The 71,194-nt window shown below is 46.9% G+C and overlaps 1 protein-coding gene across 2 annotated transcripts; it reads right to left on the bottom strand.

The window, feature by feature from the left end:
* Window positions 1-2,037: 2,037 nt before the first annotated feature.
* PRPF6 (pre-mRNA processing factor 6) lies at window positions 2,038-55,191 on the bottom strand. Of its 2 annotated transcripts, XM_070956509.1 has the most exons (21): window positions 54,953-55,191; window positions 50,349-50,517; window positions 48,834-48,952; window positions 48,549-48,627; window positions 46,527-46,703; window positions 44,059-44,214; window positions 40,340-40,434; window positions 37,698-37,854; window positions 36,790-36,952; window positions 31,676-31,794; window positions 28,478-28,696; window positions 25,215-25,337; window positions 23,087-23,208; window positions 20,253-20,391; window positions 18,783-18,902; window positions 16,705-16,881; window positions 13,765-13,898; window positions 11,911-12,002; window positions 10,226-10,340; window positions 4,298-4,424; window positions 2,038-2,768 (listed from the first exon to the last, which is right to left on the bottom strand). In XM_070956509.1, the coding sequence occupies exons 1-21, from the start codon at window positions 55,177-55,179 to the stop codon at window positions 2,616-2,618; spliced, it is 2,982 nt and encodes a 993-aa protein (XP_070812610.1). In that variant the 5' UTR covers window positions 55,180-55,191; the 3' UTR covers window positions 2,038-2,615. The 2 variants fall into 2 exon arrangements, with proteins under 2 accessions (XP_070812610.1, XP_070812612.1); XM_070956511.1 differs by lacking the exons at window positions 2,038-2,768; window positions 4,298-4,424 and adding an exon at window positions 9,480-9,873.
* Between the last annotated feature and the right edge of the window lie 16,003 nt (window positions 55,192-71,194).

Here is a 71,194-nt window from a genome sequence, read left to right on the forward strand (position 1 = left end):
TGGGATTTTTAATTGTCTTGGGCTAAATTATTTAATTTGGTTTTAAATTGTTTCTAACTTTTGTATTTCTGTATTTTATCCTGTGCTTGTTCACCGCCCTGAGTCCTTCGGGAGTAGGGCGGTATACAAATTTAATAAAACAAACAAAACAAAACAAACAAACAAACCTTAGTTTTGGGGGAGGAAATAAGAAAAAAGCTGATTGGCAGATGGATCAGCCTCCCAGAATACCCCCAATCAGCTGTTCCCAGAGGTGAATTTTAGCAACAGGTTCCTTGGTTGTGAGCTCTGTGCCTTGCTTTTCTTTTCTGCCTCTGAAACTAACTTTTTTTCCTGCCTCTGAAAGCCTCCAAAACAGCTTCAGAAAAAAAGCCTCTGAAGCTCTGTTTGGGGGCTTCTTTTCTGAAGCTTCGTTTCTGATGCTTTTTTCAGTCTCTGAAACCTCCGTTTGAGAAGCTGGGCAGGGCTACATTCGGAGTATAAGACGCCCCCAGATTTTCACCCTATTTTTTCACCGAAAAATATGGTAGGTTCATTTTATTTACAAAGGGAACGCGTGAGCAGGGTTTTTATACGCACGTGTCAACCCAGAAGCGAACCTGGCCATTTTTACGGCTTCAGGGTTGCCACAAGAGAGGGAAGGGAAAATAGTTAGCTGGGGTTTTGTACTCAAAACAAAATGTTTTTCTGTGGGAACCAAGGACATTCCAACAGGAGGTGGGGAAGAGGAGGAGTAGAGTAACTAAGCAACCGGCCGGCACCTCTATTGGACAACGTGACTGATGACTTGGTGGGAAAGGGAAACTTTCACTTTTTAATTAGGTGAAAACTTTCACTTTCAGAGTCGGTTTTCACCAGTTGGGCCAATATGATGCATCCAATAAATTGTTCTTTGAGGAATCTACCTGCCTCGGAGTTCTGCTTTCAATGAGTGCATTATTTGGACCGCTGACAGCGTGTTCCAATCGTCCAATCCTTTTTCCCCCAAAAAAACAAGGATGCCATGCGAAAACATTCCGATATGTTTTAATACACAGAAACAATTTTCCTGAAGGGGAGGAAGGGAAATTCCCAGGAGGGAAGAGATAAACCAGGAATGCATTTTCTTTAAAAAAAAAAGAAAGAAAGAAAGAAATGTTTCAAACATACTAGATCAAAAACTATTGCTATGAGAAGAACAATTTTAAATAGAGTTTGTTTAGGCGTTGTTTTTATACTACTACAGCAAGGAGCCTGTCACTATACCCTTTTCCTTCCACCACCAAAAAGCTTCTCCTTTCATACAGTACTCGGTCTTTAGGTCTATCTGCTCCTTTTAGGAAATAATCTGTTGCTTAAACACATCCCTCCCCCCCCCCCCCCACACACACACACACTCACTCACTTACTCTTTCCTGCATTTTGGTATAATTCTTCTACAGATTTGAAAGCACAGTTGTTTAAAATTCCAAAGAATATTTTTTGGGGGGAATTTCCCCCCCCCCCAAAAAAAAGACCTCCAAAGAGAGAAAAGGGAAGGGAGGGGAAGGGAAGGTGGGGGAAACCTGTGAGAACGGTATACCTTATTTCAATTTTGTTTTTGTTTTTCCAAAAGCCTTTTGACAAGATGGTCCGTCTTAACCAGTTTTCCCTGTGGCAACTCTGCCTGTTTCTCCCGCCACTTTCTGTGCGTCAGCAGACTTTTAAAACGAAGTGTCGCTTTCTAACCGGTCTGGTGGTTTTCTGACTCCGTTCTTGTCAAAGATAAATTCCGAGTTGAGGATTCCTATAGAAGAATTTTGTGGCACAAAAATGGGGGGATTTAAAACCCCTTGTGGGTTTTGTTTTTTTTCCGGTAGAAAAATAGACGGCACTCTTTAAATAGGGAGGAGGAGGAGGAGGAGGAGGAGGAAGAGGAGGAAGAGGAAGAGGAAGAAAAGGAGGAGGAGGAGGAGGAGGAGGAGGAGGAGGAGGAGGAGGAGGAGGAGGAGGAGGAGGAGGAGGAGGAGGAGAAGGAGGAGGAGGAGGAGGAGAAGGAGGAGGAGGAGGAGGAGGAAGAGGAAGAGGAAGAGGAGGAGGAAGAGGAAGAGAAGGAGCAGGAGGAGGAGAAGGAGGAGGAGGAGGAGGAGGGGAGGAGGAGGAGGAGGAGGAGGAAGAAGAGAAGGAGGAGGAAGAGGAAGGAGCAGGAGAAGGAGGAGAGGAGGAGGAGAAGGCGAAGGAGGAGAAGAAGGAGAAGAAGGAGAATGAGGAGGAGGAGGAGGAGGAGGAGAATTTAGGTAGGCAAGCTGAATATTAGAAAACGATGGGTCTAGAGGAGGGCCAGAAGCTTCTCGAAGGAATTTGGAGAAAACAAAACGAACACCAGGAGACTTCAGACAGCAGAGGAAACATCTGTCTGCCCGTCAGCTAGGACTGTTAAAAGTTCCTGGGGTTTGCCCTTCAGAATGGCTAAGCTGCTATATATACAAAACGTCTCGTATACAGTCCATTGTCCTTGTGACTTGTCAGCTGCCAGGATGACGCGGCCTGGAGCAAACACGCTACCCAGCGCTCTTTCTCTTTCGATGCTCTGAGGATGAGGGGGTCAGCCAAGCAGAGTTCCTTTGGGCCCCAAGGGCTTCCACGGCTCGCCTCTTCTAGAACGTGTTCTTGATCTTGGCCGCCACCAGCAGCAGGATCTCGCCGATCTTACTCTGCCAGTTGCTGATGTCCTTGGAGACTTCACACCACAGCTCGCCGTGCCGCGGCTCGGCGTTCTCACAACGCTTCCTCGCCTCTTCCTGCTGTTCCTACGTCGGGATGGGAAAAGGGAGAGGGGCAAAGCTCGTTTTAGCCGTACAGGCAGGGGTGAAATGCTCCCGGTTCGGACCGGATCGCCTGATCCGGTAGCGATGGAGGCGGGTGGTTCGGAGAACCGGTAGCAAAAACCCCTGCCCACCCACCCCTATTGCCCAGCTGAGCCACACAATCATCAGAGGCTGTTTTTTTTTTACTTTTAAAAGCATTTTTTCTACAACCTCTTCGGCCGAAAAAATGCTTTTAACAGTAAAAAAAAAAAAAGCCTCTGATGATCGCACGGCTCAGCTGGGATCGTCAAAGGCTTTTAAAAGAAAAAAAAAAACTCTTTTTTTCTTTTAAATGCCTCTGACGATCCCAGCTGAGTTGCCTGATCGTCTTAGGCATTTAAAAGAAAAAAAGCCTCTGCCGATCAGGCAACTCAGCTGGGATCGTCAGAGCCTTTTGAAAGCATTTTTTTACAACCTCTTCACCGAAGAGGTTGTAGAAAAAATGCTTTTAAAAGTTAAAAAAAAGGCCACGCCCACCCAGTCACATTAACCCCTCCCACCAAGCCACGCCCACAGAACCGGTAGTAACAAATTTTTAGATTTCACCACTGTGTACAGGGTTTTAAAATTGTTGCAATTCTGTATTTTTATCCTGCCTTTATGACTTTATAGGTAATGTCAGATAAGTGTTGGGTAATATCAAGGGGGTAAATAGATCTAATACTCCTTTTTCCTCCTATTTTCCCCACAGCAACAACCCTGTGAAGAGAATTGGGCTGAGAGAAAGTGACTGGCCCAAATTCACCCAGCTGGCTTTCATGCCTAAGGCGGAACTAGAACTCACAGTCCCGTGGTGATTGGCCCAAAGTCACCTGACTGGCTTTCATGCCTAAGGCAGGACTAGAACTCACTGTCACCTGGTGACTGACCCAAAGTCAGCCAACTAGGTTTCATGCCTAAAGTAGGACTAGAACTCCCAGTGTCCTGGCCAAAGACCCAAAGTACTGAGTAAGTTTCATGCTTAAGGCAGTAGTAGAACTCACCATCTCCTGGTGATTGGCCCAAAGTCACCTAGCCGGTTTCCATGCCTAAGGTGGGACTAGAACTCACCATCACCAGGTAATTGGCCCAAAGTCACCCAACTAGCTCTTACGCCTAAAGTGGGACTAGAACTCCCAGTGTCCTGGCCCAAAGTACCCAGTAACATTCATGCCTAAGGCAGTACTAGAACTCAACATCTCCTGGTGATTGGCCCAAAGTCACCTAGTCAGTTTCCATGCCTAAAGTGGAACTAGAACTCACTGTCACCTGGTGATTGACCCAAAGTCAGCCAACTAGTTTTCATGCCCAGAGTTGGACTAGAACTCCCAGTGTCCTGGCCAATGACCCAAAGTACTCAGTAATGTTTGTGCCTAAGGCGGTACTAGAACTCAACATCTCCTGGTGATTGGCTCAAAGTCACCTAGCCAACTCCCCTCAATTAGCAACGTCTCTCCATAAAGTCCCTTTGAGTTATGCAACCTTTTCCTTACCTCGGTGCCATGCTGAAGCTCAAATTTATAAAAAAACGCCCAAGCATCTCCCAGGTCAGAATCGATCTTCACGGTCCGATGGAACCATTCTCGAGCTTTGGTTATTTTGCGTTCGCTCCAGAACAACCTGCAGAGGAGGAGGAAGGAGAAGACAAGCTAAGGAGACCAGGAACATCTTTCTGGTCAAAACAAGACTCTTGAAGAGGACGACCGTTTGACGGGGATGCTATAAGGCAGGGGTCTCCAAACTTGGCAACTTTAAGACTTGTGGACTTCAACTCCCAGAATTCCTCAGCCAGCTGGGACCGGAAGTTGTCAAATGGGGCGTTTTCGGCCCACAGAAAACCTCTGGGGGGGGGAGGCCGTTTTCGCCCTCCGCAGACTCCTAGAGAGGCCCTTGAGCCAGTTAAGAAAGAAAAATAGTCCTTCCTTCCCCCACCCCCCAGAAGCAGGAAACAGCCTGTTTCCCTACTTCTGGTGGGCCCAGAAGACCCGAAAATAGCACGCGTGCCCACTGATATGGCTACGCATGCCACCTGTGGCATGCGTGCCATAGGTTCCCCATCATGGGCATACAGCCTGGGCAGGTGGGCAGGCCCATCTGCAATTTCCTCCACCGGTTCGCCCAAACCGATCCGAACCGGCTAAATACCGAGTCTGGTTGCCTCTAAATGGGGAAATCTAACCGAAGCACAGCTGAAGACGCTCAGCACCATGGAGAAAGACCACTGGAACGTGGGCTTCCTTCTCTCTCTCTCTCTCTCTCTCTCTCTCTCTCTCTTAAGTTTTTTATTTTTATTTCTTATACACATATTGTTGTGGTCCGCCAGCAGCCTGCGGAGCTGGCAGTGGAGTCAGACAGCGATGAGGCTGAGGAAGAACAGGGGCCAGTCCTGGAGGCTGGGGAAGGCCCGGATGAGGGCTCTGCGTCAGAGGCAGAGATGGGGCCAGAGCCATCGGGGAGTGAGGTGCGGACTCCGGAGCCTCCAGAGACTGACAGTAGAGAGGCAGAGGAACAGGAGGAGCCTATTCCTAATGCACGCATGAGAAGAGCTGCCAGAAGGCAAGAGCAGCTCAAGCAAAGAGGACAACTCGGGAGTAGGGCCAAAAGATGATTGGCCCCTCCCATAAGGCTTAAAACAAACCAATAACAGCATTTGGGCTTGGCCGGAAAACAACGTTGGTAGCTTCGTCTTCTTCTTCGTCTACGTCTTGTATTTATTTTTGTATCCAGGACTTCTGAATGTTTGCCAAGAAAGGCCTTTGGCAGTTTGCCCAATTGGACCAAGGTTTGCGATAGGACTGAGGAATTTGTGTTGGGAGGAATTTGCTTTAATTGAGTTGAACGACGCTGGGAATGAAGTAATTCTCAGCTGTTCAAATAAAGTTTGTTTGCTTTTTCACCGACTGATTTTCCTACTACTTACTTGGGCCTGGGTCACAACACATATTGTAAATGTACATTCTCTTATCCATAATTGATCATATATATATATACATATTTTTCCTAATGAAAGCATAAAATTAAGACATTTTAATTACATTTGGGGTTTTATTTATTTATTTATTTATTCAATTTATATAACGCCCTTCTCCTAGTGGACTCAGGGCAGTTCCCAGCCAAAACTAAAATACATAACAATACAAAATTTAAAATTAATTAAAAGAATTATATACTTTGGCCCGAATTAAAACAGTGCGAATTAAAACCCATTAACAAATTAAAACTAAACAATTAATAACCATTAAAAACTTGCACTTCTACCCTCTCTTTTCTCTCTTTTCACAACAAACCTTCTTCTCCTTCTTTCTTTCCTCCCTCCCTCCCTCATTTCTTCTTTCTTCCTCCTCCTCTCCTCCTCTACTTCCCCTTCCTCTCCCCCACTCTCCCCTCTTTTCCCCCTTTCTCACCTTCTCTCCTGCTCTTGTCCCCTATCCTTTCTTCCTCTCCTTCCCCCTTCTTCCATTCCCCTCTCTCCCTCTCCTCCTCTTTCCTTTCTTTTTCCTTTGTGGTGCAATATTTCCCTTATTTGGTATCCGAGCAACTCCAATTTTCTAATACTATAGAGGGCTTCCTTCCTCCTTAAGGCCCAACTTTCCCTTGCTGGGTTCTCCGTTCTGAAATATTCCTTTTAAAATAAATCCCTCGTGTCAGACCAGCTGCCTCCGTGCTATGTTACAGGGACCGATTCTGCATAGCAGCACAGAAGCTCCATTAACACCCAGGGAGTTCCAGTTCTTGACGTTTATTAAAAAGGCTGCTTGGCAGATCACGCTGTTCCACCAAGCATGTTTATGGTCTAGTAAACACGGTTGGGGGGCAGAGGACTCCTTCCTTCAATTGCCTAAAGGGAGAGGGCGAGGGGGGGGGAAACGCTACTTGCAAAGTATGTCGGTCTTAAAAGCGAGAGGTTGCTGAAAGCTATTTAAAAGGCTTGCGCTTAAAACAGAACCAGGCAAAGGCTCTTTGTCGGTGCAGGAAGAGAATCTTATTTTATTTTACTTTATTTTTTATCTCACCTTTGCTGATTTATATAAGTAACTCAAGGCAGCAAACATACCTAATACTTCGTCGTCGTCCTCTTTTTCTTCACAATAACAATCCTGGGAGGTGGGTTGGGTTGAGAGAAACTGATTCGCACCCAGGCGGCTTTCATGCCTAAGGCGGGACTAGAACTCTCTCTCTCCTGGTGATTGGCCCAAAATCACCCAGAAGGCTTTCATGCCTAAGGCGGGACTAGAACTCACCGTCTCCTGGTGATTGGCCCAAAGTCACCCAGCCGGTTTTCATGCCTAAGGCAGGACTAGAACTCTCTCTCTCCTGGTGATTGGCCCAAAGTCACCCAGAAGCCTTTCATGCCTAAGGCGGGACTAGAACTCGCTCTCTCCTGGTGATTGGCCCAAAGTCACCCAGGAGGCTTTCATGCCTAAGGCAGGACTAGAACTCGCTCTCTCCTGGTGATTGGCCCAAAGTCACCCAGGAGGCTTTCATGCCTAAGGCGGGACTAGAACTCACTCTCTCCTGGTGATTGGCCCAAAGTCACTCAGCCGGCTTTCATGCCTAAGGCGGGACTAGAACTCGCTCTCTCCTGGGGATTGGCCCAAAGTCACCCAGGAGGCTTTCATAGGCATAGGCATAGTCCTGCCTTAGGCGACTAGAACTCACCATGTCCTGGGGATTGGCCCAAAGTCACCCAGCTGGCTTTCATACTTAAGAAGGGACTAGAACTCACCGTCTCCTGGTGATTGGCCCAAAGTCACCCAGCCGGCTTTCACGCTTAAGGCGGAACTAAAACTTACTCTCTCCTGGTGATTGTCAGAAAGTCACCCAGCTGGCTTTCATGTTTAAATCGGGACTAGAACTCACTATCTCCTGGTGATTGGCCCAAAGTCACCCAGTCGGCTTTCATGCCTAAGGCAGGACTAGAACTCACTCTCTCCTGTTGATTGGCCTAAAGTCCCCCACCGTCTCCTGGTGATTGGCCCAAAGTCACCCAGGCAGCTTTCATGCTTAAGGCGGGACTAGAACTCACTCTCTCCTGGTGATTGGTCCAAAGTCATCCACTGGCTTTCATGGTTAAAGCAGGACTAGAACCTATCATCATCATCATCATCATCATCATCATCATCAATCATCATCATCCTTCACTCCACAAACACCTCTCCCTCCTAGCACCGATGATGTTACCTAGCTGGTTAATGAAAGGTCTTGCACGAAAACCTCCAAGCTCAGAGAGCACCAAGGAGCTCACAAAGTAAAGTTTTGGGTGCAAGAACATCACCTAGAAACAGGCCAAAGGGCGGGACAATCGGCTGAGAATTACTTGGCAGCAAAAAGGCCGGTCGACATTTGGAAAGAAAGATACAGGCGCCTGTTTTATTATGTTGGAAAGCGTTGCTACCTCTTGTAAATGGCTTTCAAGGGGAGGGGGGAGGGGGATCGGTGAGCACATTGAGTGCTCATTAAAATAATGGGAAAGGACCCTGAGTGCTGTTCTGATGTCAGGCACGGTAACAAAGAGGGACTCCCTGGCAGTACCCCAAGGAGCCCACTGCATGTTCCCTAATGTTTCACAGCTGAACGAAAAGGACTAAAAGGATCCACTCAGGTTTAATTGCAAAAAAAAAAAAAAAAATCTGCTTTGAGCCAACAGAAATTATAACAAGGGTGTCTCTGAACACAGGATGGTGCCTTTTGTGTGTATTTTCCCCCCCTCGGCAAAGAAGATAGAATAAATAGGATTGAAAGGGCCCTTGGAGGTCTTCTAGTCCAACCTTGGCAACTTTAAGACTTGTGGACTTCAACTCCCAAATCCCTCCCCCCTCCCCCCCTCCCCTAAGGTCAGCTTGCTTACCTTAGCTGCTGGTCGCAATGCCTTGCCGTAATCCCTACAATCCATTGCATCAGCAAGCAACTGAATCTCCCTGCCTGCAATCAAGCAGGCAGGGAGTTGTGGACTTCAACTCCCAGAATTCCACAGCCAGCAAAGCAAAGCTGGCTGAGGAATTCTGGGAGTTGAAGTCCACAAGTCTTAAAGTTGCCAAGGTTGGAGACCCCCGTTGTAGTCCAGGGATCGGCAACCTTAAACGCTCAAAAAGCCACAAAGGTCCTAACCGGAAGCCCCCGTTCAATTCTGGAGCCGACCGGAAGTCCGTTCCCCCCACCATAGAGTCTCCTCCTAGCACGGCGTCCTTTTTCCTCTACCTGTCCTAACCAAAAGCCCTATCAATTGTGGAGCCGACCAGCAACAGGGAAACGCAGCAGAGGGATGAAAGAGCCACATGCAGCTCCAGAGCTGCGGGTTGCTGACCCCTGTTCTAGTCCAATCCCCTTGAAGGGGGGGGGAATCCTTCCCTCCTATTAAAGCTTTCGCAAGCTGCCTTTTAATAGGCAGCCTGAGTGGCATAGGAGGCTAATGCCTCCTACTAAGGCAGCATTTAACATCCAGCTGCCTGCAACTACTGCGAGTTCAATTCTCACCAGGCTCAAGGTCGACTCAGCCTTCCATCCTTTCTAAGGTGGGTAAAATGAGGACCTGGTTTGTGGGGGCAATAAGCTGACTTTGTATAAAATATACAAAAGTATGAAGGCTATTGCTTAACGCATTGTAAGCCACCCTGAGTCTCCGGAGAAGGGCGGCATATAAAAATAAATAAAAAATAAAATAAAATAAAAAATAAAAGGCGTTACACAAAAGAGGCTAGATTCCTTCTCTCAAAATAATCCACCCCACCTTTTCCTTCCTTCCCGGCAGCATTTCCCCTTTGAAGGGCCGCCTCATGTGCATTTTATTTATTTATTCATTCATTCATTCATTCATTTAATTTGTATGCCGCCCCTCTCCGAAGACTCAGGCGAGTTTTATTTTATTTCATTTTCATCCACAGCAAAGAAACAAGCAAGGACGAGTAGAGTGACCAAGGGCCCTGCTTGTTGTTTTCTCTTTTGTCTTCAAAATAGTAAAATTGCCTTTCTTTCTATCTCTCTCCCGCCCCGTGAACTCCGTTCCTTCTGATCCATGTTAGTAGGGAGAAGAGAGAACTGAACACTAAATGGTGCTGAGGAATAGCAAAAACTACAAAAAAAGAGGTGCAAAATTATCCCTTGTTTACTTTCATCTATTACAGTGTCTGTCGACCTTGACAACTGGAAGATGGATGATACCAAGCTGGCAGGCATAGCTAACACTCTAGAACCGTGATGGGGAACCTATGGCATGCGTGCAGGAAAGCTGGGGAATTCTGGCAGTTGAAGTCCACACATCTTTAGACTGCCAAGATTGAGAAACGCTGGCCTAAGCTCTCAGCCTTTAGCAAATATTCCTTCTGAACTTTTTTTAGAGGGATTCTGCACTGTGTATCCAGATTAATATCTGCTTGAGGGGGTAGTATTCAGCCTCCTTAAAATAAACAGGTGTTATGACTTACTTGGCCACTGCCAGGAGGACGTGGGGATCGTGTTCACACTTCTTCAGAGCATCCACACTCTTGGTCTTCCGTTGAGGTCTGGCTTCTAAAAAGATGGCTTCCGACCACAGAATTCCTAAAAGGCAGAAGAGACAGAAGTCAGAACTGATCCAGGAGGGGTCTAGGACCGCTGCCAATTAGCCATGGTCAAGCGAATGATAATTTCTCAGCTACGACATCTTTTACAACCAATACGACTTATGACTGTAATAGACAGGCTCTGTTGTGGTCCTATTTTGAGAACTGCCTGTACTTTTTTTAAAAAAGGAAAATGAACAGAACAGAACAGAATAGAATAGAAAATATGGAATGGAAAATAGAATAGAATAGGATAGGATAGGATAGGATAGGATAGGATAGGATAGGATAGGATAGGATAGGATAGGATAGGATAGGATAGGATAGGATAGAAATATGGAATGGAATGGAATGGAATGGAATGGAATGGAATGGAATGGAATAGAATAGAATAGAATAGAATAGAATAGAATAGAATAGAATAGAATAGAATAGAATAGAATAGAAAATATAGAATGGAATGGAATGGAATGGAATGGAATGGAATGGAATGGAATGGAATGGAATAGAATAGAATAGAATAGAATAGAATAGAATAGAATAGAATAGAATAGAATAGAATAGAATAGAATAGAATAGAATAAACAGATTGTAGAATGGAATGGAATGGAATGGAATGGAATAGAATAGAATAGAATGGAATGGAATAGAATAGAATGGAATAGAATGGAATGGACAGGACTGGAGTGGACTGGACTGGAATGGAATGGAATGGAATGGAATAGAATGGAATGGAATGGAATGGAATAGAATAGAGAATAGAAAATATGGAATGGAATGGAGAATAGAATAAAATAGAATGGAGTGGAGTGGAGTGGAATGGAATGGAAAATAGAATGGAATAGAGAATAGAATAGAATAGAATAGAATAGAATAGAATAGAATAGAATAGAATAGAATAGAATAGAACAGAACAGAACAGAACAGAACAGAACAGAACAGAATAGAATAGAATAAACAGAGTTGGAAGGGACCTTGGAGGTCTTCTAGTCCAACCCCCAACTCAGGCAGAAACCCTACACCATTTCAGACAAATGGCTGTACAATCTCTTCTTAAAAACCTCCAGTGTTGAAGCATTCACAACTTCTGGAGACAAGTTGTTCTGCTGATTAATTGTTCTAATTGTCAGGAAATTTCTCTCAGTTCTAGGTTGCATCTGTCCTTGATTATTTTCCATCCGTTGCTTCTTGTCCTGCCTTTTGATGCCTTAACAGAATAAGTCAATCCTCTTTTTTTTTTTTTTGTGGCAACCTCTGAGATATTGGACCACTGTTATCATGTCACCCTTAGTCCTTCTTTTCATAAGACTAGACATATATCCAGTTCCTGCAACCGTCCTTCATATGTTTTAGCCTCCAGTCCCCTAATCCTCTTCGTTGCTCTTCTCTGCACTCTTTCTAGAGTCTCCGCATCTTTTTTACATCGTGGAGACCAAAACTGGATATAGGATTCCAAGTGTGGCCTTACCAAGGCATTATAAAGTGGTATTCACGCTTTATTGTTAACTGTATTGTATGGTATTGTCAGGTTGAGCAAAGTTGCAAAACCGGAATGACGCCTTGCGTACCTGAATTGGGACACTCCTGCAGCGCTTTGGCCATCAGAGTATTTGCGATGTTCTTCAGCCCAGCTCTGTACTCCAAACGCACCGATTCCAGCCTACCGAAAGACAAAGCACCAGGTTTTAGCTAGGAAAGGTGGAAGAATGGAGTGGAGTGGAGTGGAGTGGAAGGGAGGAGAGGAGAGGAGAGGAGAGGAGAGGAGAGGAGAGGAGAGGAGAGGAGAGGAGAGGAGGGAAGGGAAGGGAAGGGAAGGGAAGGGAAGGGAAGGGAAGGGAAGGGAAGGGAATGGAATGGAATGGAATGGAATGGAATGGAATAGAATAGAATAGAATAGAATAGAATAGAATAGAATAGAATAGAATAGAATAGAATAGAATAGAATAGAATAGAATAGAATAGAATAGAATAGAAAATATGGAATGAAATGAAATGGAACGGAACGGAACGGAACAGAACAGAATATTCTCCAGCAAGGCTTTCAGCCAACCTCCTTAGAGTTTCCTTCTTTTTTTGTTTTAGCATTTTATTTTACAGGTGGTCCTCGACTTACAACAGTTCATTTAGCGCCTGTTAGAAGTTATTGCAATTGAAAAAAATAAGAGCGTTCTGTGACGTCATGCCGGCCACAGGACTGTCTTTGGACAGCGCTGGCTCCATGGCCTTAAAACAGAGATGAGCGCCGTCCCCTACAGCTCCCAGAAGTCCTCCAGGCTTAAAGCTGCCAAGGTTGGAGACCCCTGCCCTAGAGTCAGCAACGACCAGCGGAGTAAAAATCCACAGGGGCTTCTTAACAGGTTAATCAACAGCGAAGTTAAACTTCAAAGCCCTCCGTTCACCATCTATTATTGTATTTGTATTGTATCTGGATGGGGAGGAACAGGCTCAGGCTCAACCCTTCCAAGACTGAGTGGCTGTGGCTCCCGGCATCCCGATATAGTCCGCTGACTCCATCACTGACTATTGGGGGCGAGTCGTTGGCCCCCACAGAGAGGGCTCGCAATCTGGGAGTCCTCCTGGATATGCAGCTGTCCTTGGAGGAACATCTGACGGCTGTAACCAGGGGGAACCTTCTGTCAGGTTCGCCTGATTCGCAAGTTGCGGCCCTTTCTTGATCGGGATTCCCTGTGCACAGTCACTCATGCCCTCGTCACCTCTCGCCTGGACTACTGCAACACTCTCTACATGGGGCTCCCCTTGAAGAGCACCCAGAGGCTCCAGCTGGTCCAGAACGCAGCAGCGCGGGTAGTGACGGGAGCAGCATGGCGCTCCCATGTAACACCGCTCCTGTGTGAGCTGCACTGGCTCCCGGTGGTCTTCCGGGTGCGCTTCAAGGTGTTGGTTATCACCTTTAAAGCGCTCCATGGCATAGGGCCTAGCTATCTTCGAGACCGCCTACTGCCACCGACGACCTCCCATTGACCCGTGCGCTCCCACAGAGAGGGCCTCCTCAGGGTGCCATCAGCCAAACAGTGCAGGTTGGTGACCCCCAGGGGGAGGGCCTTCTCTGTGGGCGCACCTACCCTCTGGAATCAGCTGCCCCCAGAGATAAGGAGAATCCAAGACCTCAGTGCCTTCCGCCGTGCCCTTAAAACCTTCCTTTTCCAGCAAGCCGGGCTGGCCTAATTTTTTAAGTGTTTTTAATTGTTTTGTTTATCGTTTTTAATTAATGGGGCCAAATTTATATATATTTTTAATTATATTTTAATATTTGTACTTGATGTTTTTACTTGGCTGTTCACCGCCCTGAGTCCTCAGGGAGAAGGGCGGTATACAAATTCAAAATAAAAAATAAATAAATAAATAAATTTAACTGGCAGAAAGTCTGCCACGGCTTCCGATCGATAGATTTTCCTCCTTACCACAAATCTTGGTTCTTGGGATTCTTCAGCCGAGATTTCTCCAGGATGGCTCTGGCTCGGGTGAGCTGACCGACCTTCTCCTCCAGCCTGGAGAGCAGCAGCCAGAGGGGGATTGAACCAGGGCATTTTTTCAGCTGTCGGGAAGGAAAGACGGAGAGAAAACGTTGTGCAGGTCATTCTCGACTTAATACAGTTCGGTTAGTGACAGAAGTTACAAGGGATCTGAAAAAAAAGGTGACTTATGACCATTTTCCGTAAGTTGCAGCCGTTGCAGCATCCCCGTGGCCACGTCATCAAAATTCAGACACGGGCTTGAATTTATGACGGTTGCAGTTTCTTGGGATCATGTGATCCCCTTTTGCGACCTCCTGACGAGCCAAGTCATTCGGGAAGCCACATTCACTTAATCATCGTGTTACTAACTTCATAACTGCAGTGATTCCTCAATGTAGGAGACTGTCTATTTAATTTACACTTTCTGGCAAAAAAAACAAAACAAAACCCGCTCATTGTGGGCAGTGGGTTCACTTAATGACCATGGTGTTCTCTCAATGACCACCTTGTTTGCTTTATGACCGCTACATTCGCTTAAGGACTGGGTAGGTCTAGTTTAATGAAAAGGACTAGGGCTGATATATGATAGCAGTGTTTCAGTATCTCAGGGGCTGTGACAGAGAAGAGGGGGCCAGCCTATTCTCCAAAACACCTGAAGGCAGGACATGATCTGTCCCCGTCCACACACACACACAAACACAGCCAGCCGAGGGTTAAGAAAGTACTTGGCACGCACACAGGTTGTTATCTCAAACTTGGCAGCAATATAATCACCGTCTGCCAAGAGCTTTTACTGCAACAGATAACATAAAATTACATACGCATTGCAAATAGTCCAGCAAAACAATATCCCTTTCGGCAGCTTCAGACGTTGTTCAAGTGACTAGCCAAAGTTCGTTTTTGTTCATCACGGAGTTTTACCAGCCACCACCCTCTCTTATATAGTCTCTGGGGTGTGGTCCAGTGACTCAGTTCTAATCCCTAGCACGCCTCCTTAACTGCTGCAACCGTTTATCACGCCTTCGTTGGCGTGGATCCAGGAACGACAGATCACCTCCCTCGCTCTCATCCGAGACACCTGGCTCCTGGCTAATCTCCTCTCTCTCGGCCGGCACCTGAGACAGTGCCAGAGGGGAGGGGCCTGGAGAGGGAGGCCTGGCTGACTCCTCTCCCTCATGTTCAGAGCTTTCTTCCTCCGATGAGATAGGCTCAGAGGGCGGGGCCACAACAGGACAAGAAGCAACAGATGGAAACTAAATAAGGAGAGAAGCAACCTGGAACTAAAGAGGAATTTCCTGACAGCGAGAACAATTAATCAGTGGGAAGACTTGCTTCCAGAAGTTGTGGGTGCTCCATTATTGGAGGCTTTTAAGAAGAGATTGGACAACTATTTGTCTGAACAGGTATAGGGCTTCCTGCCTGAGCAAGGGGTTGAACTAGAAGACCTCCAAGGCAGGGGTGAAATGCTCCCGGTTCAGACCGGATCGCCCGATCCGGTAGCGATGGAGGCGGGTGGTTTGGAGAACCGGTAGCAAAAATCCCTGCACCCACTCCTCCCCCATGCCCAGCTGAGCCGCAGGATCATCAGAGGCTTTTTTTTTTTTACTTTTAAAAGCATTTTTTCTACAACCTCTTCCGATGAAAAAATGCTTTTAAAAGTAAAAAAAAAAAAAGCCTCTGATGATCGCGCGGCTCAGCTGGGATCATCAGAGGCTTTTCGAAGCATTTTTTCCTGCAACCTCTTGGCCGAAGAGGTGGTACAAAAAATGCTTTGAAAAGTCTCTGACGATCCCAGCTGAGTTGCCTGATCAGCAGAGGCTTTTCAAAGCATTAGAAAAAATGCTTTGAAAAGTTTTTTTTTAAAAAAGTTGGCCACGCCCACCCGTCACATTACCCCCCCACCAAGCCACGCCCACAGAACCAGTAGTAACAAATTTTACATTTCACCCCTGCTCCAAGGTCCCTTCCTTGGAGGTCTTCTAGTCCAGCCCCCTGCTCAGGGAGGAAACCCTATACCATTTCACATAAATAGTTGTCCAATCTCTTCTTAAAAACCTCCAGTGATGGAGCACCCACAACTTCTGGTGGCAAGTAGTTCCACTGATTCATTGTTCCAACTGTCAGGAAATTTCTCCTTAGTTCTAAGTTGCTTCTCTCCTTGATTAGTTTCCACCCATTGCTTCTTATCCTGCCTTCAGGTGCTTTGGAGAATAGCTTGACTCCCTCTTCTTTGTGGCAGCCCCTGAGATATTGGAAGACTGCTATCATGTCTCCCCTGGTCCTTCTTTTCATTAAACTAGACATACCCAGTTCCTGCAACCGTTCTTCATATGTTTTAGCCTCCACCCGCCCCGCCCCCCCAATCATCTTTGTTGCTCTTCTCTGCACTCTTTCTAGAGCAGTGGGTCTCAACCTTCCTAATGCCGCGACCCTTTAATACAGTTCCTCATGTTGTGGTGACCCCCAACCATAAAATTATTCCTAAGACCATTGAAAATATGTGTTTTCCGATGGTCTTAGGCGACCCCTGTGAAAGGGTCGTTCCACCCTCAAAGGGGTCCCAACCCACTGTTCTAGAGTCTCCACATCTTTTTTACATCGTGGCAACCAAAACTGGATGCCTATTCTAAGTGTGGCCTTACCAAGACATTATAAAGTGGTATTAACACTTCACGTGATCTTGATTCTATCCTTCTGTTGATGCAGCCCAGAACTGTTGGCTTTTTTGGCAGCTGCTGCAGACGGCTGGCTCATATCTAAATGGTTGTCCACCAGGATTCCATGATCCCTCTCACATAGAAATCTATTATATTCTACTACCCAGACAAAGAGATAAATACATTTTGAGACAGCCTACAGTGTTTTTAGAAAACTAGAGAGGCTTACTCCTTGGTTATAAGCATCCCGGGCCTTTTCGATCAGTTCCTCCTGCTCTTCTATCTGCCCTTTCATCATCCAGAGCTTGGGGAAGTCTTCATAATGCTTCAGGGCTTCCTCACAGAGTTCCTGGGCCGCAGCAATGTTCCCAAGCACCCACTCCAGTTTGACGGACTTCATGAAGACCTGGAAAGAAGAAACAAGGATCCTTGATCTTTGATCCTAATCCAGGGGATCCCCTCCTTCCAAAACTTTTGAGGTCCACCCACACGCTCACCAGGGGTATTGAGGACGACCACGGTGCTGCACAGTGTCTACTCAACTACGCTGACTGTAATGGCATAGCAGCTGGTTTCAAGTTACTCCTAAGCTACCCACCCACCCGGTGTTATGGCTCCGTTACCGGAGACTGTGTCATCATCAGGAGAGGACTCTGAGAGTGAAGGGGAGGAGTTGGCAAGGCCTCCCTCTCCAGGACCCTCCTCTCTGGCAATGCCTTCGGTGTCCGCCGAAGGGCAAGAGATAGGGCCGGGGCCAAGCACATCCACGCAGCCACAGATGGACAGTGATGAGGGTAATGAGTCTTGGCTGGACCCACGCAGGCGTCGCAGAGATAAGCGCGCGCAACAGAAGAAAGGGCGTGCCCGAGATTAGGCTGAGTCACTGGACCACACCCCACAGGATATAAAAGGGAGCGTGGTGGCCAGTCAAACCTTGTGACGAACAAAGCTGAAAGCTTCCACGCCATTCTGCATTGCCGGACTTTTGCTTTACGACTTTGCTGGAGTATCTCTGGACTTGATTAATTCCGTAATTTTTGAGCTGCTTTCCTTTGATGTATCAGAAGTGGGGAGAAGTTATCTCTCCTCTTTGTAAATAATAAACTCTTGGCAGGCAGCCACTAGGTTGTTGCCAAGTTCCGTTATCATAAGGAAAAGGATTTTGCCGGCTGGTTTGGTCTTTAACTCCTGAACGTCTGTTGGTGTGTGTGCATGGGGTTGGGGACAGAACACCCCGCTCTTAGAAAGGAAAAAATGGTAAGATTGTAAACTATAGATATGGATTTTACCTACTTAGGAATGTTATGGGGGGGAAAAATGAGAAAAATTGGAGTTGTTGTTGTTGTTGTTAGTTGCGAAGTCATGTCCGACCTATTGCCACCCCATGGACAACATTCTTCCAGGTCTTCCTGTCCTCTACAAGGGGTGGGCTTCAAAAATTTTAGCAAGGGGTTCTGTGCCTGGTTGCTGGGTGGGTGTGGCCATGGTGGGAGTGGCCTAGTTGGCCTCCTGCACTATGGTGAGGGAGTGTTTTTGCCCTCCCCAGGCTCTGGAGGCTTTCCTCAAGCCTCCGGGAGGGCGAAAACGGCCTCCCCAGGCTCCGGAGGCCCTCTGGAGGCCAGAAACGGCCTGTTTCTAGCCTTCCTCAATTTCCAGTAGGCCTGTTTTTCCCCCTCCCCGAGCCGCCACGGGCGCCCTGCACTTACCTGCATCCAAAACAGGCCGTGTGGGGACTCCTGGGAGGGACGGGTGGGGCCAGCCAGGAGTGGAATTTGGGGGTTCTCTGAACTGCACAGAATCTTAGCTAGAGGTTCTCCCGAACCCCTTTGAACCCCCAGCAGCCCACCCCTGTCCTCTACCATCCTCTGGAGTCCATTTAAGCTCACAAAAATTGGACTACCAACTTGTAAAATAATAAATTAATTTTAATAATTATAGCATGGGAGTTAATTTGCTATAGCGGTTAAGGCACCAGACTACAAACTGTGATTTCTAGTCCTGCCTTAGGCATGAAAGCCTGCTGGGAGACTTTGGGCCAATCACCAGATGATGAGTTCTAGTCCCACCTTAGGCATGAAAGCCAGTTGGATGACTTTGGGCCAATCACCAGGAGGCTGTGAGTTCTACTCCCACCTAAGACATGACACCATGGGCATTGATAAGAATTCTGGGAATTGAAGTCCATACTGCTAGAAAAGGCCAAGGTACATACATTGAACCGAGCCGATATGCTGAAAACACAGCTTTATGCATTAACGATTGAATTTCTTTCAGCAGATTTCCATTCTCCAAGCAGAGTGGACTTACTCTCGCCGTAGGGGCACTGCTACGGGCCTTGGCCAACAAACGCCTTGCTCGTTCGTATTCGTTGTTTTCGGATTCCAACTTCACGGCAGCCAGCCAAATCTCTTCGCTGTTGGGATTGGCCTGAAAATATAAGTCACAGAGGGAGACAGGGAAGGAGATCAGAAAAATCCCATTTCATTAATTTGTATGTATCAGGCTGAATCTTCTACTTCTTCTATTGTGTTAATAGTGGCACTTGGTGGTAGCCGAGTATCACAAGAGTCAGTTTGGGCTGGTGGTTAAGGCACCAGATTAGAAAGCAGCAGGAGGGCTGAACTGTGGGATCCTTGGTGCTTAATATATAGGTAAAGGTAAAGGTTCCCCTCGCACATATGTGCTAGTCGTTCCTGACTCTAGGGGGTGGTGCTCATCTCCGTTTCAAAGCCGAAGAGCCAGCGCTGTCCGAAGACGTCTCCGGGGTCATGTGGCTGGCATGACTAAACGCCAAAGGCGCACGGAACGCTGTGACCTTCCCACCAAAGGTGGTCCCTATTTTTCTACTTGCATTTTTTACATGCTTTCGAACTGCTAGGTTGGCAGAAGCTGGGACAAGTAACGGGAGCTCACCCCGTTCCGCGGCACTAGGGATTCGAACTGCTGAACTGCTGACCTTTCAATCGACAAGCTCAGCGTCTTAGCAACTGAGCCACCACGTCCCTATTGCTTAATATATAAATGTATATAAATAATCACCTTCCTTTATTTATTTATTGTTGTTGTTCTTATTATTATTTAATCTTCAATTTGATTCATAGTCTGGGACTGGTAAAAACTTAACAGTTCAGGTCCTAACCAAGAACCTAAGAGTTGTTAAGGTAATATCTACAGTTCAAGTAAAATGGTTTTTTGCAAAGTCAGAATATTCAGGTCTAATAAGTTCAGGATTTCCATGTATCTAGGCAGCCATTATTATTGTTGTTGTTGTTGTTTTTGTTCTTGTTGTTGTTGTTATCTTATGGGGCCACATTACTGGTTAACCAGAATCGCATGTTGCCCACACAGATCATGGGTTGGACATGCCTGATCTACATCATATTTTTATCTCATTTTTTTTTTAAGAAAAAAAAGCCAACCTGGAAACTTTTTGAGCAGATGGCCTGTAAATGCTTCTAAATAAAATCTAAAATACTGTAAGCCAATGTTTCTCAACCTTGGCAACTTGAAGAGGTGTGGACTTCAACTCCCAGAATTCCCCAGCCAGCAATTGCTGGCTGGGGAATTCTGGGAGTTGAAGTCCACACCTCAAGTTGTCAAGGTTGAGGGACAGGAAAGTGGTCTAACCAGCTGCACTGGGCAGGAAAGCTGGGGAATTCTGGGAGTTGAAGTCCACACCTCTTCAAGTTGCCAAGACTGAGAAATACTGCTAGAAGCATTTAGCCCTCTGTTCCAAAGCGGTCACTACGAAAGGGAAGGAACGTCGTGCGTACTCACCTGGAAAGCCAACGCCAGAATGCTCCTGGCCGCAGGGACGTCTCCAGCCAACCATTTGGATTTGGCCCCCATGAGCCACAAGACTTCAGCCTTGGGACAGTGAGCGACAGCCCTTTGCAAAAGAGCTTCCAAAGATTCCCTGAAAGTAGACAGCAGCCCAAGGAAATTAGAATGCAAATGTCCCGGCTTCTAACCTGTGATTTTAAATTTAAAGAAACAATACAGGTACCGTATTTCCCAGACCATGACACACACCTGATTATAAGACGCACCTAAATTTAGAAGAGGAAAACAACAACAAGTAGGAGGCTAATGCCTCCTACTAAGGCAGCATTTAACATCCAGCTGCCTGCAATTACTGCGAGTTCAATTCTCACCAGGCTCAAGGTCGACTCAGCCTTCTATCCTTTCTAAGGTAGGTAAATTGAGGACCCAGTTTGTGGGGGCAATAAGCTGACTTTGTATAAAAATATACAAAAGTATGAAGGCTATTGCTTAACGCATTGTAAGCCGCTCTGAGTCTTCGGAGAAGGGCGGCATATAAAAATAAATAAATTTAAAAAAAGAAGTTTTTGGCCTCCTTTTTTTCGGGCCTTTTTTCAGCCCATTTTCAAGGCTTTTTTCGGCCTGGTTTTTTTTTGGCTCTTTTTGGCCCGTTTTTGGGGCTTTTTCTGGCCTGTTTTTGAGGCTTTTGCCAAAAAAACAGGAAAGAAAAGCCTCAAAAACGGGCCGAAAAAAGGCCTCAAAAATGGGCCAAAAAAAGGCCTGAAAAAGGCCAGAGTCCCGAAAACGGGGCGTGCGGAGGCCAAGAAACGGCCGTTGGGTGGGCGGGGCTTCGACAATATTTGGTAAGATGCGCAGACATTTTCACTCCCTTTTGGGGGACAAAAAAGTGCGTCTTATAGTCCGAAAAATACGGTAGTCCTCGACTTACAAGTTCGTTTAGTGACCGTTCGAAGACTACAACGGCGCTGAAAAAAGTGACTTATGGCAGTTTTTCACACTTACAACCGTTGCACGGTCACATGATCAAAATTCAGATGCTTGGCAATTGGTTCATATTTATGACGATCGCAGTGTCCCGGAGTCACATGATCCCCTTTTGAGACTTTCTGACAAGCCAAGACAACGGGGGAGCCAGAGTCGCTTAACAACAGTGTTACTAACATAACGTCTGCAGTGATTCACTTAACGTCTGTGGCAAGAAAGGTCATAAAATGGGACAAAAGCTCACTTAACAAATGTCCCACTTAGCAACAGAAATTTGGGGCTCAATTGTAAGTCGTATGTCAAGGCCTATCTAAGCATTTTATTCGGAAAGTTAAAATGCAAATTGGAAAAATAGAAAAAGGAAGATTTTTTTCCCCCAAGAAAAGTAGACAAAACGTTTTTCAAAATGTGCATTAAAAAAGACCAAAGACCAAAACACACACACACACACACACATTTATCCTCCCTGGTTGAATAATGATAAATATATTGCAGCAATAGTAGTTTCTCCCCCTTGCAAAACAGGCTCACAACGTATCAACTTTTCTCGTTGCAAGAGAAATTTGGGGTTCAATTTTGGTTGTATGTCAAAGGCTACCTGTGTGTAATTTTTAAATAATAATAATAACTTTATTGTCATTGTACGTGTATACACAGTATACCCATACAACGAAATTCACTTAACACACAAAAACCAGATCCAACACACATAACAATCCCCAAACACACTCCCACCCACCACAATTCCCCACCCCTAAACCACCTAAACATCCACACAACAGACCAAGTAATGCTGTCCAACAGCTCACTGATGGTGGCCCTTTAGTTCATGGTTGAGTGCAATTATAGCTCTGGGATTAAAAACTATTCAGAAAACGTGTGGTCCGAGTTTTAATTGTTCTGTATCTTCTGCCAGAAGGCAACAGTCCAAAAAGATGGTAAGCAGGATGGGAAGAGTCTCTGAGAATGTTATGCAACTTCCTCAAACAGCAAGATTCGAAGATGTCGTCCAGGGCTGGTAGCTGGAGCCCGATGATATTCTGGGCAGTTTTAATGATTCCCTGTAGAGCTTTTTTGTCCGTTACAGAGCTGCTCCCATACGATACAAGAATACCGTATGTCAGGACACTCTCAATTGTGCTGCGATAGTAGGACAGAAGTAGATGCTGAGATAGATTTATCTTCCTGAGCATTCTCAGGAAGTACAGCCTCTTCTGTGCCTTCTTCGCAAGCATGTTAACATTCATAGTCCATGAGAGGTCCTTCGAGGCATAAATGCCCAGAAATTTAAAACTACCAATGTGCGCCACAGGCATTCGTAGGAGACCTTGTGACGTGTAGAACCTCGTGGGCGACGACCAAAAAAAGGAGATTGTTTTGGCCATCCAGAAGAGCCAAGGAAGTGACAATGGAGAAAGCCTCAAAGGCCCTGGCATGGAGAGGCCGTAATTCGTCAGTTGCATTTTTGTCTTTAAAAACAAAAGCTGTAGGAAAAAAAACCTGGATCTGTTCTCCTCCAGTGGAAACAAGTGAAGTGAAAGCCGTCGCCGGAACCAGAGGTTCGTACCGGTTCGTGCAAACTGATAGCGGAGATCACGGGGGGGGGGGGCGTCCACCCATCCGGCCTCTATGCTGTCCTATTTAGGCACGTTTTCAAGGCCGGGCGCATGTGGGGAAGGCAAGCGAGCGAGCAAAGTGCGTGCGCGGAACGCCGAACGCAAAGCGAGCGTCTGCGGGCGGGGTGAACCAGTGTTAAGAATATTGGAAACCCACCGCTGGCCAGAACCATTGCCACAACTAGCTTCCTGGAGAAATGTTTGTGAAAACGGCACACGGGGACGTACCTCGTTCCGTGATTCTTCTCAAAATAAGCCGCTCGTAACCAGACGCTCTTCTTGCTGGGGAACACTTGTAGGGCATAAGCGTAAATTGCCCTGGCGCACTCCAAGGCATTGTGGGCCACACACTGCGGGGGGAGGGAAAAAAAACCACGGGTCAAAGAAGCTCTTTTAGTAACCTATCTCATAATCTGATCTATACAGGGAGTCCTCGATTTACAACAGTTCATTTAGGGACCGTTCGCAGTTATAACAGCACTGGAAAAAAAGGGATTTATGGTTGTTTTTTCACACTTAGGACTGTTGCGACATCCCTGTGCTCACGTGATTTAGAATAGAATGAATGAGCTTGAAAGGACCTTGGAGGTCTTCTAGTCCAGCCTCCTACTCAAGCAGGAGAACCTATATCATTTCAGGTAAGTGACTGTCTAGACTCTTCTTAAAAACCTGCTAAGCGAGTCATTTGTGAAGTGAGTTTTGTCCCATTTTTACGACCTTTCTTGCCACAGTTGTTAAGTGAATCACTGCAGTTGTTAGGTTAGTAACCCCGTTGTTAAGTGAATCTGCTCGTCAGAAGGTTACAAAACGTGATCACATGATCCCCCCGGCCAGGACACGGCAACCCGTCATAAACACGAACCAGTTGCCAATCGTCTGAATTTTGATCACATAAACACAAGACACTGCAATCGTCATGAATATGGATCAGCTGCCAAATGTCCTAATTTTGATCACGTGACCACGAGGATGCTGCAAGGATCGTTAAGTGTAAAAACCGGTCGTAAGTCATTTTTTTTTCTAGGCCTTTGAAACTTTGAACGGTCATTAAACGAATGGTTGTTAAGTCGAGGATTACCTATATTTCTTTTTAACGTGAATGTATTTATTATTCTACTGTTTAAAATTTATAAGCTACCGTTTTATCGGACTGTTAGAAGTCCGGAGTTGTAGGACAGGAAAATGAGTGGCGAATACCGTATTTTTCGGAGTATAAGATGCACCTACCTTTTTTGGTGAGAAAAAGAAGAAAAAGAAACCTCCCTCTGCCTCCCAGCAATTTTGCCTCCTTGCAGCAAACAGCAAACAGCCTGCTTTACTTTCAGTTTCGTTTTCAGCATAGCTTGATTAGCATAAGGAAAAAAAATCTGCTCCAGTAATTTACCTCTTTGCAGCAAGCAGCAAAGCCCTGCAAAACAGCTGAGAGCAAATCAGCTGAGAGTCAGGAGGCCAATCCAATCAACTTGTCCTAATTAGCCTGTGCTGAAGCTGAAAGGAGTTTTTTTTTCTTACTGTTTGCTTGCAAGGAGGTAACTGCTGCGAGGCAGAGGCCAAAAGGTGGGGGCCAGTGGGTGGGCGGGGCTACATTCGGTGTATAAGACGCACCTGAATTTTCACCCCCTTTTAGGGGGGAAAAAGGTGCCTCTTATACTCCGAAAAATACGGTATTCATTTAATAAATAAGCAAACTATTTAAAATGTGGAACCAAGTCACAGTGGCTGACTCTGAAAACGACACCTATCCTTCTCCTTTTAATTTATTGTTTGAACTGGAACTTAAAACCCCAGAGAAGATGCTAGGGCAATGTTGGCGAACCTTTCTGGCACCGAGTGCTGAAACGGGAGTACGTGTGCTCGTGTGCATGCCGGAAACTGGAAGAGCCACCGCCCGGTGCATATGTGAATGCCGGGAAGATGATCTTCCGATTTCCAGCGCACGCACGCGCACCGGCCAGCTGGTCTTCGTGCGCGCATGTGCGGCAGAAACCAGACAACCAGGTGGCCAGTGCGCATGCGCGCGCCACAAAACCAGATCATCATCTTCCCGCATGCGCACTGGGAGGCTGCTCTTCCGGTTTCCAGTGCTCCCATGTGCGTGAAGACCAGAAAAATAACAGGTGACAGCTCGCATGCCCGAAGAGATGGCTCTGTGTGCCACTTCCAAGCATGCTTGCCATAGGTTCGCCATCACGGTGCTAGGCAGGGAACAGAGTCATCCTGCAATATTGCTTTGGAACGACTGCGCCACCACGGCTCCTGGAAGGAACAGGTAAGGTGGGACCGGCTACGGTGTCCCACCTCTTATTCTACCTCTTGGTCCTGTCCTCAGCTTCACACCTTCAGACCTTGGACTTACACTATCAGCATCTTCCATCCAGGTGTGCTTGCGATCTTCCTCTTCGATCCCAATCCCGATCACTGCTCTCATGATAGCTTGGCATGTGGCCACGCTTCCGGCTTTATCGCATTCTTCGGCATCCTGGAAAAATTCATTTCGACGTGGCCTTAGTTCAGGGCAACCAAGGGGCAATTCCACCCAAACACACCCTTGCTGGAGAGCTTCACCCTGTCCCTAACTGTTCTGTCCCCGTCTCACACACGCACGCCAGCAGTCGACCAAGAGTTAAAATAAACCAACAGACAAGAATTTCCTTTGGTAACAGAATTGGCAGCAACCCAGTGGCTGCTTGCCAATAGTTTTTACTTACAAAGGGAGGTTTATCTCCTCCGACCACAAGTCCACACAAGCCAAAGAATAGTCAAGTCCAGTCCAAAAACTCAGTCCAAGCAGAGCATATAACAGAGTTCCAGAAATACAGAATGACTTGCTAGCTTTCAGTTTTGTCTGTCACAAAGCCTGAATGGCCATCACATCCCCTTTTATCCCCTGTGGGGTGTGGTCCAGTGACTCAGCTTAATCTCTGGCACGCCTCCTTCTCTGCTGCACGCGCTTGTCTTTCCGACGCTGTTGGGGATCCAGCCAAGACTTATCTCCATCGCTGTCTAACTGCGGCTGCTCGGAAATGCCTGGCTCCTGGCCTATCTCTTCTCTTGCGGAAGACACCTAAGGCATTGCCAGAGAGGAGGGTCCTGGAGAGGGAGGCCTTGCCAACTCCTCTCCTTCACTTTCGGAGTCTTCTCCCTCCGATAAGGTAGGCTCGGGGATCGGAGTCACAACACTAACCTGGCAAGGCCCGTAACTGGTTGCTCTGCCTCCTTCCCACTGCATTTTCACCCAAGCAGAGGTGAGAAGCCAAGTATCTTAGAACAGGGGTCTCCACCCGTGACGACTTTAAGACTTGTGGACTTCAACTCCCAGAATCCCTCAGCCATTGCTGGCTGAGGAATTCTGGGAGTTGAAGTCCACAAGTCTTAAAAGTCACCAAGGGTGGAACCCCTGTCCCCTCCTTTAGGGAAGGGGTCACCAATCTTTTGGACCTCAGGGACCATTAAATTCATAATTTTAAATCCTGCGGACCACTAATACGATCTGCCTAATGACAGGCTGGGTAGGCATGGCTAGGTGGTCATGTGACTGGGTGGGCGTGGCCAACTCGATGTCACTCACGTCAAGGGGCGCCTCGCCAGCCTCTACTCGCACCTCCCCTCCCAGACACTCCTCGCCTCCCCACCCGGGCTCCTTAGGGCCCCAACAGGTAGCAGTTGTTGGAGCTAAGCAGCCACCATGAGAAAAGAGTTGGCAAAACAGCTCAGTTCAAATTGGATCTGACCGAGAAGGAGTCTCAGCAGAAGCACCTCACTGAGGACTAGGAGCATAGGCTTTCCAAGCAAAGGGAAGACCTGTAAGAGTGCAAGGCCAGGTACCGGAGCCTGGAGGCTCAGCGGGCTGAGATAGTCAGCCAGTTCCAGGCCATGATGCAGTCCCACTGGAACAAGGCCCTCCAGCTGGCTGAGGAATTCTGGGAGTTGAAGTCCACATGTCTTAAGGTCACCAAGGAAGGAGACCCCTGTCTTATAAGAGTATATGCTTGGTTAACTGTCTAAAGAGGTTAAATTATGGTAACTGGACCAAAGTTTATTAAACTGACACATTTCACTACTCATCCAAGTAACTTATTCGGTCAAAATGAAAATTTTGCTTAGACTTTTGAGTCAGAGTGTGGTTGGAATGTACTAATTCTTGCTAGGCATCTTTCATTTCCAATGGGGGTGAAAAACAGTCGTAATAATTCTTTCCTCTCTAAAAATTTGCATCAGCGCAATGATCAACACTGACAGATAGATGAGCTTCATTAGTTCACAGAGTAGCAGTGATTAAATATTTAACTATAACTGAAAGAAGCAACGGGAAAAAATTCTCTTCTATTGCATGTTTTTCATCCGTCTTTCCTGAACATCCAAGCCATCTCTCCCATCTATTTCTGGTAGATTCCAGAGCACCAGCTGTTTCAACCTATAACATCTAAAATATTCAAATATTTGAAGAGTCCTTGTTGTTCTCTGAGCTTGGCTGTTTTCTTGCTCACGTTTCATCACCCAAAGTAGGTAACATTATACTATACCAAGCTTGGAAGACATCAGGGAACCTCATTTCAACTCAGAGTTACAAATATTCTACTTTATTCGTAATATATTTCACGCGGCCCAAAGTGCCACAGAAATTATGAAATGCACTGAGACCTGTGAGACATTTTGCAATCGATTTTACACATCTGTTTACGCTATTCCAGATCATATAGCAGCACCCACCCTGAACACATATAATATTCCACCTTAGGCATGAAAATTGGCTGGGTGACTTTGGGCCAATCACCAGGAGACGGTGAGTTCTAGTCCCGCCTCAGGCATGAAAGCCAGCTGGGTGACTTTGGGCCAATCACCAAGAGACGGTGAGTTCTAGTCCCGCCTCAGGCGTGAAAGCCGGCTGGGTGACTTTGGGCCAATCACCAGGAGACGGTGAATTCTAGTCCCGCCTCAGGCATGAAAGCCAGCTGGGTGACTTTGGGCCAATCACCAAGAGACGGTGAGTTCTAGTCCCGCCTCAGGCATGAAAGCCGGCTGGGTGACTTTGGGCCAATCACCAGGAGACGGTGAGTTCTAGTCCCGCCTCAGGCATGAAAGCCAGCTGGGTGACTTTGGGCCAATCACCAAGAGACGGTGAGTTCTAGTCCCGCCTCAGGCGTGAAAGCCAGCTGGGTGACTTTGGGCCAATCACCAAGAGACGGTGAGTTCTAGTCCCGCCTCAGGCGTGAAAGCCAGCTGGGTGACTTTGGGCCAGTCCCTCTCTCTCTCAGCCCAACCCACCTCACAGGGTTGTCGGGGGGGAGGAGAAACAGGAGGCGGAAGGAGTATTCGGCATGTTCACTTCCTTGAATTATGTATAAAAATAATAAAGACGAGGTAAAAAAAAGAAATAAATAATTAAAAATAATGATCTACAGCAGCTTTTCCCAGCTTCGTGCCTTGGAATAATTTGGGACCCCTCGTTTCCAAAGGCCTGGAAGACACCAGGTTAGAAAAGTCAGGCTTTCAGAAAGAGAGAGAGAGAGGGGGGGGTGGGGGAGGGGGAGGGGGAGGGGGAGGGAGAGGGAGAGGGAGAGGGAGAGAGAGTGAGAGAGAGAGAGAGAGAGAGAGAGAGAGAGACTCCTCAGCAGGTACCTGGATCCACTGTTCTCGGTTGATTTCCACCCCATTCGCCCTCAACGAGGTGATGGCTCGGTCAATGATCTTCTCCACCATTTGAGTGTTCCCGTTGGCCTCCTCGAGCTTGGCAGCTGTAATCCAGATGTGCCGGTCGGTTGGAATGTTCTCACGGGCTTTGTTTAAGACCTTACGGGCGTTTTCGTAGGTTTCGAGCCTTGCCAGGGCGAGCCACAGCTGGAACAAAGGAAACGAAAAGAGTGGACGTGAAGCAGCAGTGGGTTTCACTTTATGTTACTACCGGTTCGCCCCCCCCCCGCGCGCACGCCCGGTTCACACGTACGCCTGCCCGGCCTTCCATGCATGCACTTTGCTCTCGTGCGCACTTTCTATGCATGCGCCCAGCCTCAAAAACATGCCTAAATAGGACGAAATAGAGCTGGGGATGGGCACCCGTGATTTCCGCTACCTGTTGGGGTGAACCGGTCTGAACCAGCTGAATAAACACCTCTGTCCTGAAAGCTACCCAGCTGACTCATAACAAAGACTTTTGCTGATTGATACTACAGAATGCAGGGAATCCTCGACTTACAACCATTCGTTTAGTAACCTTTCAAAGCTACAAGGACACAGGGGAAAAAAATGACGTAAGTTTTTCACACTTACGATTGTTGCAACAAAGTTGTGGTCAAGTGATCCAAAATGTGCTTTTGGGTGCTGAAGATCTCACGGCAGCACGACGGAAGCCAATTCATGTTTCTGGACAAGATTTGTTTAACTTGTACATATCTTAATCTTATATTTTAAATTTTATGCTGTACGGCATGTCTTATTTCAACTGTGATGCATCTGACAAAAACAAACAGATTGGGATCCAACTGTGGACGCTTGGCAACTGTCTCGTATTTATGACGACCGCAGTGTCCCAGGGCCATGTGATCACTTTTTGTAACCTTCTGACAAGCAATGTCAATGGGGAAGTTGCTTGACAAGTGTCCAGAGTTTGATCATGTGACTATGGGGAATTCTACAACGTTCGTTAAGTGTGAAAAACGGTCATAAGTCACTTTTTTCAGTGCCACTGTTAATTTTTAGCAATCACTAAATGGGATAACAGATTAATAGAGTTTTAAGAGACCTTGGAGGTCTTGTAGTCCAACTCCCTGATCGAGCAGGAAACCCTATACCAGTGATGGCTAACCTTTTTGCCATCGCGTGCCAGGAGAGGGGGGGCGAGGGCGGGTCGCATGCGCACGTGCCCACGCGCATGCGTGCGCAACCCCCTCCCCCCCCCCGCTCCTGGCACATGATGGCTTGGAAGGCCCGTTTTTCTTTCTTACCTGGTTCCAGATCCTCTCTGTGTATCTGGGAAGGGCAAAAACAGCCTTTTCCACTCCCTTGGAGGCCCTACCGAGGCTGAAAGGGCCCATTTCCCAACTCTCGGTGGGACAGGAAGTGACATTTTTTGCTGTCCCCAGCCTCCAAAACCTCTCTGGGAGTCTCTAGGAGCCTTTCTAGGAGTCTGTAGGAGCCTCTCTAGGAGTCTCTGGAGGCTGGGGACAGGAAAAAAACGTCACTTCCTGTCCCACCGGGAGTCGGGAAATGGGCCCTTTCAGCCTCCGTAGGGCCTCCAAGGGAGTGGGAAAGGCTGTTTTCGCCTTTGCCAGATGCATAGAAAGGATCTGGAGCCAGCTAAGAAAGAAAAACGGGCCTTCCCCACCCCCCCTCCAGAGGCAGGAAACAGCCTGTTTCCCTACTTCTGGTGGACCCAGAAGGCCCGAAAATCAGCTGGCCGGAGCTCGCATGTGCCCCAGAACTGAGCTGGCGTGCACACTAATATGGCTCCGTGTGCCACCTGTGGCACGCGTGCCATAGGTTCGCCATCACGGCCCTATATCATCCCAGACAAATGCCTATGGAGATTCTCAGTCATCCAGGTCAGGGTTGTCCCAAAGGTGCTTTTTCAAGAGGCCACTGGACTTTCTGGTTTTTCTTTGAAGACGTTTTTTCGCTTCTCATCCAAGAAGCTCAGAACTGAAGAAGCCTCTCGGATGAGTAGCAAAATGTCTTCAAAGAAAAACCAGAAAGTCCAGTTGCCTCTTGAAAAAACACCTTTGGGATCTCAGACAAATGGAGATCCAGTCTGTTCTTGAAAACCTCCAATGGAGGAGATGCACGCACAATTTCTAGAGCCGTGATGGCGAACCTATGGCACGCGTGCCCGAAGTGGCACACAGAGCCACTGACACGCATGGCGTCAGTTTGACACTCACAGCGTCGTCCGTTCCTTTTCTGGATTTCTGGTGCGCGACTATCAGCTGGCCTTTTTGCATGCTGCAGTGCCGGAAACTAGAAGAGCTGGTCTTCCATTTTCCTGTGTAAGCATGTGCGCCAGCCAGCTGATCATCGTGTGCGCATGTGCGCCAGAAACTTGGAAGAGTAGCTGGCTGAAACCGGAAGCTCAGTAGCTGAGACCGGAAGTTCATTTTCGGGGGAGGGGGGCGCATAAGCCCTGGGAAGCTCCTCTTCCAAGGTTGCGGCCCAGACATGCGTGAAGCGAGCATGCGCTCCCTTTTCGGCACTCGGCGCCAAAAAGGTTCGCCATCACTGTTCTAGAGGCAAGCCGTTCCACTGATTAATTGTTCTGTCAGGAAATTTCTCCCTAGTTCTAGGTTGGATCTCTGTACTGATATCCTACCCGTTATTTCTTGTCCCGCCCTCTGGTCCTTTGGAGAATAGGTTGTCCCCAGTGGTGAAATGTAAAATTTGTTACTACCGGTTCTGTGGGCGTGACTTGGGGGGGGGGGGTAATGTGACTGGATGGGTGTGACCAACTTTTTTTTTAAAAAAAACTTTTCAAAGCATTTTTTCTAATGCTTTCTTCGGCCAAGAGGTTGCAGAAAAAAATGCTTTGAAAAGCCTCTGAGGATCCCAGCTGAGCCGCGCGATCATCAGAGGCTTTTTTTTTTTTTACTTTTAAAAGCATTTTTTCATCAGAAGAGATTGTAGAAAAAATGCTTTTAAAAGTTAAAAAAAAAAAAGCCTCTGATGATCGTGCGGCTCAGATGGCCATGGGGGGGGGGGCAGGGATTTTTGCTATCGGTTCTCCGAACCACCCGCCGCCATCGCTACCGGATCGGTTGATCCAGTCCGAACCAGGAGCATTTCACCCCTGGTTGTCCCCCCTCTGTGTACAAAACCAATCTGCCCACTTACTTCCACACTGGTGGGGCAGCATTCCACCGCCCGGCTCAGCATTATCCTGGCATCCTCCGGTTCTTCTAATTCAACAGCCGCTTTCCATAAGCGGACTGAATTCGGAACATGCTCCAGTGCTAAGAAAGAGAAATGAAAGGGGGAAGGGGGGAGAGAACAGAAATTCTTTACCCAGGACCAAACAATATCCAAGCTGCCAGGTGTAATGCAATTTGCAAATTTAATAGAAAGGGAAACTTGGAAGCATGCACGTAAGGGACTCGGTGTCGAAGGGGGGAGACAGAACCTGGAGGGGAGGAGGGAGTCAAAAGAGGAACCAGTCTAGAATCCCTACGTAATCAGGGAACTGTGTGAATTCACTTAACAAAGGCAAATGCTTTGCTTAACCAAAAAAGGTAATTAAAATCTGGCATTTCTCAATTGCTCGGACTTATTCAGAAGCCTCGATAGAAATATTGAGGCTTAGAAATAATAGCCGCCCTGAGTCTTCGGAGAGGGGCGGCATATAAATTGAATTAATAAAATTAAATTAAATTAAATTAAAATTAATTAAATATACCAACTATCAAGATTTAAGAATAGCTACAGGCTCCAAACTCTAATCCTAGTGGACCATACATCCCGGGTTTATTTGATAGGCAGGCTGTCAAGAGGCAGCTCGAGGGAAGCCAGCATGAAGCTGGAATGAATTCCAGAATGAAGTCTTGCAAACTCCTTAGCCTGCCATATCACCTCAGAATCCCCCAATTTCCCATTGCTGCCATTAGATTATCCTGAGCTGCCATGTGGACTTCAGAAGACATTTCACACTTGTCCTCTTTCAGCGATCATCCCCGTTTTTCTGCTTTGATAGTTCAAAATGGAAAAGGATGGGCAAGCAAAGAGAGGGTCTAAGTTACCTGAGGAACCTTCTCACCCAGTGGTGGAATTCAAATTTTTTTACTACCAGTTCTATGGGTGTGGCTTGGTGAGCCTGGTATGGCTTGGTGGGCATGGCAGGGGAAGGATACTGCAAAAGCCCCATTCCCTCCCCACTCCTGGAGGAAGGATATTGCAAAATCCACATTCCCACCTCACTCCAGAGGAAGGATACTGCAAAATCCCCATTCCCTCTCCACTCCTGGAGGAAGGATATTGCAAAATCCACATTCCCACCTCACTCCTGGAGGAAGGATATTGCAAAATTCCCACCTCACTCCTGGAGGAAGGATATTGCAAAATCCCTATTCCCTCTCCACTCCTGGAGGAAGGATATTGCAAAATCCCCATTCCCACCCCACTCCTGGAGGAAGGATATTGCAAAATCCCCATTCCCACCCCACTCCTAGAGGAAGGATATTGCAAAATCCCCATTCCCTCTCCACTCCTGGAGGAAGGATATTGCAAAATCCCCATTCCCACCCCACTCCAGGGGAAGGATACTGCAAAATCTCCATTCCCACCCCACTCTGGGGCCAGCCAGAGGTGGCATTTACCAGTTCTCCGAACTACTCCAAATTTCCACTACCGGTTCTCCGAACTACTCAAAATTTCCGCTACCGGTTCTCCAGAACCTGTCAGAACCTGCTGGATTTCACCCCTGATCTCACCCCAATGGGACCAGCCTGCCCCACGTGCGCCAGCAGTAGAAGCATGTTACAGACCCCGTTGGCCAAAGAATTTTGCTTGGCAGGGCCTTTTCTGCTGTGGCTCCAGCCCTTTGAAACATCATACCACTTGAGGCGAAGTCTGCCCCCACTATCTTGGTCCTTAAAATCCTTAACAGCAATAGCATTTAAGACTTATATAGTGCTTCACAGTGCTTTTACAGCGCTGCTCCCTAAGCAGTTTACAAAGTCAGCATGTGGCCCCCAACAATCTGGCTCATTTTACCAACCCCGGAAGGATGGAGGGCTGAGTCAACCTTGAGCCGGTCAGGATCGAACTACAGTGGGCAGAGTTATATATACCTCCTATATTGGAGGTGGTCAATGGATTAAATGGAAGATCTCATCTCCATTTGACTGCATTCACGCTGCTATCTTAATCACAGATAGTCCTCGACTTACGACCACAATTGAGTCCCAAATTTCCATTGCTAAGTGAGTCATTTGTAAAGTGGGTTTTGCCACATTTTATGACCCTTCTTGCCACAGTTGTTAAATGAATCACTGCAGTTGTTAACTTAGTAACCCCGTTGTTAAGTGAAACTGGCTTCCAGATTCACTTTGCTTGTCAGAAGGTTACAAAAAGTGATCACCTGACCCATGGGACACTGTGATCGTCATAAATATGAACCAGTTGCCGATCGTCTGAATTTCGATCACATAAACACAAGGACGCTGCAACGATCGTTAACTGTAAAAACCAGTCCTAAGTCACGTTTTAACTAGGCCTTTGTAACTTTGGATGGCCATTAAACAAATGGTTGTTAAGTCGAGGATTACCCACTGTATTTTTCGGAGTATAAGACGCTCTGGACTATAAAACACCTTTTTTGGGGAGGAAAACAAGAAAAAGAAATCTGCCTCTGCCTCCCAGCAATTTTGCCTCCTTGCAGCAAACAGCAAACAGCCTGCTTTAATTTCATTTTCATTTTCAGCGCAGCCTGATTAGCACAAGAAAAAAAATCTGCCTCCCAGCAATTTGCCTCCTTGCAGCAAACAGCAAACAGCCTGCTTTAATTTCAGTTTCATTTTCAGCACAGCCTTAGTACAAGAAAAAAAAATCTGCCTCCCAGCAATTTGCCTCCTTGCAGCAAACAGCGGAGGCCGCACAGCAATAGGCAATGGCAATCCCTGCAGCCTGACACAGCTGAGGGTCGGGAGACCGATCTAACCGACAATCAACTGCTTGTGTTAATCAGGCTGTGCTGAAGCTGAAACAGGCTGTTTGCTGCAAGGAGTCAAGTTGCTGGGAGGCAGAGGCCAAAGGGTGGGAGCCAGCGGGTGGGCGGGGCTACATTCAGGGTATAAGACGCACCCAAATTTTCACTTTCTTTTAGGGGGGAAAAAGTGTGTCATACTCCGAAAAATACGGTACATTTCTTTTTAATGTTAATATATTTATTATTCTACTGTTTACATTTTTATACTACAGGTTTATCAGCTGTTAGCAACCTGGAGTTGTAAGATAGCAAGGGCGGTGAATAAATTTAATAAATAAGCAAACCACTTAGGGCAGGGGTCTCCAATATTGGCCACTTTAAGCCTGGCGGACTTCAACTCCCAGAATTCTGGGAGTTGAAGCCCGCCAAGCTTAAAGTGGCCAATATTGGAGACCCCTGACTTAGGATCACAATGTGGAACCAAGTCACAGTTGCTGACTCTGAAAAAGACATCTATCCTCTCTTTTTAATTTTATTGTTTGAAACAGGAATTTACCCCCCCCCCCGGAGAAGAGGCTAAGCACTGACCTCTCAATGCAAAAAACTGTAATAGCTTTTTACTCCGCTCTTAAAATACCAAGCTGGGGCGGTGACTTCAATTATGCCCGTTAATGGCCGACCAACAATGACGACTGCGTTATCCATGGAAAATTTATGGTGATCACGTTCTGATTTAGTTGGATGGAAAACCACTTTCCATCACGTTTATAGCTTCAGCGGGAGATTCTTCAAGAGACTATAAAGTGCGGAACAGCAGGCTGGGACAGTGTGTTCTGGCAACCAAAGTGTTCCTTTTTTCACACATTAAGAATTGGGCTCATATGCCAGGCATTTCTCCCACCCACCCCACTTTTTTCGGTCTTCCGACCCAACCAATGCCACGCAAAGGAAATGCCAGCTCAATGCATTGTTCAATCTGTTTGTATTCAGATGGCTCTGTGCCTATGATTGGGCTGGAATTTAAGAGAGAGATCATAACAACAATGTGAAGACTATGGGCCATGTGAGGGCCATCAGCTTGCAGAGCTACTCTAGAGTAAGTGGATGTGTAGGGGGGGAACTTTGGTCTTTTTTTTCTTGCATGGGGGGGGAAGGGGGGGGCTGATAGTTTTTATTATTTTATTTGTATCGCATCTTTTATTATTTTGACAAATAACTCAAGGCAGGGGACATTTGTAACGTATCTTCTCCCTCCTATTTTCCCCACAAGGAGAGGGAGCTAGGCAGCAGCGAGGCAGAGGATCAGCTGGAGCCTGTTCCCATACGCAGAGCTGCCAGAAGACAAGAACAACTCAGAAATTGTACTGTAATAGAGACTAAGCTGGTTTTGAACTTAATAACGGCTGCTAGGTTACTGGTGGCACAGTACTGGAAGAAGGAAGATCTGCCTACTATTGAGGAATGGACATTAAAAGTTGTGCATTTGGCGGAAATGGCAAAAATTTCATCATACCTTAAAGACCATTCAAATGAGAGATATATATCGGAATGGAGAAAATGGATTGATTACATACAGAAGAAGTATCCGAATAAGAAGATTCATATAGCTTATGAATGAAATAATATTAAGTAGTTTATGTTTGTTTTTTCTGAGTTATAAGGAGTTAAGGACCTAGGGAGAATATGAAATGTAATAATTTGTTAGCACATTTTAGTTTTTGGTTTGTGAATGCTATACCCTGTGCTCGTTCTGGGAAGTCTAGGGAGGGGGGTGGGGGGAGGGAGGGGAAGGGAGGGTGGGAAGGGGAGGGTGGGGTTGAGGGGGGAAGGGTGGGGGGGGTGAAAATGTTTGTATTTTTCATAAAACTTTTCAATAAAAAAAAAAAGAACAACTCAGAAAGCAGGGGCGACTCAGGAGTAAAGCCACACCTCGGAGGTGATTGGCCCCTCCCTCCCATAGGAAACAAAAGAGGAGCGAACGGGGAGTGGGCTTTTGCAGGAAACAATTCGTTCGTTCCGTGACTCTGAGAGACTCTGTGCCAAGTTTGGCCTTGTACTGCGGTTGGAAACAACTTACGTGGCAGCTTGCCAAACGAGATAAGGTCTGTGTTGAGAAATATTCCTTTGGAAAACTGCTTGGACAAACCTTGCTGACTGTGAATGAACGTTAATTCGCAGCCGTGTAAATAAAAAAGGTTTTGCCGGGACCAATTCCTGCCTCCTGCTTGTTAAGGGAGCCGATGGTCAGAACACAAGGAGGTGCCACTTTTCAAACCAACTGAGGTTCTCCTCTACGGACTCGTCTCACCTTTCCGAAGGACTCTCTTCTTGGCTCGAATATCGGTCTCCAACTCGGCGGCTCTGATATAAATCCGGACCGATTGGGGGAGGTGACGGACGGCCTGAGCCACCACGGCTTTGGCGGTATCTCCGGGCTGCAAACGCGCAGCCTCCAACCATACGTCTTCGCTCTGGAGAAAGGCAGTGAATAAAGGAAGTTTGGTGGCTTATTGGTTATGGAATCCAAATTCTTTAAAGCAGGGGTCTCCAACCTTGGCAACTTTAAGACTTGTGGACTTCAACTCCCAGAGTTCCTCAGCCAGCTTTGCTGGCTGAGGAACTCTGGGAGTTGAAGTCCACAAGTCTTAAAGTTGCCAAGGTTGGAGACCCCTGCTTTAAAGGGAGGTCGTGGGAGGAACACGAGAAATACCAATATCAGGGAGTCCTCAACTTATGACCACAATTAAGTCCAGAATTTCCATTCTTAAGCAAGATAGTTGTTAAGTGATGTCTGGCCCATTTTACAACCTTTCTTGCCACAGTTGTTAAGTGAGTCGCTGCAGAGCAGGGGGTTGGACTAGAAGACCTCCAAGGTCCCTTCCAACTCTGTTATTCTATCATACAGCTATTCAGTTGTTAAGTCAGGAACACAGTTAAGTGAATCTGGCTTCCCCGTTGACTTTGCTCATCAGAAGGTCGCAAAATACAACACGGCAACCGTCATAAATATGAGTCAGTTGCCAAGAGGCTGGATTTTGATGACATGACCATGGGGGACGCTGCAGCGGTCGTTAAGTGTAAAAAACGGTCATCAGTCATTTTTTTTTCCAGTGCCATTGTAACTTGAGAATGGTCACTAAACGAATGGCCCTAAATCGATGACTAGCTGTGTTTTAAGGATCCAGAAAATTAAAACTTGTGCAAAACAGCCCTCACCTTGGGACACATTTCGGTTCCTTTCATGATGAGATTTCGAGCCACCTGCAGCTTCCCCGTCACCTCTTCCAAGCGGGCCGAAGCGATCCAGGCCGGTGGGTGGTGAGGGTTTGTCTCTCGCACGGATTTCAGAAGTAAGCGTGCTTTCTTGATGTCACTAAGGGAGAGAGAAAACGTTAAAGAGGCAAAAAGCTTCATTTTCACACACACACAATATCAAAAGGAGAGGGGTCAGGTTTGAATTGTGGAGTCCTTGGTGCTCTCTGAGCTTGGTCTTTTTTCTTAGACGTTTCATTACCCAACTAGGGAACATCATCAGTGCTAGAAAAGAGTGGGGTTTGTGGAATGAAGAAGGGGAAGGGGAAGAGCCTTGGTGGTGCAGCAGACTAAAGCGCTGTTAAGTAGCACCAGCTGCCTGCAATTACTGCAAAGTCAAATCTCACCAGGCTCAAGGTTGACTCAGCCTTCCATCCTTCCGAGGTAGGTAAAATGAGGACCCGGATTGTGGGGGCAATAAGCTGACTTTGTATAAAAAAAGAACATCGCTTAGGGGGCTCCGAAACCCCTACTAAGCAGGTATATACAAAAGTATGAAGGCTATTGCTTAAAAGCATTGTAAGCCACCCTGAGTCTCCGGAGAAGGGCGGCATATAAACTGAACTAATAAATAAATAAATAAATACTAAACATCATCAGTGCTACGTAGAAGAGAGTGGTGTTTGTGGAATGGAGTGAAGAAGGGGGAAGGGGAGGGGGAGGAAGGGGGGGGAGGGAGGAGGAAGAGGAGGAGAGGAGAACTGTGAGGGCCTTGGTTGGTTTTTTGTAGATGTTTCATTGCACAACTAGATAACATCCTCAGTGCTAGAAGGGAGTGGGGGCTTGTGAGTGGAGTAGGAGTAGAGTAGGGAGGAGGAGGAGGAGGAGTGGGGCAGGGGTGGGTTCTAAATTTTTTTACTACCGGTTCTGTGGGTGTGGCTTATTTTGTGGGTGTGGCTTGGAGGTCATGTGACTAGGTGGGCGTGGCTAGTTGGTCAGTCATTTCTGGAAGGTCCTCGCACTTACGACCCGACTCATTTGTTTTCTTTAAACACTGATCAGCTGTAGGGCGGCCCTTTGAAGCCCCCCCCCAAGAGTTTAAACAATTTTTTTCCCTCTAGCCATCAGCTGGGACTCAGGAGGCAGCAATAGATTGGGGGTGGGGCCAAATAAAAGGTAAGAATAATGTGGGGGGGTGGAGGGCGGGGGGGGAGAACCGGTTCGGTGACGTCATATCGTCACCGCTACCGGCTCGGCCGAACTGGACCAAACCTGGAGGAACCCACCACTGGAGTGGGGTCCTGGATGCTCTCCGTGCTTTTCCTGCAGAGATTTCACTACCCAACTAGGTAACATCATCAGTGCTAATGATAATTACCTAGTTGGGTAATAAAACACCCGCAATAAACTAACCAAGCTCAGACGGCACCAAGGACTCCCCATTCACTCCTCCACAATCACCTTTCTGACTTTGGACCCAAAGCAGTGGTGAAATCTAAAATTTGTTACTACCGGTTCTGTGGGCGTGGCTTGGTGTGTGTGGGGGGTTAATGTGACTGGGTGGGCGTGGCCTTTTTTTTTTTTTTTTTTTTTACTTTTAAAACCATTTTTTCTACAACCTCTTTGGCGAAGAGGTTGTAAAAAAAATGCTTTCAAAAGGCTCTGACGATCCCAGCTGAGTTGCCTGATCGGCCGAGGCTTTTTTTTCTTTTAAATGCCTCTGCCGATCAAGCAACTCAGCTTGGATCGTCAGACGCATTTAAAAGAAAATAAAACCCTTTTTTCTTTTAAATGCCTCTGACGATCCAAGCTGAGTTGCCTGATTGGCAGAGGCATTTAAAAGAAAAAAAAGGGGGTTTTTTTTCTTTTAAAAGCCTTTGACGATCTCAGCTGAGCCGCACGATCATCAGAGGCTTTTTTTTTTTACTTTTAAAAGCATTTTTTCGGCCAAAGAGGTTGTAGAAAAAATGCTTTTAAAAGTAAAACAAAAGCCTCTGATGATTGTGCGGCTCAGGTGGCCATGGGGGGGGGGCAGGGATTTTTGCTACCAGTTCTCCGAACCACCCGCCTCCATCGCTACCGGATCAGGCGATCCAGTCTGAACCGGGAGCATTTCACCCCTGACCCAAAGTATTGTACAGCCTCGTTCTACCCGCAATTTGGGACAATATCATCACACCGATCTTCCACTAAAATTAGACCTACATGCAGGGATAGAGAAGACACTGGCAAAGGTAGCCTTAGGATAGGTTGCAGTTTTTCGGGAAGGAGGAAAGACTTCTATATATTCATGCAGCCTTTTCAACACAGACTTTTCTATTCTTTCTATAGCTGTGGTGGCGAACCTATGGCACGCATGGCCTTGCCTGTTTTGTCTTCCGGGTTTCTGGCACACATGTCCTTTGCGTGCGTGGCACTGCTGAAAACCGGTGTGCGCGTGCACGCTGGCCAGCTTATTGTCGGGCGCGCATGTGCGCTAGAACCCGGAAGTTCAACTTTTCCAGAGTGGAGCCCTGACAAATGCACGCGTGCATGATATTTCTGCACGACCTTTTCAGCATGACTGTTCTATAGTTATTATACAAGTACAACGCCTATGGTCTTACTTGATGTCTCCACCGTGTGTGGGAATCATGGAATTTAAATCCGTGAGGTATCCTTTGGGATCCACCACTGTCTGGCCGCTCACCGAATCGGATACCTGAAGGTTAACCAAAGCCTTGTTAAGATGACAGAACAAGCAAAACCAATGTAAAAAGCTAATGACTACCGTTAGGAAATGATAATTACCTAACTTGTTCGGTTGGAAATATATAAACCAGCATTATAGCTTTAAGATTGTATTGCGGTATTGCATCATACTGTGTCCTGATTGGCTTGCTTGGTAGCCAATGTCTTTAAGAGGGAGCTTGAAACAGGGTTTGTTTCTCTTTGATGCTCTTTGCTAATCATTATTGCTCTTGGCTGATCGTTACTGCTCTTTGCTGTGTTTGCTACCGTTGCAACTGTTTATTGTGTATGACTACAACGACTGGTAAGAAGACTTTGTTGTTGGAATATCCCTGGGCTATTATTTTACTATCTACTGCTTTATCTGTGCATGACCTGGACTGTTTATTGGACTGTGCCTTATTACTATTTCCTGAAAAGTAAACACAACTCAGTGTATCTGTGTGTTGACTGTGTTTATTCGTAACTACTCTCAATCGTTTTCATGTGTACACCCTTGCTATTCAAGGATTACTCTGCGAATTCCTTAACAACTACAGACATTTTCCCATAAAAGCACTGAAAGGGTAAACCATCACCATATTATGCCCATCACTAAGGACAGGTAGTCCTCGACTTACAACGGTTCCTTTAGTGACCGTTCAGAGTTACGATGGCACTGAAAATAGTGACTTAGGACCGTTTTCACACTTACGACCGTTGCAGCATCCCCATGGCTGCGTGATTTACATTTCGGATGTTTCACAACTGACTCATCTTTACGACGGTTGCGGGGTTCAGGAGTCACGCGATCCCCTTTTGCGACCTTCTGACAAGCAAAGTCGACAGGGAAACCAGTTTCGCTTCATAGCCATGTTGCCAATTTAAGAACAGCAGTGATTCCAGGGGTGAAATTAAAAAAAATCCCCCTACCAGTTCTGTGGGCGTGGCCTGTTGGGGGAGGTCATGTGATTGGGTGGGCGTGGCCAACTCGACATCACTCACATCGAGGGGCTGCTCGCCGTCTCCTCCCCTCCCAGCCACTCCTTGTCGCGAATGGCAGGAAAATGGGGAGGGGAATATTCCTGCCTACCATCCTTTCCTCAGTCTGTGCTGAGATTGAGGAATGGATGACAGGCAGGAAAATCCCCTTCCCCATTTTCCTGCCTTTTACAAAAACGGCTCCATTCCAGCTGCTCCCCCCGCATCCCCCTCCCTCCTGGGGACTATCTTAAAGGGACAGGCTGCAGCAGCTCCATTCTGAATGGAGGGAGAAAAGTTAGCATTCTCTCTGCTGCATTTAACATTGAATTCTGTGGAATATCAAGCAGTCAGAAGAGGTGAATGGCGACCGGCCGGGCATGGGTGGGTGGGACCAAGGAGGGGTAATTACTACCGGTTTGGCAAACTGATGCCCATAATCCCAAGCGGTTTGCCCAAACCGGTCCGAACCAGTAGGATTTCACCTCTGAGTGATTCGCTTAACAGCTGCAGCAAGAAAAGTTGTCAAAACGGGGCAAAACTAACAAATTTCTCACTTAACCACATAAATTTTGGGCTCCATTGTGGTCGTAAATTGAGGACTACCTATTACCCTTTCCAAGTATCATTATCTTTAGAAAAGATCATCCCCATATATTAATTTATTTAGCATGCATGCTGCCCAGCTCTGGGAGACTCACAACATTCATATAAGGCAGGTCTGTCCAAGATTGGAAACTTTAAGGCTTGTGGACTTCAATTCCCAGAATTCTGGGAATTGAAGTCCACAAATCTTGAAATTGCTTCATTTGGAAACTCCTGATATAAAGAAAAGAGAAGACTCTTAAAATTACATAAATGTTTAATTGTGTTGTGGCTCCGTTGCCTGAGCCTGGGCTATCGACAGATGCAGACTCTGAGAGTGAGGGAGAGGAGTTGGCAAGGCCTCCCTCTCCAGGACCCTCCTCTCTGGCAATGTCTCTGGACGACACCGAAGGCCAAACGATAGGCTCAGAGCCAAGCACGTCCCCGCAGCCACAGGTGGACAACGATGAAAAAGATAAGTGCTGGCTGGACCCGCGACAGAGGCCCAGGGAGAAGCGTGCGCAGCAGAGGGGAAAGTGTGCCAGAGATTAGCTGAGTCACTGGACCACACCCCACAGGGTATAAATGTGGGTGTGGTGGCCGATTCAGTTTGTGACGAGCAAAAACTGGAAATACTCCATGATCTCTGCGTTACTGGACTTTGCCTGCTTTATCGGACTGCATTTGGACTAATCCTTGTATTATTGACACTCTGCCTGTTTTATTGGAATGCTGCAGTCTAATCTTTGTTTTGTGTGAGTAAAGTCTGAATTGGCAGCTAGCCACTGGGTTGCTGCCAGCTTTACCATCAGAATTTTGTCGTGTGGCTTATTAACTCCGGGCCGTCCGTGGGGGTGCGTGCGTGGGACAGGGACTTAGAGCCAGTTTTCTACCAGGAATGTGCCAATTTGATATGTCCCAATAAAATGTTCTTTGAGGAAATTGCTTGCCTTGGAGTTCTTCTTGAAAGGGATGCATTACTTGGAACCTTGACAATAAATTTATCCCAAATACCCTAGCCAAAAAAAAAAATTTTTTTGGAGATGCCACATTTAGAAGCTGCAATGTAGCACCCTGATGTGTACTCAGTCTGATAAGCAACATCGCTACAGGCAGTCCTTGACTTACGACTGTAATTGAGTCCTCGATGATGGCTGTCAGTCCTGAGAAGGGGGTTACTGGGACCGCACCTGATTTTATGACCGTTTTCACGCTGGTCATAAAGTAAACGCCTCGGTCGTAAAAAGAACCCACTGTTCTCTATGGGCATTTTTTGCGGAAAACCAGACGTTAAAAAAACCAGTTTCCTACAAAAAGGCTAGAAATCGTGGCCATGTGCCCACAGGACGTTGCAAACGTCATAAATGCGAGCTGGTTGACAAGCCCCCCAAATGATGTCACGTGACTGTGAGGGGTGGGAGGCGGGAGATGGCTGAGGGAATTCGAATTCAGGTTGCAACTGGCTTTTTCAGGGTTCACCATAACTTTGAAAGATCACTTAGAGAATGGTTGTAAGTTGAGGACTACTTATATTTCTTGTTGAGGAATTCGCAGAGCAACCCTTGAGTAGCAAGGGTGTGCACGTGAAAAGCAATTTGAGAGTAGTTAGGAAATAACACAGTCAACACACACTGAGTTGTGTTTACTTTTAGGAAATAGTAATAAGGCACAGTCCAATAAACAATCCAGGTCATACACAGATAAAGTAGTAGATAGTAAAACAATAGTCCAGGGATATTCCAATATACAAAGTCTTCTTACCAGTTGTTGTAGTCATACACATAAACAGTTGCAAATAGTAGCAAACAGCAAAATAGCTTCAACGAGCTGTCAAAGAGTCAGAGAATCAGAGAGAAAACAAACCATGTTTCTAGCACCTCTTAAGGACATTGGCTACAGAGCTAACCAATCAGGACACAGTATGATGCAATACAGCAATACAGCAGTCTTAAAGCTATATTCATGGTTTATATATTGCCAATCCAACAAATTAGGTAAAATCATTTCCTAACATTTCTCACACGCCACGCCCCCCCCTTCGTGTCCTTACCTGGCTGAGACGCATGTCCATCAAGGTGTTTCTGGCCTGTCCAATCTTCCTCATGTCCAGCTCCCCTGTGCCAGGAGTCATCAGTCCCGGGGTCATTCCACCTGGATAAGGCGTGTTTAAGCCCCCTGGGTAAGGGGTATTCAGACCACCGAATTGCTGCAAGATAAACCGGGGGGGAGGGGGAGGAGGGAGGAAGAGAGAGCGTTAAGGAACTTCAAATTCTATCAATAAAAAGAAGCAGTTGCTGTGTGGAATCAACCAATCAAAGAGCTGGAAGGGACCTTGGAGGTCTTCTAGTCCAACTCACTACTAAAGCAAGAGGCTTATACCCATGATTGCGAACCTATGACACGCGTGCCAGAGGTGGCACACAGCGCCCTCTCTGTGGGCATGCGAACCGTCGCCCCAGTTCAGCTCCGCCGCACATGTGCATGCACCTCCCGCCGGCCAGCTGGTCTCAGTGGTGCAGCGGACTAAGTGCTGTTAAGTGCTAGCACTTAGCTGCCAGCTACCTGCAATTAGTGCGAGTTCAAATCTCACCAGGCTCAAGGGTTGACTCAGCCTTCCATCCTTTCGAGGTAGGTAAATTGAGGATCCGGATTGTGGGGGCAATAAGCCGGCTTTGTATAGCACAACACCGCTTGGGGGGGCCGAAAGCCCTAATAAGCAGGTATATACATAAAAGTATGCAGGCTATTGCTATAATGCATTGTAAGCCGCCCTGAGTCTACGGAGAAGGGCGGCATATAGATTGGACTAATAAATAAAAATAAATAAATAATGTGCGGGACGGGGGGGGGCGTGGGGTGGGACACTTGTGGGGGCAGCGCGCCAATTCGGGGGTGCATGTGTGGGAGCCGCACAAGCATTGCATTTTGGGGGTTCAGGCGCGCTTTGGTCACTCGGTCTGGAAAAGTTTAGCCATCACTGCCCTATACAATTTCAGACAAGTGGCTGTCCAGTCTCTTCTTAAAAACCTCCAGTGATGGGAGCACCCACAACTTCTGGAGGCAAGGAGTTCCACTGGTTAATTGTTCTGTCAGGAAATTTCTCCTTAGTTGTAGGTTGTTACTCTCCTTGATTAGTTTCCATCCATTGCTTCTTGTCCTGCCCTCAGGTGCTTTGGAGAATAGCTTGACTCCCTCTTCTTTGGGGCAGCCCCTGAGATATTGGAAGACTGCTATCATGTCTCCCCTAGTCCTTCTTTTCATTAAGCTAGACATAACCCAGTTCCTGCAACCGTTCTTCATATGTTTTATAGCCTCCGGACCTTTAATCATCTTAGTTGCTCTTCTCTGCACTTTTTTCCAGAGTCTCAATACCTTTTTTGTATTGTGGAGACCAAAACTGGATGCAGCATTCTAAGTGTAGTCTTACTAAGGATTTATAAAAGCAGTATTAATATTTCACGTGATTTTGATTCTATGCCTCTGTTTAAGCAACCAAGAAAAGGTTTAAATATTGCAAAGATCCCAGTGCAGAAGCTCAGTGAGGTTACAAACAGCCATTTATTTGTGCCAGAGGAAAAGCATAACCAAAGTTCAGGGCTTCTCACTGCAGCGAAGTTCTGCAGGGATGGGGTTGACCTCTCTTAATCTTTTGTCAAAAATTCAGCCGATCTCTCTATTATTTCTGGTTCTCTCCAGGACTTGCCTGGAGGAGGAGTGGATGGTTTGGAGATGTTTAAATAGAATGTGGTTTGGCTAGAATTAAAGAGCACATGGAAAAACAGGGGTCTCTCCTTGAGGACAAAGATATTTACTGAGAATGTAGCACTATTTAAACCAGGGGTCTCCAACCTTGGCAACTTTAAGACTTGTGGACTTCAACTCCCAGAGTTCCTCAGCCACCTTTGCTTTGTTGGCTGAGGAACTCTGGAAGTTGAAGTCCACAAGTCTTAAAGTTGCCAAGGTTGGAGACCCCTGGTTTAAACAACTATCCATCTTTTACAATGCCCTCTGGGACTGACATACAGACAGAATGACTTGCTGGTCAGAATTATCTCTGCCATCAATGTGGGCCTGCATGGGGCTAGAATTATAAAAATCTATGTTTTTCTTAAAGTTTTAATCTCTTTCAAATTTAAAGCGGTACAGCGGCCTAGAGGTGAAGATGCAAGCCTCACTTACGGGAGGCTGAGAATTCAATCCTAGGCAGCGACAGATGTTTCTCTATCAGGGTGCAAAGAGAAAATATCTGCTGCGAACCCCACCTAGGCATGAGGAAGGGCAGCCAGCAGGTAAATGCTCAGTTCCATTCCGTCACCCCAACCCTTACCCTGATAAAAGGGATTACAGCGTCGCAAAAAATAAATTTAAAAATCGTTTAAAATTTAAATTAATAATTTTCCCCTTGAAACTTTCCTGAAGTTCTGACATAATGAAATAGGTATCGATTGGAGGTCCCTTGCCAAGCCATTATTTCAAGAAAACCCGTTGAAACCAAGAAATCTCAGCGGAGTTTCTCACCGTCTGCCGAGGATCCACCGATGTGTGATTCTCTCCCGATTGCAAGTGCTTCGCAAAGAAACTGTCCGGAACAGGCGTCAGTTTTTCGTAACGTGGATTCCTCTGGCGCTTGTTCCTGGCATCGCCAACTTCAGGAATACTTAGCCATTCTTCTTCGGTAACTTCAGCCAGTTTTCTCTATCAAAACAACAATTACAATCTGGAATTGAAATTGCTACATGGCATTTAAATTGTCCCCTCCTTCCTTTTCTCATCTTTGACTTTTAGCTTGCAAATTCTGACCTTTTTTACTGATCATTCAAACAGCACCGAAAATGTGAATTATGACTGTTTTTTCACATGATCATTGCAGCATCCCCATGGTCATGTGATCAAAATCCAGATGTTTGGCAACTGACTCATATTTATGACAGTTGCAGTGTCATGTGATCACTTTTTCCAAACTTCTGACAAGCAAAGTCAATTACTACCAACTTGCCTTCCATTGAGGACCTGTATATTGCACGAGTCAAAAAAAGAGCTGGGAAAATATCTACAGACCCCTCGCATCCTGGACATGAACTGTTTCAACTCCTACCCTCAAAACGACACTATAGAGCTCTGCACACCAGAACAACTAGACACAAGGACAGGTTTTTCCCAAACACCATCACTCTGCTAAACAAATAATTCCCTCAACTCTGTCAAACTAGTTACTAAGTCTGCATTACTATTAATCTTCTCATCGTTCCTATCACCCATCTCCTCTCATTTATGACTGTATGACTGTAACCTTGTTGCTGGTATCCTTAAGATTTATACTGACTGTTTCCTAATATGATTTGATTGCTTATTTGTTCCCTATGACTATCATTAAGTGTTGTACCTTATGATTCTTGATGAAAGTATCTTTTCTTTTATGTACACCGAGCGTATGCACCAAGACAAATTCCTTGTGTGTCCAATCACACTTGGCCAATAAAGAATTCTATTCTATTCAAAGTTAATTGGGAAGTCACTTTTACTTAATAACCGTGTTAATAACTTAACAACTGCAGTGATTTACTTAACAACGGTGGCAAGAAAAGTCATAAAATGGGGCAAAACTCACTTAACTGTCTCACTTGGCACTCAGAAATTTTGGGCTGGATTGTGGTCATTAAGTCGAAGACTACCTGTACGTGTGTGGTTTTAATGGAGCTTCTGACTTCAATCCTAAAGCTTTTTTTTTTTTTTAATTTTTTTTTTTAATTTGATTTTATATGCCGCCCTTCTCCGGAGACTCAGGGCAGCTTACAATGCGCTAAGCAATAGCCTTCATTCTTTTGTATATTTATACAAAGTCAGCTTATTGCCCCCACAAACTGGGTCCTCAATTTACCTACCTTAGAAAGGATGGAAGGCTGAGTCAACCTTGAGCCTTGGCGAGATTCAAACCTGCAGTAATTGCAGGCATCTGGTCTTAATAACCAGCTTAATAACAGGGTGTCTTAGACCACTGTACTACCAAGGCTCTTTATTTAAAACATTGCTATAGTCACCCATCTTTCAATCAACCCTGGGTGGGATTCAGCTCCCAGAAACATCTCACTGATTCAGTTGCACACATCAAAGATAGATAAATAGATAGATAGACAGACAGACAGACAGATCTGAGGAGAGGAAAGATAGGTATGAGAGAGAGATGATATAAATAAATGTTAGAGATCGTAAATATATAGAGGCAGATATAGAGATAAATAGATCATACATAGATAGATACGCAGGCAGGCAGAAGATATAGAGATATAGAGATAAGGGATGATATAGATATAATATAGATATAGGTGACAATTGAATCAGTGAGGAGTATTAATCATGGTCCCTCTAAACAGATTTTATGATCCTAAGAATACCTTGAGAAGAGAGAGTAATATCGTAGCATATTTTCTGCATTAACACTGCCATTTTTATATATGTATATGTATAATTTTTTTCTCAAATTTCAGGCCCTATCTTTGCATTTTTATTTCTGGAATCAAATGCATATTGCTGTCTCCTTACTTTCAGATCCGAGAACTGCTGCTGAATCTTTGGTCGTTCCATTCGGTACTTTTCAATCTCCTCTTTCTCACGCTGTTCTCTAGAAAATAAAAGGTGCAGCCAATACTTCAGCCAATCCAACCTTTATCCTGGTTATCTTTGACGTATTTAAATATTTGAGACAGCCAAGACTAAATCATGCACCAAAAGTTAAAAACTCACAGCTGACGCTTGAACATGCAGGTTTCAAATCAAAGTACAGAGGAAAAAGCATCTCTCATGCTTTTTTTAAAAAAAAAACCCTACCTTCTCTCTTTTCTTCTTTCATCCATCCTTTTATCCAAAGCGGCATAAATTGCATCTGCTTCTTCATCGTCTTTTTCATAAGGCCCACTGGAGAACAGGCTTCCAGCGTATCCATTGAACTGCACAGGACAAGAAAGTCATGTCAGCTCATGTTATCCCCTTAATGTAGACAGACATTAGATAGACAGACAGACCTATCGATAGATGATAGATAGATAGATTAGATAGCCTTAAGAACAAGCTTCCACTGAACTGCACAGGACAAAAGATGTCAATTTATTTTATCCCCTTAATGTAACCTACCAAAATGGATGGATGGATGGATGGATGGATGGATGGATGGATGGATGGATGGATGGATGTAGATAGATAGATAGATAGATAGATAGATAGATAGATAGATAGACAGACAGACAGACAGACAGACAGACAGACAGACAGACAGACAAAGATAGGTAGGTGGGTGGGTGGGTGGATAGATGGCTAGATAGATAAATAGATGAGATAGAGATAGAGATAGAGATAGATAGTGATACACAGAGACAGACAAAGTTAGGTAGGTGGGTGGGTGGGTGGGTGGATGGATGGATGGATGGATGGCTAGATAGATAGATAGATAGATAGATAGATAGATAGATAGATGAGATAGATAGCGATAGATAGATGGATAGATAGAGATAGATCTTTAAGGAAATTTTCTCTTTATTCGAGCACAGCAATCTGATCCTGCCTCTTTTCGCTGTCAGTACTGACCTTTGCCCCCCAATCCCTCCCTTTCCGATCCCCAATTCTCTGCTTCTCATTGGCTATCTTCCAAGTCACTTTCCTGATTCCTTCTTCGTCAGATCACAGGAATGTTTCCCCCCTCCCTATCTCCGAGGAGACCGAATCTTCAAAGGGATTTAGCAGGCAAAAGTTCAGGCTTCTCTTCCCTTTTCTATGTCAGTGCTGGGACGCTGACAATAGATAGATAAAAGACAGACAGACAGATAGCCTTAAGGAGGAAGGGCAAGGAAAGTCATATAAGCAGTCATACAGGGAGAAAAAAGAACAAGGGCAAATCTATAGCACTCCACATAAAAGAAAAAACTACTGATCAATCCTTGAATGAATTGTGGAAGCTGAATAAAGCATGATGATATTGCAAACATAAATCAGTCAATCCTACAGGAAATCAACCCTGACTGTTCTCTGGAAGGATAGATACGGAAGCTGAAGCTCAAATACTTTGGCCAGCGAAAGAGAAGAGAGAGGACTCCTTGGAGAAGACCCTGAGGTTGGGGATGATGGGAGGCGAAAGGAGAGAAGGGGACGGCAGAGGATGAGATGGTTAGATAGCATCATCAACGCAATGAAGATAAATTTGGGCAAACTCTGGGAGACAGGGGAGGACAAGGGGGCCTGGCGTGCTGTGGTCCATGGGGTCGCGAAGAGTCGGACATGACTTAGCAACTGAACAATATTTCAAATATAGATTCATCGGCAGCATGGACCAGTGTGACAAAACGACATCACCTCGTCATAATTAGTATCATTCAGATCTTCATCGTCGTCATCCGCTGTCTGATTTTTCTTCATCTGATCCCCAACGGTTCTCTTCCCTGGGGGAGCATGACGATCATCCACGGGGTCGTTAGCATCCCGGGCGGGACCAATATCTGAACGGGTGGTAAAACCGGTGGCTCTACGGAAGAAGGAAAATCGCAATAGATTCAGAGGGAATTCAGACGTGGCTGGGCGAGTCGTTGTTGTGGTTCTTGTTTTAATCTAAAATTCTTCCTAAATTCAGATTTGCCACGATTATCACCTCTGGGCTATCAAGCAACAAAGGTTTGTAAAATTAAGAATTGAGCCCTCTTTCCTAGATCAGCAAGAACAACAACAACAACAAAAGAGTGTGAGCACACTTTTTCTTTTGAAGAAGTTTAAGTGGAAAATTTGGGGGGGGGGGGAGAGAATTCAGGAAAATGGTGCTCCATCATTGGATGTTTTTAAGAAGAGTCTAGAATCTCTTCTTAAAAGGCGTTATTGCTTAATGCCTTGTAAGCCGCCCTGAGTCTCCGGAGAAGGGCGGCATATAAATCAAATTAAAAAAAAAGAATCGTGATGGCGAACCTATGACACGTGTGCCAGAGGTGGCACGTAGAGCCCTGTCTGTGGGCACACGTGCCGTCGCCAGCTGCTCTTCTGGGTTTGCACCAGTGCACAGAAGCCAGAAGAGAGCAGCTGGCTGGCGTGCATGCGTGCCAGACCAGCTGTCCAGCATGCATCCACACAACGGAACTCAGAAGAGCAGCTGGCTGGCGTGGATGCATGCGATGCAACCCGGAAGAGCAGCTGGCAGGCATGCATGTGCGTAGGACCAGCTGTCCAGCATGCATCCACACAACGGAACTCAGAAGAGCAGCTGGCTGGCGTGGATGCATGCGATGCAACCCGGAAGAGCAGCTGGCAGGCATGCATGTGCGTAGGACCAGCTGTCCAGCATGCATCCACACAACGGAACTCAGAAGAGCAGCTGGCTGGCGTGCATGCGTGCTGGACCAGCTGTCCAGCGCGCATTCACACAATGGAACCTGGAAGAGAACAGCTGGCTGGCATGTATGCGCACCAGACCATCTGGCTGGCGTGGATGCATGCGATGCAATCTGGAAGAGCAGCTGGCTGGCGTGCATGTGCGTAGGACCAGCTGTCCAGCACGCATGCACATGATGGAACCCGGAAGAGCAGTTGGCTGGCATGTATGCGCACCAGACCAGCTGGCTGGCGTGGATGCATGCGATGCAACCCGGAAGAGCAGCTGGCTGGCGTGCATGTGCGTAGGACCAGCTGTCCAGCACGCATGCACATGATGGAACCCGGAAGAGAACGGCTGACCGCCACAAACATGTATACTGGCCAGCTACTCTCTTCTGGGTTCCGGCGCTCGCACGCGCTCCAGTTTCAGCACTCAGTGCCGAAAAGGTTAGCCATCACTGGTCTAGACAGTCACCTATCTGAAATGTTATTGGTTCTCCTGCTTGAGCACAGGGCTGGACTTGAAGACCTCCAAGGTCCCTTTCTGGCTTTGTGGCCCAGTTGGGAGGGGGAGGGGATGGTTCCGTGCGAGTGGTGGGACAGGTGCACGCACAGCTCCATTTGCACGAGCGGCAGGCATATGTGCCCGCCGCTCGTGCAAATGGAGCGCAGCACGCTCGACGGCTGCTCGCCCAAGTGGGGACCTGCGCGCACGCTTGTCCCTCACTTCTGTGGCCCAGTTCCTTTTGCAACCTTCTGTCAAGCAAAGTCCATGAGAGAAGCCAGTTTCACTTAACAATCGTGTTACTACCGTTTCCCCCAAAATAAGACATCCTCTGATAATAAGCCCAATCGGGCTTTTGAGCGCTTGGCAATAAGGCCAAGTGCTTATTTCAGGGTTCAAAAAAATATTTAGACAGGGTCTTATTTTGGGGGAAACATGGTAATTTAACAACAGCAGTGATTCACTTGACAAATGCGTCAAAAATCGTAAAATGGGGCAAAGCTCACATAACAAATTTCTCACTTGCAACATACAACTTGGGCTCAATTGTGGATTGTAAGTTGAGCTTTCCCAGCTGTCAAGAAAACACATTTATTCTGTATGCTTCATTTCATTCGGACAGGGAACCCTTTTTTATGGCAATCCAAAGGTAACTTCCTGCAAAAGCTAACACCACAAATTGTTGGGTAGTTGTTTTTTTTCTTTCCAAAACAGGTGCCAGCACCTTCTGTTCTTCACCCAAGGGGCCACTAGTGGCTGTGCCACTAAACACAGAGAAGCTCTTGGATACAGACCATGGGGCAGCTTCAACTACAACCCAAACGCACAGCTTTGGTTTAGGACACAATAAATGAGCTAACCATTTGTTTATTTATTTGTATCTCGTCTTTATTATTTTTAGAAGTACAGGTAGTCCTCGACTTACGACCACAATCGAGTCCAAATTTTCTATTCTTAAGTGGAACATTTGTTAAGGGATTTTTGCCCCATTTTACGACCTTTGGTGCCACAATTAAGTGAATCACTGCAGTTCTTAAGTTAGTAATATGGTTGTTAAATGAATCCAGCTTCCCCATTAACTTTGCTCGTCAGAAGTTCAAAAAAGGGGATCACTTGACTCCAAGACACTGCAACCATCATAAATACGAGCCAGTTGCCAAGCATTCCGAATTTTGATCACATGATTATATGGGGAAATACTGCAACGGTCGTAAGTGTGAAAAACAGCCATAAGTCACTTTTTTTTAGTGCCGTTGTAACTTTGACCAATCACTAAACCAGGGTGGATAAAATTCAATGATTTTTTTTAAAAAAATAAAAAAAAATCAGATTTTTTAAAATTTAAATCGGATTTTTTCGATTTTTATCGAATTTATTTTAATAAACTTTTGGGGTAAAAATCTAACGTAAGATAGTTTTCTATTTAAAATACATAAATAATTTAGTTTATTCAGCATGAGGATGGAGCTTAGTTATGTAGCACGAGGCTGTATATTCTGCAACACTGGGACTATCGGTGAGTCAACAGTGGGTCAAAGGAATAGCAGAGATGACAGCTGTTCTTTAGAAATTAAGATTTAAACCGAGTTGATTTAAATCAAGCCTTTTTACTAGTGATTTAAATCATGATTTAAATTGTGATTTAAATCAACTCAATTTAAATCAAATCCACCCTGCACTAAACTGTTGTAAGTTGAGGACTATCTGCATTTTCCCCATCACAACCACCCTGTGAGGTGGGCTGCTGGGCTGAGAGAGATGGACTGGTCCAAGGTTACCCAGCTGGCTTTCTTGGCCCAGGTGGAACCTGAACTCCTTCTGAATTCTCCAACACTGGAAGTTTTTAAGAGATTGGACAGCCACTTATCTGAAATGCATAGGGCCGTGATGGCGAACCTATGGTACATGTAGTCTCTGTGGGCACATGCGCTGTCGCCAGGTGGTCTTTGCAGACACTGGAGCACCGGAAAATGGCCAAAAAACAGGCTGGTTTTGGGCTGGTTTTCTGGCTGTTTTGGGCCATTTTTCTGAAAAAGGCCAGAAAAACAGCCTGAAAACAGCCCAAAAACGGCCTGAAAATATCCAAAAAACAGGCACACGTGCACCAGCCAGATTGCCTTGGGGTTTCTGGCGCACATATGCACAACCATTCCAGTTTGGGCACTTGGTGCCGAAAAGGTTCGCCATCACTGGCATAGCTACCTCCCGGAATACGGCTGATCCCGGATCTCCGCACATTCCGTAAGGCCCTGAAAACGTTTTTATTTCAGCAAGCCGGCCTGGCCTGAATAGGTTTCATGGGTTAGTTTTTTAATTGTATAGCTTGGGGTTTTAAATTGGGAGGCCGATTAATTTAATTTATTTTTAGTTATCTTAACTTTTATATTGTATGTTATTTTAATTTTCGGCTGTTCACTGCCCTGAGTCCCTTCGGGGAGAAGGGCGGGATATAAATTCAATAAATAATAATAAAAATAAAAATAGGGTTTCCTGCCTGAGCAGGGGGTTAGACTAGAAGACCTCCAAGGTCCCTTCCAACTCCCATTCCTATTTTATTCTAAGATCTCTTGCTTTATAAACCCAAAGCCTTAACCACAAACCTGCACACATGCAAAGCACAACACCACCACAAAAAGCAAACCAGAGACCAAAAACCAGCAAGATAACTCCACCAAAATGTGCCAAAAAACTGCAAGCCATAAAGAGATCTTCCCTTGGATCTTCTTATTACACAGCCCAATCCCAGCAGGGGCCGAAACACGGGTTCACACACCCAACACAGCTTCATTTCAGTCCACACACGTGTCTTTGTGGACAAATCTCACCATTCTTAAAATACGTTATTTCTCCTTTAAGAGATGGGGTGGGGGGGGAGAGGACTTCAACTCCCAGAATGCTCCGCATTGGGGAAACTGGCTGGGGAATTCTGGGAGTTGAAGTCCACACACCCCTCCATCTTAAAGCGACCCGCCCCTAAACGAAGAAAACCAGGCCGGTCGTGGGAATGGAAACGTCCGCCGGAACGGTCGTTGGGATGCAAGCCGAGCCCTCTGCACATGCTCAGGGAGGCGCTGGAGCCCCCGACCCGGCTGCTCACCCTCGGCCCAGCCCCGGCACGTAGCCCAGCGGGGCCGGCATGCCCAGGAAGGGCTTCTTCTTGCGGTTCATGGTGCCGGTCAACGCCGCCGTCAGCCCCGAGGCCCCGCCGCCGCCACCGCCAGAAGCCCCCGAGGAGCTCGAACCGGCCGAGGCGCCGCCGGAGGAAGAAGAAGAAGAGGAACCCGAGGCGGGAGACGCCGCCGACGAAGCGGCCATGGCGGCCATGATGGCGGCGGAGGAGGATGATGGCAAACAGGCCGCGGGGGCGGGGCGGGGGAGGAGCCAAGAGGCGGAGCGCGGCCTCCCGCCTTGCCAGGAGCCACGCCCCTGCGAGGGAGGGAGGGGCCAGGAGGAGGGGCGGGTCTTAAGACTCCCAGGGGGCGGGGTTGTGACTGAGAGGGGGGGACGCTCGAAATCCAGCTACAACCCTGCGAGGTAGGCTGGGCTGCTGCAGGAGGGGGCGAGGAAGGTGGGGGGGCTGGTCTTAAGCCTGGGGGGGGCTGTAAATTGAGGGGTTACTTGAAATCCAGCCACAACCCTGCGAGGTAGGCTGGGCTGCTGCAGGAGGGGGCGAGGAAGGTGGGGGGGGCTGGTCTTAAGCCTGGGGGGGGGCTGTAAATTGAGGGGTTACTTGAAATCCAGCCACAACCCTGCGAGGTAGGCTGGGCTGCTGCAGGAGGGGGCGAGGAAGGTGGGGGGGGCTGGTCTTAAGCCTGGGGGGGGCTGTAAATTGAGGGGTTACTTGAAATCCAGCCACAACCCTGCGAGGTAGGCTGGGCTGCTGCAGGAGAGGGCGAGGAAGGTGGGGGGGGCTGGTCTTAAGCCTGGGGGGGGCTGTAAATTGAGGGGTTACTTGAAATCCAGCCACAACCCTGCGAGGTAGGCTGGGCTGCTGCAGGAGGGGGCGAGGAAGGGGCGAGGAAGGGGGGGTGGGCTGGTCTTAAGCGGGGGGGGGGGTTGTGAGTTGAGGGGTTACTTGAAATCCAGCCACAACCCTGCGAGGTAGGCTGGGCTGCTGCAGGAGAGGGCGAGGAAGGTGGGGGGGGCTGGTCTTAAGCCTGGGGGGGGCTGTAAATTGAGGGGTTACTTGAAATCCAGCCACAACCCTGCGAGGTAGGCTGGGCTGCTGCAGGAGGGGGCGAGGAAGGGGCGAGGAAGGGGGGGTGGGCTGGTCTTAAGCGGGGGGGGGTTGTGAGTTGAGGGGTTACTTGAAATCCAGCCACAACCCTGCGAGGTAGGCTGGGCTGCTGCAGGAGAGGGCGAGGAAGGTGGGGGGGGCTGGTCTTAAGCCTGGGGGGGGCTGTAAATTGAGGGGTTACTTGAAATCCAGCCACAACCCTGCGAGGTAGGCTGGGCTGCTGCAGGAGGGGGCGAGGAAGGGGCGAGGAAGGGGGGGTGGGCTGGTCTTAAGCGGGGGGGGGGGTTGTGAGTTGAGGGGTTACTTGAAATCCAGCCACAGCCCTGTGAGGTAGGCTGGGTTGCTGCAGCAGGGGGCGAGGAAGGGAGGCCTGGTAACTGGGGGGGGGATTTTGTGATGGAGGGGAGGACTCGAAATCCCACAACCCTGCGAGGTAGGCTGGGCTGCTGCAGGGGGGGCAGGAAGGAGGGGTTAGGGTGTTAAGCCTGGGGAGGAGGAGGGTTGTGACTGAGAAGGGACTTGAAATCCAGCCACAGCCCTGCGAGGTAGGCTGGGTTGCTGTGGGGGGGGGTGGCTGTGAGGAAGGGGGGGCTGGTCTTAAGCCTGGGTGTGTGTGTTGTGAGTTGAGGGGTTACTTAAAATCCAGACACAACCCTGCGAGGTAGGCTGGGCTGCTGCAGGAGGGGCCGAGGAGGGGGTGGGCTGGTCTTAAGCTGGGGGGGGTTGTGACTGAGGGGGGGACTCGAATTCCAGCCACGACCCTGCGAGGTAGGCTGGGCTGCTGCGTGGGAGGGGGTGTGAAAAGGGGGGGCTGGTCTTAAGCCTGGAGGGGGCTGTGAGTTGAGGGGTTACTTGAAATCCAGCCACAACCCTGCGAGGTAGGCTGGGCTGCTGCGGGGGGGGGCTGCGAGGAAGGGGGGGCTGGTCTTAAACCTGGGGGTGTGTGTTGTGAGTTGAGGGGTTACTTAAAATCCAGCCACAACCCTGCGAAGTAGGCTGGGCTGCTGCAGGGGGGGGCAAGGAGGGAGTGGGCTGATCATAAGCCTGGGGGGGTTGTGACTGAGGGGGGGACTCGAATTCCAGCCACAACCCTGCGAGGTAGGCTGGGCTGCTACGGTGGGGGGGTTCGAGGAAGGGGGGGCTGGTCTTAAGCCTGGGAGGAGTTGTGAGTTGGGTTACTTGAAATTCAGCCACAACCCTGCGAGGTAGGCTGGTCTGCTACGGTGGGGGGGTTCGAGGAAGGGGGGGCTGGTCTTAAGCCTGGGGGGAGTTGTGAGTTGGGTTACTTGAAATTCAGCCACAACCCTGCGAGGTAGGCTGGACTACTGCCGCGGGGGGGGAGCGAGGAAAGGGGGCTGGTAACGGGGAGGGGGATTTTGTGACAGGGGGGAAGTTGAAATCCCACAACCCTGCGAGGTAGGCTGGGCTGCTGCATGGGGGGCAGGAAGGAGGGGTTAGGGTGTTAAGCCTCGGGGTTGTTGTTGGATTTAGGCAGAGGGAGCCAGATTCAGGTCCCCCCCACAGCTCCCAAAAGCTGCCTGGGGATCCTAGGCCGCACCTACCCCTCAGTCCGGCCTTCCTTGCAGGGTTGTGGTTGGATTGTGAGTTGTTATTTAGCTGAAGTAATTTATGAAGTGGCTTAAGACCAGTCCTCTCTCTCTCAGTCCAGCCTACCTCACAGGGCTGTTGTTGGATTTAGATCAAGGGACTCAAAACTGAGCCTGCCCTCAGCACAAAAATATCCTTTCGGGGACTCAAGGCTGCACCTTCCCCTCAGTCCCAGCCTACCTTGCAGGGTTGTGGCTGGATTTTGAGTCCCTTCTCAGTCACAACTCTCCCCACCCCTGTAAGGTAGGCTGAGCTGAGTGAGGTTACTAGTCCTCTATGACCCAGAAATAAGTAAATAAATAAATAAATGAATAGAATCAAGATCACGTGGAGTGTTAATACCAATTTATAAGGCCTTGGTAAGGCCACACTTGGAATCCTGCATCCGGTTTTGGTCGCCACGATGTAAAAAAGACGTGGAGACACTAGAAAGAGTGCAGAGAAGAGCAACAAAGATGATGAGGGGACTGGAGGCTAAAACATATGAAGAACGGTTGCTGGAACTGGGTTATGTCTAGTTTGATGAAAAGAAGGACTAGGGGAGACATGATAGCAGTCTTCCAATATCTCAGGGGCTGCCCCAAAGAAGAGGGAGTCAAGCTATTCTCCAAAGCACCTCAGGGCAGAACAAGAAGCAATGGGTGGAAACTCATCAAGGAGAGAAGCAACTTAGAACTAAGGAGAAAATTCCTGACAGTTCGAACAATTGATCAGTGGAACCCTGCTGCTGTGGCCTAGAGGTGGAGCTCTTGCCTCACAATCAGGAGGTTGTGAGTTCAATCCTAGGTAGAGGCAGATATAGGGTCACCTGCTTGGGCAGGGGGTTGGACTAGAAGACCTCCAAGGTCCCTTCCAACTCTGTTATTCTTTTCTGTTCTGCATAATATTGAGCCCTGTGGTTCAGTGGTTAGAGTGCAGTAAAGATAAAGGTTCCCCTCACGCATATGCGCTAGTCGTTCCCGACTCTAGGGGGCAGTGCTCATCTCCATTTCAAAGCCGAAGAGCCAGCGCTGTCCGAAGACGTCTCCGTGGTCATGTGGCCGGCATGACTAAACGCCAAAGGTGCACGGAATGCTGTTACCTTCCCACCAAAGGTGGTCCCTATTTTTCTACTCGCATTTTTTACCTGCTTTCGAACTGCTAGGTTGGCAGAAGCTGAGACAAGTAACGGGAGCTCACCCTGTTACGCAGCACTCGGGATTCAAACCGCTGAACTGCCGACCTTTCGATCAACAAGCTCAGCGTCTTAGCCACTGGGCCACCGCGTCATCACTGAGCCACTGCAGTACTGCAGGCTAATTCTGCTGCCTGCCGGCTGCCTGCAATTTGGCCGTTCAAATCTCACCAGGCTCAAGGTTGACTCAGCCTTCCCATCCTTCCAATATGGGTAAAATGAAGACCCAGATTGTTGAGGGTAAGAGGCTGACTCTGTAAAACCGCTTAGAGAGGGCTATAAAGCGGTATATAAGTCTAATTGCTATTGCTATAATATGTTTTGGTATATTTGTAGTAAAGGACAATAAGGAGAAAAACTTCCCTTTTTACTCCATTCCTACAATCTTCCATTATCATTTTTCAACTTTTATCTGCAAAAAACAAGTCAGATGGATTTGCACTTTGTAGACTCAGGGTCACTCAACTTGCTAGTCAAAATTTTTGGAGTATTCTCAAATGTACCGGATTCTCAAAAATAGCCCTGAATCTATTCATGTCTGTTCCACTAAGTTTAATGGAGGGCATTGTGTCTGAGGACAGTGTTGTGTAGAGGCTTTTCAAGAGATTGCGATACATTCTTGTGTTCCCACTGAAAATAGCTTGAGTGTTGTCATTCTCCATCATGGGAGAAACAGCCAAGTTTGAACATAGCAAGAGAATTGATTCGACCCACATAGGCATGAAATGGAAAAGCAAATTGCTGTCTTCTTCTGCCTAATTTAGCATTATTAAATTATTAATTATGGTTGTTCTGAATGGACTGTTAACAGAATAATAACAGCTTGTACTTTTTGGTTTTCACTGCAATGTGTCTGAGGCCAGTGATTAATCTAGTACATATGCTGATCTATGACCGTAATAAAGATGTAACAAAAAAACAGAGTTGGAAGGGACCCTGGAAGTCTTCTAGTCCAACCCCATACTCAGGCAGAAAACCCTATAACATTTCAGACAAGTGATTGTCCAATCTTTTCTTTAAAATCTCCAGTGTTGGAGCATTCACAATTTCTGATAGCAAGTTGTTCCACTGAATAGAATAGAATAGAACAGAACAGAACAGAACAGAACAGGAGTCGTTGGCCCCAACGGAGAGGGCTCACAACTTGGGCATCCTCCTGGATACACGGCTGTCCTTAGAAGAGCATATGACGGCTGTGGCCAGGAGGACTTTTTATCAGGTTCGCCTGATTTCGCCAGTTGCGTCCCTTTCTGGATCGGGACTCCTTATGCACGGTCACTCATGCCCTCGTCACTTCCCGCCTGGACTACTGTAATGCTCTCTACATGGGGCTCCCCTTGAGGAACACCCGGAGGCTCCAACTGGTCCAGAATGTGGCCGCGCAGGTGGTTATGGGAGCGACATGGCGTTCCCATGTAACACCTCTCCTGCGCGAGCTGCACTGGCTCCCGGTGGTCTTCCGGGTGTGCTTCAAGGTATTGGTTACCACCTTTAGAGCGCTCCATGGCTTAGGGCTAGGGTATTTACGAGACTGCCTTCTGCCACCGGTAGCCTCTCACTGGCCAGTACGCTCCCACAGAGAGGGCCTCCTCAGGGTGCCTCGGTCAAACAGTGTCGACTGGCGGCCCCCAGGGGGAGAGCCTTCTCTGTGGGGGCACCTGCCCTTTGGAATGAGCTCCCCCCGGAGATACGGAGGATCCCGGATTTTCGCACTTTCCGCCGTGCCCTCAAGACTTTTTTATTCCAACAGGCTGGGCTGGCCTAACTCGTTTTAATGGTTTAATTTTAATTTGCTTTTTAAAAAGGGGTGTTTTAATTAGTATGGGCCAAATTTGTTTAATATGTTTTAAATCGTTTTTTAAATTTTATATTGTATGTGTTTTATCTTTGGCTGTTCACCACCCTGAGTCCTTCGGGAGAAGGGCGGTATATAAATCCAAATAAACCTTAAACCTTAAACCTTAAACAGAACAGAACAGAACAGAACAGAATAGAATAGAATTCTTGATTGGCCAAGTGTGATTGGACACACAAGGAATTTGTTTTGGTGCATATGCTCTCAATGTACATAAAAGAAAAGATACATTTGTCAAGAATCATAAGGTACAACACTTAATGATAGTCATAGGGAATAAATAAGCAATCAAATCATATTAGGAAACAGTCAATATAAATCATAAGGATACCAGCAACAAGGTTACAGTCATACAGTCGTAAGTGGGAGGAGATGGGTGATAGGAACAATGAGAAGATTAATAGTAATGCAGACTTAGTGAATAATTTGACAATGTTGAGGGAATTATTTGTTTAGCAGAGTGATGGCGTTTGGGAAAAAACTGTCCTTGTGCTTAGTTGTTCTGGTGTGCAGTGCTTTATAGCGTTGTTTTGAGGGTAGGAGTTGAAATAGTTTATGTCCAGGATGCGAGGGGTCTGTAAATATTTTCTCAGCCCTCTTTTTGACTCGGGCAGTATACAGGTCCTCAATGGAAGGCATGTTGGTAGCCATTGTTTTTTCTGCAGTTCTAATTATCCTCTGAAGTCTGTGCCTGTCTTGTTGGGTTGCAGAGCCAAACCAGACAGTTATGGAGGTGCAGATGACAGACTCAACAATTCCTCTGTAGAACTGGATCAGCATCTTTAATTGTTTTGTCTTAATTGTTTTATTTTTCTTAATTAATTTTCTGTCAGGAAATTTCTGCTTACTTCTAGGTTGGATCTCCCCTTGATCAGTTTCCATCCGTAGATTCTTGTTCTGTGTTCAGGTGCTTTGGAAAATAGTTTGACTCCCTCTTCCTTGTGGCAGCCCCTGATATATTGGAACACTGCTACCATGTCACCCCTAGTCTTTCTTTTCATTAAATTAGACATACCCAATTCCTGCAACCATTCTTTGTATTGTTTAACCACCAGTCTCCTAATCATCTTTATTGCTCGTCTCTGCACTCTTTCTAGAGTCTCCACATCTTTTTTACATCCGGCAACTGAAATTGGATGCAATATTCCAAGTGTGGTCTTTCTAAGGCATTATAAAGTGGCACTAACACTTAACCTATTCCTGTGTTTATGCAGCCTAGGATTGCATTGGCTTTTTTAAAAAAAATAATTTGGATTGAATTATACATTATTTTCCAACTACGCTGTTTCTTGCAAATGTGCATAATCTTTCAGATGCAACCAAAAAAAAAAAGGTTTTAACACAGGGATATTCAAATTTTGTGTAGAATTATAATCAATGGACAAAATAGTCATCAGGTTATAAGTTATATCAATCATTAGCTTCAAACCAATTAAAGTTCTAAAATTAGAGTACTATGATGCCATTACCCTGGTTCCCTGAAAATAAGACATCCCCTGATAATAAGCCCAATCGGGCTATTGAGCGCATACGCTAAAATAAGCCCCCCCCCGAAAATACTGTAAGCCCTCCCCAAAAATATTTAAATGCAGAACTGGAAATCCGGTAAGACGGCAAGAGGAGCCCCATTTTGCTCCACGAGCCCCAAAATAATAAGACCTCCCTGAAAATAAGGCCAAGCGCTTACTTCAGGGTTCAAAAATATATAAGACAGGGTCTTATTTTCAGGGAAACACGGTACAAGGGATGGAACTAGGACGGTGTCATTAATAAATTAATCTTTATTTAATTTTCCTTTTATTACGCTGTAGGCCACTTTGAGTTGCAGTTACAATGTCATGGGTGGCATTAAATTTAATAAATAAAGGCTTCATTTAGATTTTTCTAATGCCAAGCACTTATTTTTATATTCACATCCTACTTCTTCCTTTCAGGGAAGATTGAACAGAGTTTACCGTTTCCTAGCAGTTTGACTTCACAAATGCTCAAAAGGTAAGCTGTGCTACCAAGGACAATTATGAACTTTGTGTCTGAAAAGGGACATGAGTCTGGTTCTCCCACACTCAGTGGTGGGATTCAGCTGGTTCAGGCTAACCGGTAGTTAATTTTTTTTTTTTTTTTTATTTCGAATTTATATACCGCACCTTCTCCCAAGGGACTCAGGGCGGTGTACAGCCAGATAAAAACATAGAATACAAACATTAAAAACAATTAAAAGGATATATATTAATTTGGCCCCAATTTAAGATAACAAACCAATTAAAAAATATTTTAAAATATGTTAAGAAATATGTTAAGCCAGCCCGGCTTGCTGAAAAAAGAAAGTTTTAAGGGCACGGCGGAAGGCACCGAGGTCTTGGATTCTCCTTATCTCTGGGGGCAGCTGATTCCAGAGGGTAGGTGCTCCCACAGAGAAGGCCCTCCCCCTGGGGGGTCACCAAACTCTGGGTGGCCATGCCCCTCCCTGCCCCGCCCCTTCCAGGAGTCCCCACACACCCCATTTTGGCTCCCAGGTAAGTGCAGGGAGGCCTACTAGGCCCAAAACAGGTGTGTGGGGGTGGTTTGGCGCATTCCCCCGCAGCCCGTTTTCGCTGCAGAGAGGCCTACTAGGCCCAAAATGGGGCATGGGGGGGCAGCGCGTCCCCCCGCGGCCTGTTTTTGCTCCCAGGGGGGTGCAGGAGGCCGAGTGCTGCCTGTCACACACCCCTGGCCACGCCCACCATGGCCACGCCCACCCAGCCTGTCATTAGGGCAGAAAACCGGTTGTTAAATTATTTGAATCCCTCCACTGCCCACACTGGAAGGCGAAGGTGCCCATCAGCGTTTGATATTGGTGAGTCTATGTAAACCTTTGAGAACATTTAGATTCGCACCCAGATAGGCAGCTACAAGAGTTTGTCCACCCATAATGTGGCTGCCTGGGGAAACATAACTGGCATGATTTACCAGAATGCAGGTAGTGCTTCACTTCCGACCACGATTGAGTCCCAAATTTCCATTGTGAGATATTTGTTAAGTGAATTTTGCCCCATTTTATGACCTTTCTTGCCTCAGTTGTTAAGTGAATCGTTGCAGTTGATAAGTTAGTAACCCGGTTGTTAAGCGAATCCGGCTTCCTCATTGACTTTGCTTGTCAGAAGGTCGCAAAAGGGGATCACATGACCCCAGGCACTGCAGCCGTCATAGATATGAGTCAGGAGTGAAATGCTCCTGGTTCGGACCAGATCACCCGATCCAGTAGCGATAGCGGCGGGTGGTTCGGAGAACCGGTAGCAAAAATCCCTGCCCCCCCCCACATGCCCAGCTGAGCCACGCGATCATCAGAGGCTTTTCTTTTTTACTTTTAAAAGCATTTTTTCTACAACCTCTTCGGCCGAAAAAATGCTTTTAAAAGTAAAAAAAAAAAGCCTCTGATGATCATGCGGCTCAGATGGGGTCGTCAGAAGCTTTTAAAAGCATTTTTTCTACAACCTCAAGAGTTGTAGTAAAAAAATGCTTTTAAAAGCCTCTGACGATCCCAGCTGAGTTGCCTGATCATCAGAGGCTTTTAAAAGCATTTTTTTCACATGCATTTGAAAGAAAACATTTTCTTTCAGCTGAAGAGGTTGTGGAAAAAATGCTTTAAAAAAAAAAAAGTTGGCCACACCCACCCAGTCACATTACCCCCACCACCAAGCCACGCCCACAGAAACCGGTAGTAACAAATTTTACATTTCACCATTGATATGAGTCAATTGCCAAGCATCCGAATTTTGATCACGTAACCATGGGGATGCTGCAAAGGGGTGAAAAACGGTCATGAGTCACTTCTTTCAGTGCCATTATTTGAACAGTCATTAAGCAAACTGTTGTAAGTCGAGGACTATCTATTCCCAAAAAAGTCCCGGTAGACGTCCTGTTATTCTAGCTTTCCTTTGTCTTTTTTTTTCAAGAAGAGGTGATAGATTTTACTTCCTATTCCATTCCTCAGATTTATATGCTGCTAAAAGACCTTGAGCAGTTTACAATCTTTTAAAATAATGAGATTTAACCATACAAATAACAATAGCATTAGCACTTAAACCCGTGATGGCGAACCTAACACGTGCCGGAAGTGGCACGCAGAGCCATTTTTCCGGGCACGCGAGCTGTCGCCCAGTTCACCTGCAGCTGCGCATGCGTGCTTGCCCCAACTGGTGTTCGGCCCTCCGGTGCGCATGTGTGCAATTCAGGGCACCCAGCTGGTCTTCGGAGCTCTCGTGTGTGCATTTACGCACCAGACCCAAAGACCAGCTGGCCAGCGGGAGGTGTGCGCACATGCGTGGTGGAGCTAGCCCGGGGCAACGGCTGGTGTGCCACTTCGGGCACGCGTGACATAGGTTTGCCATCACGGCACTATACCATTTCTGTTCAATCTCTTCTTTAAAATCTCCAGTATTGGAGCACCCACAACAGTGGTGGGTTCCTCCCGGTTCGGTCCGGTTCGGCCGAGCCGGTAGCGGTGACAATATGACGTCACTGAACCAGTTCTCCCCCCGCCCCCGCCGCCCTCCCACGTTATTCTTACCTTTTATTTGGTCCCACCTCCAATCTATTGCTGCCTCCTGAGTCCCAGCTGAAGACTAGAGGGAAAAAAACTGTTTAAACTCTTGCCGCGGGGCTTCAAAGGGCCGCCCTACAGCTGATCAATGTTAAAAGCAAACAAATGAGTCGGGTTGTAAGTGCGAGGACTGGTCGTAAGTGCGAGGACCTTCCAGAAATGACTTTGGCCAGCTAGCCACGCCCACCTAGTCACATGACCTCCAAGCCACACCCACAAAATAAGCCACGCCCACAGAACAGGTAGTAAAAAAATTTAGAACCCACCCCTGGCCCACAGTGTCTGAAGGCAAACTGTTCCACTGATTAACTGTTCATTTACCCTCCAGAATTCTGTTCCTCCTAAGATCCGAGTAGCCACTTTTCTGGTGTTACGAAGGTCGTGTTTTAGCAAGAGTGGCTTTGAATGATGTGGACCTGTTTCTTTTTTTTTTTTTTTTTCCCATTCCAATCTGCCTTTTGTCGACTGACATTTCATTTTATTGTTTTTTAATGATTTTTGCCGTTATTTTTTTTGGTTGATTCTGAATTGTTTTCCGAATGTTTAACTTTGTAGGCATGGTAGTTATATTGGTGGTGCCTACATTAACTTGATACATAAATAAGTACATCGTTGCTCATTTTCATTTATTTTTGCTGCTTTTTGTCATTGTGCATGTTTTACTTGCGAGCTGCCAAGACTTGTTAGAACTTCAATAGCATACAAATTTAATAAGTGAATAAATATCTTGGAAGGCATGTATTGGGTATCGCTGACAAAGTATAAGACTTGGGTTCTTGCAGAAGATGGCATTCCAAATATATTAAGCAAGATGCAATTATCCAGCATATTTATGTACTCAGAAAGCTTATGAAATCCATTTGTGGCCTTGGGTCATTTTTGCAAACAAAAACCAATGCTTAAGCCAGGGAATTAATGTTTCAGAATATCTTTTGTGTCATTTTTTTTTTAAGTCAAAAATTTGGTGGGACCTGGAGCTTGGCAATCCTTGCAATGGTCCCCGTGGGCTCCCTAATTTTTTGGCTGCAGAATTTGGGACTCCAGCATTTTAGACCAATAGCTGTCTTCACAACCTTGTTATATACTATATGTTATAGCCTGACTAGGTGGCTCAGTGGCTAAGACACTGAGCTTGTCGACCAGAAAGGTCGGCAGTTTGGCGGTTCGAATCCCTAGTGCAGGTCTCCTGCGTGAGCAGGGGGTTGGACTAGATCAGCGATCACTAACTGGTGGTTGGTGGATCACTGGTGGTCCTCAAGAAAAATTTGGTGGTCCGCAGAAAAATTATTTGCATTTTTTACATTGCACTAAATCAAGGGTCCTCAAACTACGGCCCCTGGGCCGCAGGGGTGGGTTCTAATTTTTTTTACTACCGGTTCTGTGGGCATGGCTTATTTTGTGGGTGTGGCTTGGAGGTCATGTGACTAGGTGGACATGGCTAGCTGGTCAAAGTCATTTCTGGAAGGTCCTCGCACTTACGACCAGTCCTCGCATTTACCATCCGACTCATTTGTTTGCTTTTAACACTGATCAGCTGTAGGACGGCCCTTTGAAGCCCCGCGGCAAGAGTTTAAACAGTTTTTTTCCCTCTAGTCATCAGCTGGGACTCAGGAGGCAGCAATAGATTGGGGGTGGGACCAAATAAAAGGTAAGAATAACGTGGGTGGGTAGGGGGGTGGGAGGGCGGGTGGGAGAACCGGTTTGGTGACGTCATATCGTCACCGCTACCGGCTCGGCCGAACCGGACCGAACCGGGAAGAACCCACCACTGCTGGGCCGGATATGTGCAATGAACGTTTGTATTGCTGCAGAGAGTCTCCCCCTTTGGGGTCTTTTTGTGCGGGTTGGAGGAGGGCAGAAATTCTGATTTGGGGTCTGCTTCAGCCTCCTGGTGCAGGGCTTTGGGCGAAGGCTGGACGGAAGCTCCGGTAGTGGCGACGAGCCGGAGGGCCTTGTTCCAGTGGGACTGCATCATGGCCTGGAACTGGCTGACCATCTCAATCCGCTGAGCCTCCAGGTGCCAGTACCTGGCCTTGCACTCCTGCAGGTCTTCCCTCTGCTTGGAAAGCCTATGCTCGTAGTCCTCAGTGAGGTGCTTCTGCTGAGCCTCCTTCTCGGTCAGATCCAATTTGAACTGAGCCAGCTGTTTTGCCAACTCTTTCTCATGGTGGCTGCTTAGCTCTAACATCTGCTTCCTGTTGGGGCCCTAAGGAGCCCGGGCGGGCAGGTGAAGACAGGGTGGGAGGGGAGGGGCAAGTAGAGGCCGGCGAGGTGCCCCTCCACATGAGTGACATCGAGTTGACCATGCCCACCCATTCACATGACCACCTAGCCACGCCCACCCAGCCGGTCATTAGGCAGATCATATTAGTGGTCTGCGGGATTTAAAATTATGAATTTAGTAGTCCCTAGCGGTCCAAAAAGTTGGTGACCCCTGGACTAAATAACCTCCAAGGTCCCTTCCAACTCTGTTATTGTTAAATACTAAGGAAGGGCATTTAACTCAGTTCATTGCAATGCCTGACAATAGCCTGACAATCTATGCTACAAACCCATTTTGATGCCTTTGAATTCTTCAACAATTCCCTAAGAAAACTTCTAAAAAATTCTTTCAATCCTGTGACTTTGGAGGGTAGATACATTAATATTAGTTTGCTTTAAATTATTATTTCCGATCCAGGTAAGATAATGGAATCGCGTAACACAGGATGATTATAGTGGAGGCGTATTACTTTACAACATTTAAAGATGCGGCTGCTTTAAAGTCTCAAAAAAAGGAGCACTTGGTAAGCCTCTCAGGCATTAGAAAGCAAAGCACACCTTTCAAGTGCTTTGCGCAGCCTGTTATACAGCAGGCTTTTACAACACCTCTGAGTTCAGCTTTTGTATTTCATTCAAAGCTGTAAATAATCCGGGTTAAAGTAAAAGTTTCCAATGGAAAGTAATTATCATTGTATCACTTGCCTTTTGGGGATTAGTGGTGAAACAGTTGGCAGGAAAAGCAATCATATTCTCCTGATTTACATGGACAAGAATGAATTCCCCAAACTGCTTTTCAACATTTTTACATATTCAATTTATTTACTAGGCTTATATATGTTAGTCCAGTGCAAAAATACCTTGAGTATACCTCTCTTTCAGTGAGAAGCTTAAAATAACCTAAACTGACAACCACAAAACTCCAAGCATCCAGGGCTGAGCTGCTGGGGGTTCATAGGGGTTTGGGAGAACCTCTAGCTAAGATTCTGTGCAGTTCGGAGAACCCCGAAATCCCTCTCCTGGCTGGCCCCGCTCACCCCATCCCACCCCTCCCAGGAGTCCCCACGCGGCCTGTTTTGGATGCAGGTAAGTGCAGGGTGCGTGTGGAGACTGGCGGAGGTCACCATTTTACAATCTTTCTTGCCAGAATTGTTAAGGGAATCACTGCAGTTGTTAAATTAGTAAGTGTGGTGGCTCCGTTGCCTGAGCCTGGGCTATCGACAGATGCAGACTCTGAGAGTGAGGGAGAGGAGTTGGCAAGGCCTCCCTCTCCAGGACCCTCCTCTCTGGCAATGCCTCCGGAGGACACCGAAGGCCAAAAGATAGGCCCAGAGCCAAGCACGTCCCCGCAGCCACAGGTGGACAGCAACGAGGGAGATAAGTGCTGGCTGGACCCTCGACAGAGGCGCAGGGAGAAGCGTGCGCAGCAGAGGGGAAGGCGTGCCAGAGATTAGCTGAGTCACTGGACCACACCCCACAGGGTATAAATGTGGGTGTGGTGGCTGGTTCAGTTTGTGATGAGCAAAAACTAGGAATAATCCATGATCTCTGCGTTACTGGACTTCTGCCTGCCTTGTCAGACTGCATTTGGACTAATCCTTGTATTGCTGAAACTTTGCCTGCTTTATCGGAATGCTTGCAGTCTAATCTTTGTTTTGTGTGAGTAAAGTCTGAATTGGCAGCTAGCCAATGGGTTGCTGCCAGCTTTATCTTCAAAGATTTTGTGGTGTGGCTTATTAACTCCGGGCCGTCCGTGGGGGTGCGTGTGTGGGACGGGGACAGAACAGTAACTCAGTTGTTAAGTGAGCTTCCGCTTTGACTTTGCTCATCAGAAGGTCACAAAAGGGGATTGGATTGCATGTCCCCGGGGATACTGCAATCCGTCATAAGTATGAGTCAGTTGCCAGGCATCTGAATTTTGATCATGTGACCATGGGAATCCTGCAACGGTCATGTAAAAACCGCTCATCGGTCACTTTTTTCAGTGCCATTGTAATTTTGAACGTTTGTTCAGTGACTTTTGCTCCATTTTATGACCTTCCTTGCCTCAGTTGTTAAGTGAATAACTGCAGTTGATAAGCTAGTAACTCGGTTGTTAAGTGAAACTTCCCCCCAAAAGTGGTGTTATTAGCCATCAAACCTCAAAAATACACTTTTCCCAAAAGGTTTCCACAATTTTGGCCACCACTATATGTGCAGCGCACCCGATGGTTTCCAGTTCACACACACATGCACTTACACACACACATACATTCGCACAATTCAAGGGTACAGCAAAAAACGCACGTAAAAGCACAATGCTTCTACTCTATTACACCACAGAGAATTTAGATATTTCCTGTGGGTTCTCTCTTGAAGGGAATTGGAAAGGATTCTAGAAGCCACACCCTGCATGCTTTCTCCTCATTTTCATTAAGATTTATTTATTTGAACTCCATAAATGGTTGCCCGTCTTACTAGGGTGGCTCACAACAATAATTAAGTCCTAATTAATTGAGTTGCACAATAATTAAAACCAGTAAGCACTAGAGCAGCGAGTTCCAACCTCTGCAATTTTAAGACGGTCAACTTTAAGTATGGCTGCCTGGGGAATTCTGGGATTTGAAGTCCGCAAATTGCCAAGTTTGGAGATCCCAAACTCTAGAGAAACCTTCTCACTAGTCAGACAAGGAATAATGGATGTAAACTGAACAAGGAGAGATTTAACCCGGAAATAAGGAGGAATTTTCTGACAGTGAGAACAATCAACCAGTGGAACAGAAGTTGCCTTCAGAAGTTGTGGGAGCTTCATCACTTGAGACTTTCAAGAAGAGATTGGACTGCCATTTGTCAGAAATGATGTACAGCAGCGATGTCTAACCTTTTTGCCATTGCGTGCCAAAAGCGGGGGGAGTGCGGGGGGGGTTGCACGCGTGCCCGCACCCATAATTCTACGCACCACGCACCCCACGCATACACGCGTGACCCCCCTGCACTCACCCCGCTTTTGGCACGCGATGGCACACTGAATCCGGTAGGCCCGTTTTTTTGCTCTCCCCAGGCTCCAGAGCCTCTCTAGGAGCCTGGGGTGGGGGAAAATGGCTTTCTCCACCCCCCCCACCCCCCGAAGGCCCTCTGGAAGCCGAAAATGGCCCGTTTGCCAACTTCCAGTGGGACCAGAAGGCAAAACCTGTGGAGGGCGAAAACGGCCTTGCCCCCCCCCCCCCCCGGGAGGCCCTCCGGAGGCTGGAACCAGCCCATTTACCGACTTCCGGTGGGACCGGAAGGCCCATTTTTTGCTCTCCCCAGAGCCTCTCTTAGGAGCCTGGGGAGAGCAAAACATGGGTCTTCCCCATACACCTCAGGCCCTTCGGAGGCAGGAAACAGCCTGTTTTCCTACTTCCGGTGGGCCCAGAAGGCCCGAAAATCAGCTGGCTGGTGTGCACATGCGCGCCGGAACTGAGCTCGCGTGCCCACCAATATGGCTCCACATGCCACCTGTGGCACGTGTGCCATAGGTTCGCCATCCCAGGTGTAGGGTCTCCTGGTTGGGCAGGGGGTTGGACTAGATGACCCACAAGGTCCCTTCCATCTCTGTTAATCTGTTAAATCTGTAGTCAAAAATCGGTTGTCCGTATTACTCTAACC

This window comes from Pituophis catenifer, unplaced genomic scaffold (assembly GCF_029215685.1).
Source record: "Pituophis catenifer annectens isolate HBS135680 unplaced genomic scaffold, rPitCat1.0.hap2 SCAF_45, whole genome shotgun sequence".
NCBI lineage: Eukaryota > Metazoa > Chordata > Lepidosauria > Squamata > Colubridae > Pituophis > Pituophis catenifer.

Excerpts from the sequence above, each read along its gene's own strand:
- PRPF6 (XM_070956509.1), bottom strand. The coding sequence starts at position 55,179 with ATGGCCGCCATGGCCGCTTCGTCGGCGGCGTCTCCCGCCTCGGGTTCC. Across the intron at positions 48,628-48,833 it reads GAAAGAAGAAAAGAGAGAAG|AGAACAGCGTGAGAAAGAGG; the intron begins GTAGGGTTTTTT and ends TTTATTTTCTAG. Across the intron at positions 10,341-11,910 it reads GCAGGAGTGTCCCAATTCAG|GAATTCTGTGGTCGGAAGCC; the intron begins GTACGCAAGGCG and ends TCTGCCTTTTAG.